This window comes from Balaenoptera acutorostrata, chromosome 19, assembly GCF_949987535.1.
Source record: "Balaenoptera acutorostrata chromosome 19, mBalAcu1.1, whole genome shotgun sequence".
NCBI lineage: Eukaryota > Metazoa > Chordata > Mammalia > Artiodactyla > Balaenopteridae > Balaenoptera > Balaenoptera acutorostrata.
In genome coordinates, this window is record NC_080082.1 from 17,134,010 (window position 1) to 17,206,098 (window position 72,089).

Sequence of the window (72,089 nt, forward strand, 5' to 3'; positions counted from 1 at the left end):
CAATCTTCATGATGCTGGATTAGGCTAAATTTTCTTAGATACAACACCAAAAGCACAAGTGACCAAAGAAACACATAAGCAAACTAGATAACAGCAAAATAAATTTAAAACTTTTGAGCTGCAAAAGATACCATCAAGAAGTTAAGACAACTTACATAATGGAAGAAAATATTTTCAAATTAATTATCTGATAAAGACTTGTATCTAGTATATATAAAGAACTCTTACAACTCAAAAATAAAAAGACAAATAACCTAATTTTAAAATGTGCAAAAGATCTGAATAGACATCTCTCTAATGAAGATATACAAATGACCAATAAGCACAGAAAATAATGTTCACTATCATTAGTTATAAGGGAAATGCAAATCAAAACCATAATTAGAGACCATTTCACATCCACTAGAACAGATATAATCAAAAAGACAGTATGTATTGGAGAACATGTGGAAAAACTGGGACCCTCATACGTTGCTAGTATAGATGTAAAATGGTACAGCCACTGTGGAAAACAGTTTTGCAGTTCCTCATAAGGTTATAACAGTTACGAAATGACTCAGCAATTCCACTCTTAGGTATATAGCCAAGAGAAATGAAAACATTTCTACGATTCCCTTAACCTTTGCCTCATGGCTTTTTCATGGTCACAAGATGACTGACTCATTCCTTGACATCACTTCCAAATTTCAGGACAAAAGAACGTAAAAATAAATGGAAAAAAGTTTCAAACTTGCTTACCAGTTAGGTCTGCCATAGGAGGTTTCTAGGAGATTAGCTCTCCTAGAAACTTTGCTTGTTCATTAGGCCAAATGTTTGTCATTTGGCCATCCCTGGCTGAAGGTGACTACAGGAAAGAGGTCTGAGGATATGGACTAGGCCAACCATCCAGCATTGTCTGCCACCATAACTTAATAATTTATTAAGTGCTTTGCTTAGCACTACCTAGCATCCATTACTTTCCCATCTAACCTTACAAATTTGCATGTAGTTAGGCTTTGGTGAAGACCATCAATGGGGTAGGGTTTCAGAGATCATCTAGTCCAACACTCCCCATATGATTATGGGCAAGAAGTCATTCAGATCCTGCTTGAACCATTTCATGAACCACTATCTCATGAAGTAATTCACTCTGGACAAAGAAAACTACTTCATCCAAGCCATATCTACCTCACTGTGGGTTCATTTGTTTAAAGTATTAGAAAGTCATATTAATTAAGAAAGCACCATCTCATTTAAATCTTAGAACAGCTATATAAGTTGATAAAACAGGCATTATAAATCCCATCTAACCAATTGGAAATCTGAAACTCAGCTAATTTAGGAGACTTGAATCCAGACTGTCTAATGAAAAATGATAATACTAGGCCAATTCCTTTTCCACAAGCAGTCCTTCACATATTTTAAGCTGGGGCCCATGAACAATTGATGGGTCAGCTTTGGGTGATCCATGGAGCTGTTAAAATTGTATTCAATATTAGATATATGATCCATTTTTTGTAGAAAGGGTCCTTAGCTGTCATCAGATTTTACTGTGACTCCCCACTTAGTGACTCCCCAAATGGTGAAAAAACACTGATTTTAAAATGATTGTGAGGGCTTCCCTGGTGGCGCAGTGGTTGAGAATCTGCCTGCTAATGCAGGGGACACGGGTTCGAGCCCTGGTCTGGGAAGATCCCACATGCCACGGAGCAGCTGGGCCCGTGAGCCACAACTACTGAGCCTGCGCGTCTGGAGCCTGTGCCCCGCAACGGGAGGGGCCGCAATAGTGAAAGGCCCGCGCACCGCGATGAAGAGCGGTCCCCACACCGCGATGAAGAGTGGCCCCCACTTGCCGCAACTAGAGAAAGCCCTCGCACGAACCGAAGACCCAACACAGCCAAAAATAAATAAATAAATAAATAAAGTAGCTATAAAATTTAAAAAAAAAAAAAAAGCTACTCTTTAAAAAAAAAAAAAAAAAAAGATTGTGAAATGCTTCTTCTTTCCCAGAGTTTTTACTTCCTCAGATGAAACATCTCCAGTTTCTCCAGTCATGCCTCTTGATTTCCCCTACTCTGCCCCTCAGACCTATTCTTCCCTGCTCTTCCCTATCTTATCAAATGGCAGTCACCTGAGAGTCATGTTTGATTCCTTACCATCCCACACTCTCACCTCCAGTCCAACACAAGAGCTGCTTATTTTCCTTTTCAATTTCCTTTTCAATACACATTTCTTCATCTCAGCTGCCATGATCATTTCCAGCTAGAGCTAATGCAGTCTCCTAATTGCCCCCTTCCTCCTTCTATCCGCACCCCTCTTTCAACCAAGAATAGTCTTTCTAAAATGTCAAGTAAATCATGTTATTCCCTTGCTTGAAACATCTGTGGTTTCCTCTGACACTCAGTAAAACTTCCAGCCGCCTACCCATGGCCCTGAAGACCATGGGTGATCTGACCCAAGCCTTCCTCTCTGATGCTACCTCACTCTTCTTGCTCCCCTCATTCACTGCATTGGATTGACAGCAGCCTGCTTTCAGTTCCTAGCACATGTCACATTTCTTCCCATCTCAGGACCATTCCTCTCTTCCAGAATGTTCTTTACCCCATTCCTCCCCATCCTTCTGTCCTCAGTTTAAATATTATTTCCTCAGAGATACTCAATCTTTCTAAATTAGGACTAATTCAACTCTCCCTATTTATCGCAGCTCCTTAATGAGTTGTTAATTAGTTAGCAAGCTATTGTGTGTGTGCGCATGTTTGTTTATTCTATTTTCCCCTTTAGACTATAAGCTTCATGAGGGTAGGTTCCATATTTGTCTTTTACCGTTGTACTTCCAGTGGCTTGTTCAGTGCTGGCTAGATGATAAGCACAAAAACGTCAATGAATGAATGAAAGAATACCCAGTTTCAAGTCCTCTCACCATCCTGGACATATTCTAATGTGTAATATACCTCTTAAAATGTGGTCCCAGGGCTTCCCTGGTGGCGCAGTGGTTGAGAGTCTGCCTGCTAATGCAGGGGACACGGGTTCGAGCCCTGGTCTGGGAAGATCCCACATGCCGCGGAGCAACTGGGCCCGTGAGCCACAACTACTGAGTCTGCGCGTCTGGAGCCTGTGCTCCGCAACAGGAGAGGCCGCGATAGTGAAAGGCCCGCGCACCGCGATGAAGAGTGGCCCCCACTTGCCGCAAATGGAGAAAGCCCTCGCACAGAAACGAAGACCCAACACAGCCAAAAATTTTTTTAAAATTAATTAATTAAAAAAAAAATGTGGTCCCAAAATTAAACTCAAATTTCCAGGTGAGGCCTAACCCTTTCAGAGAGGTCTGGGCATGCCATGTTTACCTAATTCTTCCCTCCTTTTCTATATCAAAATAGGCTACTTCACAAACCTCCACAAGGAAATGTTCTAATAAGCTCTGTGTCTCTGCCATTGGTAAATGTGACCATATATATATACTCAGTATATCACAGATTAAAGAGAGATTTTGAGTATGGACTCATAAAGCATCAGTAAAGAATGCAGCAAGTCTCTGGCTCCCAATTCAGAGCTTTTTGTATTGCCTTCCTAAAATCAGTCGACGATGCCCCAGTTTAAACTTCAGTCCCCAAGTAAAAAATATTTCAACATGTTGGCCATCAGAATATGCACAATGAAGATTTGTATTTCTAGTGCCCTGCCTCCAATATGCATGATAGCCCATCAGTTTGTTTCCCCTTCAACCTTCATGCTACAAAGCACAAAGGCACCAGGAGTCCCAAGTATCTAGGGATTTTCTGGACACAACGGATTCAGCTTGTTTTCTGAGTGCAGGGGTAAGTTCAAAAGATGTTCTACAACTCAGGTATATAAACAAGCTAGAGCTGGAAGAGGCTGCTGAGAAGTCAGTGTGTCATCTCTGCTTTGTTAGATAAGCAACACACAAAATCAAACCAACCTGTTAAAATTATTACCATCTCCCTACTTACCAACAATGATGCAGTGGATGGCAGAGAGCATTAATCACTCGAAAATATCTAATCAGAGTAGAGACCTTTTATATTACCATTTAAATTCTTAACTGCCCTCAGCCTGATTTCTTTTAAGCAAAGGCCCACAGCCCTTACACATTTCATGGTTATTTTCTCTAGTTATGTAGCCTTTATTTTCTTCCTAGTGTCTCATTTTTGTCCCCCTCCCCCATTCCATTCTTTCCCTTCAAATGGACAGAACCTGGTTCCTATCACCTAGAGATGAATTAACCTTTCCAAATATCCTGACATCGCCTTCCTAGAAAAGTTCCCCAGAGCTCTGTGACCGATGGAGAAGAGAGGCAGCTTGGCTTTGACTTTAATATACATTTTGAAATACCTTTTGCAGGAAGGCTGGAAATAAGGAACTAATAACAAAGTGCTTCTAAAATTACCGGTAAATCTGAAGCATTCTGCCTGGTGCACAGCCTTTTGAGAGTTTTTAATTCATCAATTAAGTGATCAAAGATCTTGTTCAAGATACGATTACATTTCTTTTGTTCTCTTTGCACAATCATATTAAAATTGATAGCATTCCTAAAATCAAACGGGTTCCAAAGCTAAAAATAAAAACAGACAAAACGACACCCTAACATTCATCACTTTCTACAGGCTATGATTGGTCCTTAACTAATTGGGATACAAATGCTAGGACAAACCATTCCACAGTAATGATGTCAAAGGAGAAACTTGAAGTTTCCACATTCCTAAAGCAGCTACTATGCACTTAGGCTGTAGCCAGGCCCTTCTGGGAAAGGGTGCAGACAGAGAAGTTCTGGCTACTTGCCAATGCCAAACCCAAGAGTAAATAATTTCAATAATAGAGAATGGAGGTCTTTAAGTGGCTGCTGATGACCTTTGTCACATACACAGGATTACTCTTCCTTATACCACTGAAAACCAAACAAATCCATAGCCTAAGAATCAGAAGGAAATATTTCTTAAATTACCACAATCCTTCTTAATCCTTGTTCCCCAGGAGTCAGTTATGTTTACTGTATTTTGTCTGAATATTCTTGCTTGTCTAAAAGTGGGGCTAATAAGCTATTTCTCTAAAAGGTCAGACAATAAATATTTTAGGCTTTGTGGGCCCCTCAGTCTCTTATACAACCATTCAACTCCACCACTGTACTGTGAAAGCAGCCACAGAGGACATGTCAGTGAATGGGTGTGGCTGTGATCCAATAAATCTTTATTTACAAAAACAGGCACTGGGCCAGATTTGCCTGTGGACCACAGTTCGCCCACCCCGTCTTTAAAACATGGTCATGACCATAACCCATTCTTGGGGACCTTAATCTACATCACATGAATGCTGGACAATTTGTAGGAGAGTTCTTATTATGGCCTCAGGATAGAAAAATAGAATTGGTCTGATAGTGGAAAGAAGGTTATTGAGCCACAAGCATAACTTTCATATGGTTTTCTCTTCAAAAAGTTCATTTTACTCTCCAAATTAAATTTTTTGGAAACATTCATTGTTTCTTTTAAAGAACATTAGATTTCACATTGCATCCCAGTTATTTATTACCTGAGTTTTGGTCTTAACAAATATGATTTTGTTATTCTCTGTCATCAGTGGAGCAAGCACATGTGGTTCTGATTGACAAAATTGTGATAAAATTCACTGCATCCTTTAAAGAAAAGTGATTGAAAAGTTTTCAGACTGCTGCAGAGAACACAGGGGGGAAAACGAGAGGATTGAATTTCAACAAAAGACATGCCAGATTTTTTTCCTGCTCTTATTCTTCAACATTCTCCCACTACTCAGTATCTAATTAGATACTGGAACAATCTGGGAATCATGTGTTTCTCTTTAAACTTTTGGCCAAGTCCATCTCACTATGGTTAATGTTGGGTACACTTAGGTTCCCTGCCAGGGACTAGTATTGGGTGACATCACATGCTGTGTCACAAACAATGGAACAGAAATAAGTGTGCACGCTCTGAGACAAGCAAAACACTCACAGTCATTTTGGTTTTTCCTCTTTTCTTTTACTTCAAATCCATGTTCATTTGTTTGCTTGAAAACCCTCCTTTGTCTCTCAACTTTTTCCAGAAACAGATATCCCTTGCTATTATTGCCCCCAGAAAAAATTACAATTCAATTTTTTAAAAATCTCATGGGCCCACATAATATCTGCATTGTTGAGCTCTGTTGGAACGGCTTTCTTGATTAACTTAAGAGTGAACAAAACACAGGACATTCGTTGAGAACACCACAGTAAGTCACCACATAACCTATTTGCCCTTATAAATAGGTCGCCTACTGGACAAGAAAAAAGAGAGAATGGACATAACGCAAACAACATGACCTTCAAAGCTGTCTGGCATGTGGTTGTTTCCCTCATGAACTGATATTCATATCTGAGAACGACCATCCCATCTCCATGCTACAGCCTTCTTGATACCCAACTGGATCAAAAGGAAGTTATGTAACTCATCAGCTACTAGGGGAATGTTGAGGATGCCAAAAAAGACACAGACATAGTCAGACCTTTTTAACTTGAAAAAAAAAAGTGTCGTTTGTGAGTGGAGAATAAATATCCTGAAACTCTCTTCCATATGTCTGCTTTCCTTCTACTGGGCTACATTCCAAAGAGGTCGTAGTAGTTCCATGTTTTTCTCTAAAGTATGAAAAACTATTCTGAACAGATTTTACAAATGGTTTTCTTCACAGTCACTAATGTACAAATGTTCCCCCGTAATTGCTTTCGAGTGAATTTAACAATATTCGGAATTCCTTGGCTAGGCGATTCCTGATTTAAGAAGTACTTTGAAGAGTCACTCTCATCAGATGATCCTCAACTATTGGTGATGGGAAACAAGCACTTTTAAAATATATTGCTTGACAATACAAACTATCTACTTAGTAACACTGCCCCACGGCTACCAATATTGTACTTCTGACTAAATGCTTGCCATAAGCATAATGCTTTCTAAATGTCCTTTTTAACAAACTCTTATAAAATATTCCTTTGAGGGTTGAAGATGCCAATAAATTGTAGAACCTAGGCTTTTCACTGGGTCATCATCTATATGCAAAATATCTTGGTAAATTATGGGCCTGCAATGTACATACATTCTGATATTAGACATTTTTGCTTACCCAAACCAGCAGGTCAGCCATCTTGCTTATCTAGCTTATTGAAAATTCCCAGAAAAATGACTATCACCTATAGGATTCCCACAATAAACCATGCTAAACTGACCAACTGTCTTACTGCTAGCTAATCAGTTCTCCATTTCTCTTGCTTTTTCAGTGGGTTCCTTTAAATTTTTTCCTCTCTTTTGTTCTCTGTCTTTATTTTATGTTATTCCATACCACCCCTAAGGCAGAAATGTGGGCTTTGACCAGCTAAGAAAAATATAAATAATCTCAAAACTGTATGAAGTGAATTCAGCTCAAAGAAGGGTGAAAGATTTGGTAAAGATTTCAAACATTTTGATCAATTCTAACTCAAAAGACTATCTTCAAGTTGAGTATTTAACCAGGGCCTGATTCAAAGCAAAAACATAATAAAAAAAAATCTCAACTCATCTTCATATCTTTAGTCAAAGGAATAATAATCTCCATATTTCATTTTTATAGAGGTTAAAAAGATATACATGTCCTGATTTTTTTGATAAATTAACAACATTTGGAAAAGAAATTCATTATGCTAAAAACAACTGCAAATTTACATTGAGGAAACTTCCTTTGGTTCAGAGTTCTGTCCTGTCAGTGGATCTATAAATTTATTATTTTTAAATTTGTCTTTATATGGAAGCATCTCAACTGCTTCTAATTGTCTTTATTTTTCTTCCCTGAATCTTTTCTAGCTCCACTACATTTTTATTCAATTACAGCAAACAAAGAAACCTGGGACGGCTATTCTAGGAGCAGACACATTATGGTCTTAAAAAAGATATATTCTCATACACTAAATGGTTTAACAAGTCCTATATACAAGTTAGCACAGAAACTCAAGTTGTTTCCTGCTAGTATTCTCAGCTGCAACAGTGGGTGTTGTTCTCCCCACTAGCTCCTGTAGTAATTGGCAAAAGTCAAGCTGGGGAAAGTTTCTTTTCTCCTGCACCCTAACACATTAGCAATAGCAACCAGAGAATGCTGCCAATTAGTGTTTTGTTTAAGCTATTATTTTGATCAGCTTTGAAAATTAGAAGAAAACTTATTTAGTAATAATTACTTTTGAAAGAGTATGGTTACCACTTATAGAATTAAAATCAGGATATACAACTTCCAAAACACTGACAAAAATAGAAGTAAAGAATACACAGTTTATGGTTCAAAAGAGAGGAAATAGCAAAAATACATGATTAAAAAGGAAGCTCTAAAAGCAGTAAGAGTGATATAAGTTAACATAATAATTATAGTAAATATAAATGAGTTAACTACTCCTATCAGGGACAAAAATTCTTAAATTGGATTTAAAAAATTGCCTAAGCACTTAAAAGTGACATAGAAAATTAAAAATTAAAAGGATGGACAAAGATGTAACAGACTAACATAAACCAAAATAAAGTGATAGTTCCTATATTAGTACCAGTGAAAGCAAAAATCAAGGCAAGGCATTAAATGAATAAAGAGGGTATTACTCTATTGATAAAAGGTACAATATATATAATGAAACTGTAACAATCATTAATTTTTATGCATGGAATAACATTGCCCTAAATTAGAAAAATAAAATTTTTTAAGTAAAGGAAAAGCAACAAAAATGCAAGAAACACCAGAGTATAAATTTGACAGATTAAATTAACAAAATAGAAATAATACATATGATTACCCCCACACAAAGCAAAGCAAAAGCAAAGCAAACATTTTAATATCCATAGACGATTAATATTATTTTCCCATATATTACCTAGAAAGAAATATTGACTGAACACCAAATGGTAAAAATTATACAGGCAGCTTACTCTATTATATGCCCACAGTGTAATAAAACTTTAAGCATGAACTAAAGAAAACAAAACCTTCAACAATTTGAACACTTTTTAGGGACTCTTAATTGAAAGCACTCACAGATTATTTCGGAAATAACAATGATAACACTACTATAGTAACACTTTTAAGATGTAACTAAAGCTATGCCCAGAGGCAAATTAATAACCTTAATTGTTAGCTTATTAAACAGTAAGGAATCAAAATAAATTAAAATATTTAAATACAAATATTTTTAGATATGTATGTATATGCTTTTAATGTAAATAGTATACAATTAAAGAAGCCCATCACACTCAACCTCTATATTCACAGAGGAAATGCTTGATGGTTGCCTCCTGGCTACTATTTGTGGTTGGGGAAAGGAAGACCTACCAGTAATGTATCAACTGCTATGCTCGGAGAGAACCCTAACAAGAAAAACAGAACGAAAAAAATATACAACTGCCAGAAACATGAGCTTGTACTAGCTATAAATACTGAGCAACCCAGATGAGATGTTCCCAAATGCTGAACTATACAGACCAGTAGTGTCAAAGTATTGCATACCTATTTTTAAAAGTAGGACTCCTGAGAAGTAGGATTCCTTAAACTTCCAAATCAGAATCTCCAGGGGTAGGGCATAGGGGGGGGTCTGTGTTTTTAACAAAGCCTTCTGGTGAGTTTAAGTCACTGGATATTGATCATCATTGTTAAGTATCAGGCAATAAGGAAAAGTAACTAAATACATGAAGACTATCAGCAACTGAAAGAGGGAAAACAACTGAAAAGATAGAGAAATAGACCTAATATTAAAACAGGAAACAGTAGAGAGTATTTAACTCTCAGTCTCAGTGGAATTAAAGAGGGTATTTCATCACTGAAGCAAGAATAGAATTTTTAAAAAGAAAGAAGGGGGGAGGGGGAAGGAGAAACTACTTGAGAACAAGAATGAATTCTTCAAAATTCAGGGGGGAAAAAAAAGAATGGGTGATGCCTTTAGTAAAGGCAGTGAAGAGCAGAATAGAAACTACTGAAAACTGAATGAATACATCAGAAGACCAGAAAGAATTCTCCACGTCGTAAGAGTTTTTAAAAGTGCAAGGGGATAGAGAAGATGGCGGAAGAGTAAGACGCGGAGATCACATTCCTTCCCACAGATACAGTAGAAATACATCTACACGTGGAACTGCTCCTACAGAACACCCACTGAACGCTGGCAGAAAACGTCCGACCTCCAAAAAGGCAAGAAACTCCCCCCGTACTTGGGTAGGGCAAAAGAAAAAAGAAATAACAGAGACAAAAGAATAGGGACGGCACCTGCACCAGTGGGAGGGAGCCGTGAAGGAGGAAAGGTTTCCACGCACTAGGAGCCCCTTCGCGGGCGGAGACTGCGGGGGGCGGAGGGGGGAAGCGTCAGAGCCACGGAGGAGAGCGCAGCCACAGAGGTGCAGAGGGCAAAGCGGAGAGGTTCCCGCACAGAGGCTCGGCGCCGAGCAGCACTCACCAGCCCGAGAGGCTTGTCTGCTTAGCCGCCGGGGCGGGCGGGGCTGGGAGCTGAGGCTCGGGCTTCGGTCGGATCGCAGGGAGAGGACTGGGGCTGGCAGCGTGAACACAGCCTGAAGGGGTTAGCGCACCACAGCTAGCCGGGAGGGAGTCCGGGGGAAAAAGTCTGCAGCTGCCGAAGAGGCAAGAGACTTTTTCTTGCCTCTTTGTTTCGCGGCGGGCAAGGAGAGGGGATTCAGAGCGCCGCCTAAACGAACTCCAGAGAAGGGCGCGAGCCGCGGCTATCAGCGCGGATCCCACAGCAACAGGGGCGCAGAGGGAAAATCGGAGAGACTCCCGCACAGAGGCTCGGCGCCGAGCGGCGCTCACCAGCCCGAGAGGCTTGTCTGCTCCCCCGCCGGGGCAGGCGGGGCTGGGAGCTGAGGCTCGGGCTGCGGTCGGATCGCAGGGAGAGGACTGGGGCTGGCGGCGTGAACACAGCCTGAAGGGGTTAGCGCACCACAGCTAGCCCGGAAGAAGTCCGGGAAAAAGTCTGCAGCTGCCGAAGAGGCAAGAGACTTTTTCTTGCCTCTTTGTTTCCCGGCGGGCAAGGAGAGGGGATTCAGAGCGCCGCCTAAACGAACTCCAGAGAAGGGCGCGAGCCGCGGCTATCAGCGCGGATCCCACAGCAACAGGGGCGCAGAGGGAAAATCGGAGAGACTCCCGCACAGAGGCTCGGCGCCGAGCGGCGCTCACCAGCCCGAGAGGCTTGTCTGCTCCCCCGCCGGGGCGGGCAGGGCTGGGAGCTGAGGCTCGGGCTGCAGTCGGATCGCAGGGAGAGGACTGGGGCTGGCGGCGTGAACACAGCCTGAAGGGGTTGGCGCACCACAGCTAGCCGGGAGGGAGACCGGGAAAAGGTCTGCAGCTGCCGAAGAGGCAAGAGACTTTTTCTTGCCTCTTTGTTTCGCTGCGCGCAAGGAGAGGGGATTCAGAGCGCCGCCTAAACGAACTCCAGAGAAGGGCGCAAGCCACGGCGATCAGCGCGGACCCCAGAGACGGGCGTGAGACGCTGGGGCTGCTGCTGCCGCCTCCAAAAATCCTGTGTGTGAGCACAGGTCACTCTCCACACCTCCCCTCCCGGGAGCCTGTGCAGCCCGCCACTGCCAGGGTCCCGGGATCCGGGGACAACATCCCCGGGAGAACGCACTGCGCGCCTCGAGCTGGTGCAACGTCACGCCGGCCTCGGCCGCCGCAGGCTCGCCCCGCCTCCTCCGTACCCCTCCCTCCCCGCGGCCTGGGTGAGCCAGAGCCCCCGAAGCAGCTGCTCCTTTAACCCCGTCCTGTCTGGGAGGGGAACAGACGCCCTCAGGTGACCTACACGCAGAGGCGGGTCCAAATCCAAAGCTGAACCCCAGGAGCTGTGCGAACAAACAGAAAGGGAAATCTCTCCCAGCAGCCTCAGGAGCAGCGGATTAAAGCTCCACAAACAACTTGCTGTGCCTGCATCTGCTGAATACCTGAATAGACAACGAATCAGCCCAAATTCAGGAGGTGGACTCTGGGAGCAGGAGATATTAATTTTTCCCCTTTTCCTTTTTTTTGTGAGTGTATATGTATATGCTTCTGGGTGAGATTTTGTCTGTATAGCTTTGCTTTACAATAGCTTTATTTTACTTCACTATATTATAGCCTCTTTCTTTCTTTCTTTCTATTTTTTCTCCCTTTTACCCTGAGCCGTGTGGACGAAAGGCTCTTGGTGCTCCAGCCAGGCATCAGGGCCGTGCCTCTGAGGTGGGAGAGCCAACTTCAGAACACTGGTCCACAAGAGACCTCCCAGCTCCACGTAATACCAAACGGCAAAAATCTCCCAGAGATCTCCATCTCAACATCAAGACCCAGCTTCACTCGACGACCAGCAAGCTACAGTGCTGGACATCCTATGCCAAACAACTAGCTAGACAGGAACACAACCCCATCCATTGGCAGAGAGGCTGCCTAAAATCATAATAAGGCCACAGACACCACAAAATACACCACCAGACGTGGACGTGCCCACCAGAAAGACAAGATCTAGCCTCATCCACCAGAACTCAGGCACTAGTTCCCTCCACCAGGAAGCCTACACAACCCACTGAACCAACCTTAGCCACTGGGGACAGATACCAAAAACAACGGGAACTACGAACCTGCAGCCTGTGAAAAGGAGACCCCAAACACAGTAAGATAGGCAAAATGAGACGACAGAAAAACACACAGCAGATGAAGGAGCAGGCTCAAAACACACTGGACTTAACAAATGAAGAGGAAATAGGTAGTCTACCTGAAAAAGAATTCAGAATAATGATAGTAAGGATGATCCAAAATCTTGGAAACAGAATAGACAAAATGCAAGAAACATTTAACAAGGATGTAGAAGAACTAAAGAGGAACCAAGCAATGATGAAAAACACAATAAATGAAATTAAAAATACTCTAGATGGGATCAATAGTAGAATAACTGAGGCAGAAGAAAGGATAAGTGACCTGGAAGATAAAATGGTGGAAATAACTACTACAGAGCAGGATAAAGAAAAAAGAATGAAAAGAACTGAGGACAGTCTCAGGGACCTCTGGGACAACATTAAACGTGCCAACATTCGAATTATAGGGGTACCAGAAGAAGAAGAGAAAAAGAAAGGGACTGAGAAAATTTTTGAAGAGATTATAGTTGAAAACTTCCCTAATATGGGAAAGGAAATAGTTAACCAAGTCCTGGAAGCACAGAGAGTCCCATACAGGATAAACCCAAGGAGGAACACGCCAAGACACATATTAATCAAACTGTCAAAAATTAAATATAAGGAAAACATATTAAAGGCAGCAAGGGAAAAAAAACAAATAACACACAAGGGAATCCCCATAAGGTTAACATCTGATCTCTCAGCAGAAACTCTGCAAGCCAGAAGGGAGTGGCAGGATATACTTAAAGTCATGAAGGAGAAAAACCTACAACCAAGATTACTCTACCCAGCAAGGATCTCATTCAGATTCGATGGAGAAATTAAAACCTTTACAGACAAGCAAAAGCTGAGAGAGTTCAGCACCACCAAACCAGCTTTACAACAAATGCTAAAGGAAATTCTCTAGGCAAGGAACACAAGAGAAGGAAAACACCTACAATAACAAACCCAATACATTTAAGAAAATGGGAATAGGAACATACATATCGATAATTACCTTGAATGTAAATGGATTAAATGCTCCCACCAAAAGACACAGGCTGGCTGAATGGATACAAAAACAAGACCCATACATATGCTGTCTACAAGAGACCCACTTCAGACCTAGGGACACATACAGACTGAAAGTGAGGGGATGGAAAAAGATATTCCATGCAAATGGAAATCAAAAGAAAGCTGGAGTAGCAATTCTCATATCAGACAAAATAGACTTTAAAATAAAGACTATTACAAGAGACAAAGAAGGACACTATATAATGATCAAGGGATCGATCCAAGAGGAAGGTATAACAATTGTAAATATTTATGCACCCAACATAGGAGTACCTCAATACATAAGGCAAATACTAACAGCCATGAAAGGGGAAATTGACAGCAACACAATCATAGTAGGGGACTTTAACACCCCACTTTCACCAATGGACAGATCATCCAAAATGAAAATAAATAAGGAAACACAAGCTTTAAATGATACATTAAACAATATGGACTTAATTGATATTTATAGGACATTCCACCCAAAAACAACAGAATACACATTTTTCTCAAGTGCTCATGGAACATTCTCCAGGATAGATCATATCTTGGGTCACAAATCAAGCCTTGGTAAATTTAAGAAAATTGAAATCGTATCAAGTATCTTTTCCGACCACAACGCTATGAGACTAGATATCAATTACAGGAAAAGATCTGTAAAAAATACAAACACATGGAGGCTACACAATACATTACTTAATAACGAAGTGATTACTGAAGAAATCAAAGGGGAAATCAAAAAATACCTAGAAACAAATGACAATGGAGACACGACGACCCAAAACCTATGGGACACAGCAAAAGCAGTGCTAAGAGGGAAGTTTATAGCAATACAAGCCTACCTCAAGAAACAGGCAACATCTCGAATAAACAACCTAACCTTGCACCTAAAGCAATTAGAGAAAGAAGAACAAAAAAACCCCAAAGCCAGCAGAAGGAAAGAAATTATAAAGATCAGGTCAGAAATAAATGAAAAAGAAATGAAGGAAACAATAGCAAAAATCAATGAAACTAAAAGCTGGTTCTTTGAGAAGATAAACAAAATTGATAAACCATTAGCCAGACTCATCAAGAGAAAAAGGGAGAAGACTCAGATCAATAGAATTAGAAATGAAAAAGGAGAAGTAACCACTGACACTGCAGAAATACAAAAGATCATGAGAGATTACTACAAGCAACTATATGCCAATAAAATGGACAACCTGGAAGAAATGGACAGATTCTTAGAAATGCACAAACTGCCGAGACTGAACCAGGAAGAAATAGAAAATATGAACAGACCAATCACAAGCACTGAAATTGAAACTGTGATTAAAAACCTTCCAACAAACAAAAGCCCAGGACCAGATGGCTTCACAGGCGAATTCTATCAAACATTTAGAGAAGAGCTAACACCTATCCTTCTCAAACTCTTCCAAAATATTGCAGAGGGAGGAACACTCCCAAACTCATTCTACGAGGCCACCATCACCCTGATACCAAAACCAGACAAAGATGTCACAAAGAAAGAAAACTACAGGCCAATATCACTGATGAACATAGATGCAAAAATCCTCAACAAAATACTAGCAAACAGAATCCAACAGCACATTAAAAGGATCATACACCATGATCAAGTGGGGTTTATCCCAGGAATGCAAGGATTCTTCAATATACGCAAATCAATCAATGTGATACACCATATTAACAAACTGAAGGAGAAAAACCATATGATCATCTCAATAGATGCAGAGAAAGCTTTTGACAAAATTCAACACCCATTTATGATAAAAGCCCTGCAGAAAGTAGGCATAGAGGGAACTTTCCTCAACATAATAAAGGCCATATATGACAAACCCACAGCCAACATTGTCCTCAATGGTGAAAAACTGAAACCATTTCCACTAAGATCAGGAACAAGACAAGGTTGCCCACTCTCACCACTATTATTCAACATAGTTCTGGAAGTCCTAGCCACAGCAATCAGAGAAGACAAAGAAATAAAAGGAGTCCAAATCGGAAAAGAAGAAGTAAAGCTGTCACTATTTGCAGATGACATGATACTATACATAGAGAATCCTAAAGATGCTACCAGAAAACTCCTAGAGCTAATCAATGAATTTGGTAAAGTAGCAGGATACAAAATTAATGCACAGAAATCTCTTGCATTTCTATACACTAATGACGAAAAATCTGAAAGTGAAATTAAGAAAACACTCCCATTTACCATTGCAACAAAAAGAATAAAATATCTAGGAATAAACCTACCTAAGGAGACAAAAGACCTGTATGCAGAAAATTATAAGACACTGATGAAAGAAATTAAAGATGATACAAATAGATGGAGAGATATACCATGTTCCTGGATTGGAAGAATCAACATTGTGAAAATGTCTCTACTACCCAAAGCAATCTACAGATTCAATGCAATCCCTATCAAACTACCACTGGCATTTTTCACAGAACTAGAACAAAAAATTTCACAATTTGTATGGAAACACAAAAGACCCCGAATAGCCAAAGCAATCTTGAGAACGAAAAATGGAGCTGGGGGAATCAGGCTCCCTGACTTCAGACTATATTACAAAGCTTCAGTAATCAAGACAGTTTGGTATTGGCACAAAAACAGAAATATAGATCAATGGAACAGGATAGAAAGCCCAGAGATAAACCCACACACATATGGTCAACTTATCTTTGATAAAGGAGGCAAGCATATACAGTGGAGAAAAGACAGCCTCTTCAATAAGTGGTGCTGGGAAAATTGGACAGGAACATGTAAAAGTATGAAATTAGAACACTCCCTGACACCATGCACAAAAATAAACTCAAAATGGATTAAAGACCTAAGTGTAAGGGCAGACACTATCAAACTCTTAGAGGAAAACATAGGCAGAACACTCTATGACATACATCACAGCAAGATTCTTTTTGACCCAGCTCCCAGAGAAATGGAAATAAGAACACAAATAAACAAATGGGACCTAATGAAACTGAAAAGCTTTTGCACAGCAAAGGAAACCATAAACAAGACCAAAAGACAACCCTCAGAATGGGAGAAAATATTTGCAAATGAAGCAACTGACAAAGGATTAATCTCCAAGATTTACAAGCAGCTCATGCAGCTCAATAACAAAAAAACGAACAACCCAATCCAAAAATGGGCAGAAGATCTAAATAGACATTTCTCCAAAGAAGATATACAGATGGCCTACAGACACATGAAAGAATGCTCAACATCATTAATCATTAGAGAAATGCAAATCAAAACTACAATGAGATATCATCTCACACCGGTCAGAATGGCCATCATCAAAAAATCTAGAAACAATAAATGCTGGAGAGGGTGTGGAGGAAAGGGAACACTCTTGCACTGTTGGTGGGAATGTAAATTGATACAGCCACTATGGAGAACAGTATGGAGGTTCCTTAAAAAACTACAAATAGAACTACCATACGACCCAGCAATCCCACTACTGGGCATATACCCTGAGAAAACCATAGGTCAAAAAGAGTCATGTACCAAAATGTTCATTGCAGCTCTATTTACAATAGCCAGGACATGGAAGCAACCTAAATGTCCATCGACAGATGAATGGATAAAGAAGATGTGGCACATATATACAATGGAATATTACTCAGCCATCAAAAGAAATGAAATGGAGGTATTTGTAATGAGGTGGATGGAGTTAGAGTCTGTCATACAGAGTGAAGTAAGTCAGAAAGAGAAAAACAAATACAGTATGCTAACACATATATATGGAATCTAAGGGAAAAAAAAAAAAAGGCCATGAAGAACCTAGTGGCAAGACGGGAATAAAGACACAGACCTACTAGAGAATGGACTTGAGGATATGGGGAGGGGGTGGGGTGAGATGTGACAGGGTAAGAGAGTGTCATGGACATATATACACTACCAAATGTAAAATAGATAGCTAGTGGGAAGCAGCCGCATAGCACAGGGAGATCAGCTCGGTGCTTTGTGACCACCTAGAGGGGTGGGATGGGGAGGGTGGGAGGGAGGGAGATGCAGGAGGGAAGAGAAATGGGAACATATTGTATATGTATAACAGATTCACTTTGTTATAAAGCAGATGCTAACACACTATTGTAAGGCAATTATACTTCAATAAAGATGTTTGAAAAAAAAAAAAAAGTGCAAATGGGGGCTTCCCTGGTGGCGCAGTGGTTGAGAATCTGCCTGCTAATGCAGGGGACACGGGTTCGAGCCCTGGTCTGGGAAGATCCCACATGCCACGGAGCAGCTGGGCCCGTGAGCCACAACTACTGAGCCTGTGCATCTGGAGCCTGTGCCCCGCAACGGGAGGGGCCGCGATAGTGAAAGGCCCGCGCACCGCGATGAAGAGCGGTCCCCACACCGCGATGAAGAGTGGCCCCCACTTGCCGCAACTAGAGAAAGCCCTCGCACGAACCAAAGACTCAACACAGCCAAAAATAAATAAATAAATAAATAAAGTAGCTATAAAAAATTAAAAAAAAAAAAAGTGCAAATGGAGAGAAGAGAGGAGTGTGATGGCTTTGTAGTGTGTCAGTTTGGCTAGAATGAATTACATTTCCTAGAATTTTATTTTATATGTATATATTTTTATATATACACATACTATTTATGTACCACTATCCAAAGGAATTATCCATTTAATCCTCCTTTAATCTTATGAGCATGATGCTATAACTATCCACATTGTATAGATGAGGAAACTTAGGCAAAGTGATTTACGTGGCTTGCTCAAGGCCATACAGCTAATAATTGTTGGAAATGGATTTGAAACTATACCCACTGGTTTCAGGATCCACCCTTTTAATCACTACAAATCACAGACAGCAATTAAACCAGAAAAACCAATCATTGTCTAAATAATTGTTGCTAATGTGCTTCTGAAATTTCATGTGTTTATTTACCAAGTCTACTGTACTTACATTTTCCAATTCATTCATTAATTTCCTTGCTCCAATGCATTTGAAATTGTTGCATCAGTTGTTCTTTTTCTTTTTTAATGTATTTTTTTCCTAAATGAAAAATGCATGCTCCTAAAACATTCAAACTACAAAGAACTGAAGTAAAAACACCCCATGATTTCTACTTCTGCCAACAGTTTGTTATACATAATTCCAGGCATTTTTTATGTATACTGCTAGAAAGCAGACAGAGAAAGGGGTATGGGGAGAATTACACAACAGGCTTCAGTTGAGAGATGGGTATATAAGTGTTTGTTTAATTATTATTTACACTTTCTATATATAATATTCCTTTGTAAGAATGAAATAATTTAACTGACAAATAAGCAAACTGCCTTTCACCACAAATGGTATACTTATTAGTATATTCACCAATTTTATTAAACTTTCTAGCAGCAAATCAGATATAAAGCACATCTTGCTACTCTATTTCCCAAGATAACCCTCAGAAATTTGAACTATGTGCTATGGAAGTGCTTGAATGGAAAGTAAGGAACACTCACATTCAACTAAAACTCCATTACTTCATGTACTCTCAGGAGCTAGCAAGAAAACATATTCTTTTCTAGGACATTTTAATGAAAGTAATATTAAACATAGTCAGATATTATAATAAGAACACATTTACTCTATGTTCAAACACTGCATTTTCCCACTGTACTGCTACTTTTAAAACAAAAACAGCAATAAAAATAAGATGTGATAGGCACAGGTCTAAGAACCTTTGAAAGTTTTAGCTCATGTGATCTTTGTGCCAAATGGTCAAAGTGGGAATTTTTATTCCCATTTTACAGAAAAGGAAACTGTGGCTCTGGTAAATAAAATAATATGCCCAGGTCACATGGCCACTAGGTGGCAGCCCCTGTTTCCAACCCAGTCTCTTGCCTACAAGTCCAGGGCTCCTTCTATTCTATCATCGAATAGGTTGGTTTTTCCTAGTGGCAAGCAACAGAAACCAACCATGGCTGATGAAAAAAGAAAAAAAGGGCAGTGGGTAATGCAAAGAACCCCCAGAAAGACTGGAGAGCTAGATTTGGGGCAACATAGACAAAAATACTTCCAAAAATCATACCACAGACTGAGTGGAGAGAGGACATTACTACTGTCACTGCTGAGCACTCAAGAACACAAGTAGGAACATGTGATGGTCTCAATGATGCAGCATCACTGCTGTCTCAGGACACACTCTTTCTGCAGCCATTGCCCCTAGGAGGGAATGACCTCGAGGGTGTGCTTTCCCTATCTCTCTAGAACAGTTGTCCCTAGAGTCTAGACTATGCACTTTAACTCCAGCTGCAAGAGAGCCAAAGAGGGTGTGAGGGAAGAAAAGCAAATAACTGGCATTTCAGCTTTTCCAGCAAGAGGTAGGTAGTGCCCACAACACAGCTTGTAAGATGAGAGAGAACCCAAAACATGAGAAGAAGGTTCTGATATTGTGAGCAAAATGGATGACAAATGCTCCCTGAAAGACCACCCTTTGACTGCTCCACCAGCAACATACATCTTTCTTACTCATACTTTTTCTTCTCCCACAAAGAGCTCTTACCTAACATAATACATCAACCCCTATCTAACCTAAAAGCACATCTTCTTTCCTCCAATGGTGGACAACCCAAAGACCTTTCAGTTAATGCATCCAGCTACAAGTCCAAGATCTTCTTGAGTACTGTCACTTTTCAATAGTCTGTAATCTATAGACTAAACTATAAAGTTAATAATCATTAACATAAACAATATAAGACAGACAGAAATGATAGGGTAAAAGGAGAGAAAAAAATTTCTTAAGATATGTAAACGTACATGAGACACCACAGCAGGTAAGAAAATATGGGCAGATATAACAGTCACCTGCAAATAGACATGATGTTATCGTTGGTACTTCTGACTTCCCTCCTCCACACCTCCTTCCACAGTTCAATTTCATTCTGCTCCTCAGCTGACCTGGTTTCTTTACCCAATGTGATGACCTAAACCTTCATTCCCAAGGGATTTGAGATATTTATGTAGTCCTTCATTTACTTTTATCACTGGAGCAGTACAAGAAGGTACCCCAAAGCCTGGGTTCCAAATCCCCTGGGTTCCAAACTCCTTGCTGCCATCATATAGCAGTAACTTTATTGACAGGAACAATCTACCATGCCAAACCTAAACATCCCTTTTCACCTATTTGTCAAATGGCACAAGAAGTCTGAAATGACTGGGCGTGGTGGCTCGGCCTGAATTCATTGGAATAACTGCTGTTCCCTTGATGGAAGCCATCTTTCTTTGGGTACTAAGCCTCTCAATCAGCAAATCTCAGAGATCCTGAGATGAGAAATGTTCCAGATGTGGCTGATAGGCATTCACCATTCCAACCATTTCTTCATTTCAACTACCTGATTCTAGAATTGTGGCTACAGGGGCTTTTCTTGAACTCAATTATTCCTGAAATGACTTCTGATTCTCACCCTTCCAGCCTTCCAGTGATTTCATAAGCACCTAATTACCTATATTAAAGCCCTTTCTGCCTAAAATACCTGGAGTGATCTTTGTTTTTGCACTGAATCTTGAGTGATACAGGAATTAAAACTTTGTGAGTGGGTCATTAGCTGTAGCTGTGAGAGGCATAATTCCCTTTTCCTCCTCCTTGATTCTCAAACTTATATATTCTTGTATGACAAACACAGAATCACATTTTGATCACTAGTTCAAAGCATACTTACTAGTTCCAAGTATCCCATAGGACAGCACCTCAACTTCACAAAGTAGTCTCTGATCTAAAGCTACAACAGAGTCTTCAACAGGCCTTCCACCATTCTGGGGGACTGCATAAATTGCAGAAGATGGTTGATGACAGCATCCATTCCTACCTCCTTTTATATGCTTTCCTGAACTCCAGAGGCTGGAAAGCTAAATTTCACAAACTACACTGCAGCTTCTGAGAGATTACATGAACCTCATGTGCTATACCCATTGCCTTAGCCTTCTGATGTAAATTGAGTTCATGTTCAGGAACTATGTGGTGTGTGATATCACAGTGGAAAATATAGCTTTTAGTGACTCTAAGGACGATGGGGCTGGCTAATGCATGGCAGACAACAAAAGCAAGTTCAAATTCAGAATTACTCTTGCTCTATGATGGTACAGTCTTAATATAGTTTGGTGTCTGGCTAATCTCCCTTGAATACGGTACCATACTGGAGGCCACAGCTAGCAGACTGGGCATTCAGCAATGACAGTAGTCAAGTCAACCTTGATCAGATGAAGTTCACAAGTTGAGGCCAGACTACCCAAGCATGTTTGTAAAACTGAAACAATTCTCCTCAGGTTAGTACTAACTTATCATGCAGAACCACTGGTAATTAAACCTCCATCTTTCTTTCCTACTCAATCAGTTGGTCATAGGGACCTCCCTTTGAGGCCATAAGTATGAGCTTAGAAAAACCTACTTGAGTTAGGTTCCATATATAGCACCTCCACTTGAAAATGTATTGCAGTTTAGCACACCCAAATATATGGCTAGGTGAATCATAACACACATCATGGGCAGTTCAGGGTGAATAGTTACCTGGTATGCCATAGTTAAATATTAAGTCTCTATAAGGACCTTAAAACAAGCTGAGAGCTGTTTCTCAATAGAAACAGCTAGTTACTTGACTAAGAGAGCATGGCTTTAATCTCAAACCCCAGAGGCATTTGCTATGCTTCTCCTGATGATGAGACTTAATACAGTCTTCATGCAGCATCCCAGTTTGTTAAAACATTTTGAGTAATGGGCAAGAAAGTATACTCTGGTAGACAGAGAAATCCCTCAGGAAAAAGAATGGAATGTAGGTGCTGGCAATTTTAAGTTTCCTTGAAGTGGTGAGGGGGTAAAGGTGATGAGATATGGGTGAGGACCTGACAGCATTGCTACACCTAGTAAGTGGCTTCAAGCAGCACAGCCAAATCTGTTATACATTGCCTTCAAAATGAAAAGAGATCCACTAAATTCTGCATCTCTTTTTTAATGGTAGAAGACTCAAACTTCAGCAAATATCCTGAAATTTTCCAAAGCACTGGACCCTCTACACACTTCACTGAGCAACTCAGGTCTTATATTTTCCTGGATATTGCTCCCATTTTCCAGTATACATGTATCTAGAATGTCTACAACTTCATGTCCTCCAGATTATATCAGTATAAAGTCATTAATTTCATGACCTAGCCTTATGTCCTTTGGGATGAAACATTCAAGCTCCCCAGAGATTGAATTATGGCTCAAGGTCAGAGTATACATAACTCTGAAGCAAAATGGCAAAAGTATATTGTTACCCATGCCAAGTGTAAGAAAAACACTACTGGTATCTAGATACAGTTGGTTCACAGATACCTGTGAACAACACAGGTTTCAACTGTGCAGGTCCAGGTATATATGGATTTTTTTCAAAAAAAAATGTACCACAGTACTGCATGATCTGCAGTTAGTTGAATCCACAGATGCAGAACCATGGATATGGAGGGCAACTGTAAAGTTATATGCAGATTCTTGACTGTGAGCAGGGTCACCACCCCTAACCTGTGCATTGTTCAAGAGTCAACTGTATATTGATAGGAAAAAAAAAAAAGATTTGGAAGAGCAGTAGTTAAGGCTATATTCGTTGCTTCAGTAAAGACACCACATCTGGAACACTTGATTTAACTGAAGTTACCACCTATTAAATTTATGATCATGATAATCCACCAGCATTCTCTAAGACCAATTCATACAAGAGAATTATGTTAGGAAGTGATAAGACTCAACATCCCCACCACTCTTGAGTGGTTTATGATGACACTTAAATCTGCAGTTCCCCAGGGATGTGGTACTGCTTTTCATTTTGTCTCTTGGTAGTAAGACAAATTCCAGTGGTTTCCACTTGGTCCTTTCTGATATATCAGAAGCCATTATGGAGTTTTTCTATTGCTGATGATATATATTCCAATAATAAATTCATGAATTAAAGAAATAAAAGAGGGGTGCATTTAGGGTCCCACTGGGCTTACTATAAGACAGATTTGGATCAAATCTCTATCATCTGAATTCCATAAATCCCATATTCTCACAGAAGAACCAGGTTGCGTTCTGGGTCCCCAGGCCTTAGTGTTACCTCAGAGCTAACATCTAATACTTTGTGAAAGGTCTAGGTATTTCCCTTTTCCCCAGCTGCTCAGTTTACCCTGGTGAATGGCTCAGGTCCCTTTGAAAAGGATAAAAGATTTAAATATACTAATTAAGATGTTATTGTAGATTTCTTCCTCTCAAGAGTATCTGGTCTCCCCTTCACTTAAAAAATTCTGAACCTGTAAACTTACACAGATTTGGGACTTTAAAAGAGATCATGACTATTATGAGGCCTTAGTTCATCAAGTATGCAGTTTTTCTTATTCGTATTAAGTAGAATCTAATTGGGCTACCCATCTATTTTAATCCTAGTTACTACCAAACACTATAGCTGGTCGAACTATTATCATACTAGCTCTGATGCATGCTATGATAACCGTACTCACCCTGTCTTTAACGTTTTGAGCTGGTACTTAGGCTCTGCCATCATGAGACCCATGTATCCTCACTGAATTCATGAAACCCTACTGTGTCTCCCACCAGCATCCTTGGCTTACAGAGAATGGCCACTGTAGCACTCTTCCAAGACCTGGAATACTCTCATTTACGTATTTCTAAATGCCTGAAGGAGGGAATATCTTCTGAATCTTCTTGGAGAACATGACTAGAGTTAGGCAGACATGATAAACCCACTCCAACTTTTCTAATTTCCTGAGCATCTGAATGCCTAGTGTGACATTAAGCACTCTTACTTAAGCTACTATATTGAATCCAGAATCTGTAGTAAATATATCCATATCAATTAATTCAGATGAACTTAAAATTACACTCCTTATTCCTTGTTCTTATACCTTCAGAATCCATTTACACATATATTATCCAATTTTAAAAATTAGCAAAATCTTGCAGTTCAACTCTATAATTATTATTACCAGACATGCTGGGATCTGTCTCTAGATACAGGTCTGGGGATGGTGCATGATGTTGAGAATGGGCCATAAGGAGGATTGGATTCTGTTTGCAAGGAGGTCATTCCAGGGTTTTCAAGCAAGATAGGGCAAGAAGGCTGCTTCAGCCCACAAAGGAGACTCATGGGTTTGGGAGCCCATTACAGTCTGAATCATTCAAATTCTTCCCTACATCCCCACCCCCAATTCTGTGATTTCAACCCTTTTTCATCAATACACTTTGACACCAGTCAGTGACTTCAGTTGACTTGGTAATTCAACAACCTTTACTGTGAATTTCTTCTGCTCTGTGACTAGAAAAGATATTCTTTTGGTTTGAAAAAAAAAAAGTCCCTTTTCTAGAGCCAAGAATTTAGGGATTTGAGTTTATCATTCTTTAAATTGTCTAGCAACATTAGAAACAACCAGTCCTAGCATCCATTTATTTATCAGTTAATATCCTGAGGTGCAGGTAATAAAAACCTGTGTTGGTTTATTTAAGCCAAAAAGGATGCTTATTAAAAAAAAAATTTTGGGCTTCCCTGGTGGCGCAGTGGTTGAGACTCTGCCTGCCAATACAGGGGACATGGGTTTGAACCCTGGTCCAGGAAGATCCCACATGCCACGGAGCAACTAAGCCCGCGTGCCACAACTACTGAGCCCATACGCCACAATTACTGAAGCCCGTGCTCCGCAACAAGAGAAGCCGCCGCAATGAGAAGCCCACGCACCACAACGAACAGTAGCACCCGCTCAAAGCAACTAAAGAAAGCCCGCGCGCAGCAACAAAGACCCAACGCAGCCAAAAATTAATTAATTAATTAATTGATTAATTTTAAAAAATACTATCTAGCTCACAAAATTGTTATGAAAGCTGAAGACACAGGTTCAGAGCTACAAAGCTAGGAGTGATGCCTAGAATCCCAGCAGACAGCTGGTCTAGTGAGGATGTCACTGAGGCCCTTGCTGAGCACTGGACAATGCAGCCCTACCACAGACAGTAGACACTGGATGCCAGCATGGATGCCCCTGTGCCCCAGGAACTCATTCAACAACTATCACAAAGAAGCATTCCTCATGGCTATCTCAACTCTGAATCGGAGGCATACTATGGGTAGAACCTGTTATACATGCCTGTGTTCTCATACTAAGGAAGATATGGAACTTTCAGTTTTTATAGCAGGAGGAGGCTGTCACTAAGACACAACATTGCAGACTTTTCCCATGATAGAGAAAAGATTCAGATAATATTTATCAAAACACCAACCATGGGGCTTCCCTGGTGGCGCAGTGGTTGAGAATCTGCCTGCCAATGCAGGCGACACGGGTTCGAGCCCTGGTCTGGGAAGATCCCACATGCCACGGAGCAACTAGGCCCGTGAGCCACAACTACTGAGCCTGCGCGTCTGGAGCCTGTGCTCCGCAACAAGAGAGGCCGCGACAGTGAGAGGCCCGCGCACCGCGATGAAGAGTGGCCCCCGCTCGCCGCAACTAGAGAAAGCCCTCGCACAGAAACGAAGACCCGACACAGCCATAAATAAATAAATAAATTTAAAAAAAAACAAAAACAAAAAACCAACCATATCCAATAGAAGCAAATGGAAACAGAAATAAGAAAAGTAGTTTTCTAAAATTGAAGACAATGCATACAAGTAATACTTAGTGCATACAATTAAAAGATTTTTTAAAATTAAGATAATCAATACTGGTAAATGTGGGGAAATGGCATTCTTCTACCCTATACTAGTGGGAATGGAAGCTTTCTAGAGAGCAATAAGGCAGGACACATCTCAAAGCCTTTCCATTTTTTCTTTTGAGGCTATCTATAGTTTCTAAAAAAATACTGTAGTAAATATTATTTCATAATCAGAGAAAATAAAGTATTATTTAAAATATTAAGTAACATTACCAAGCTCTCAGGGAAAATGGCTCATATTTTTCTTTTTTTTTTTGGAGAAATCTACCAAATACTCCTTTTTCATTTTCCCCTCTATCCACATATTTGTTTGGCCAGTATTTATTAAGCATCTGTGTGTCTACATCAGCAGCTGGCAGTTGTAAAAATTATATCTATATTATTTTGTTGACTGCATTTTTTAACGAATGAAGAAACCAGAATATGAGTTGACATCTTCAAGTTCTCAAGTTGAACTTGAGTTGGCATCTCAAGTCCTAAATGCTCTTAAATATACTCCAATTGTTCTGCTACAATTTAAGGTGATAATGGACACTGAAGTTTATATGACACAGATTCCCCCAAGTATTAGGAGCTGAAGACTCAAGGATCTACATATTTCTAAAGCCCCAAATTCATTGCAAATTCACAACAAATCTTACCCAAAGCATATCTAATAACAGATCTAGAGTTCCTGAACTACTGTTCACAGACAATACATAAGGTCAGTTTCAAGTAAATACTGTATAGCTCTCCAGGTATTTGGTTTACTGGTGTCCAGCACTGATAGAATGACTAAATATTGAAGAGTTATGTAAACAATGTCAAAGGGCTCCTGCTCAGTCTGGGGCTTCAACTTTTTCGGTGAAATTGTTGAGTTCTTGATATTGTTTTTGATACTTGAAATTGTTTTTGGACAATCCCAAATTTAGCAGTAATTTCAAGGAGGCTTTCCTGGCATGTGTTCTAGGTTGGTCTCCACATTAAACTGATAAATCAAGAGACTTATCTCCTCAATAGGTCAAAATGATTATTACCATCCTCTTGCCTTTTGGAGGAAAAGAACTTGGTCCTTCTATGTGATTTATTCTTTTCATGGGCATCCATTCAACACTGAGCTATTGTTTCAGAACAAGGAAAATGTATTCCTTTTACAGGTTTATTCCTTAAACTGGCATTTGTTTAAGTAGTTTCCACTGCACAAACACAAAGAGCCCTAATACATGCAGACTGGGTCGGCCTCATGCCATCAGATGTCACCGCTGACGGGTGATGGCACTTATATAGATTTACACAACAAAAACTACATTAAAAATGTTAAGGTGGTGAGACAAAGACACAAAGCCCTAGAAATTCACAGCTCAGGATTTAAACATACTATATCTAAGAGGAATGGAGTGCATTAGGGTAATGGGAAGGTGACAGCGCCCCTATTATACCTACAGTGCTAGACACTTAATCCTTAACTGAATTTCCTGGTGGTGCTTGCTTTGTCTCATTCTTGGGGGCTTATGTTTTTTAATGACATTATTGTTGTGTAAATGTTCTTGTTTTATAAAGTAATTTCAGGTTGATTATCATCTGTTTATGCAATTAGTGTAATTATACCTAATTACATAGTAGAAACAACATATATAATTCATTTATTAGAGGTATAACTGTAGTATGTAATGATTTTCAGTCCTTATGAAACTTTGTTAACAAATATTCCATGAATGTGAAAGCAAAATATTTAGATGCCAGCTCTCTTACACTATATATATATATATTTTTTCATATGCTCAGTAATAATTAGATTTACTGCCTGTCAAATTTAGTGTTAAAAATCATATTGCCATATTAGAGGGAATACAAATATAAAAACTGTGCTTAGGAAAATTAGAAACACTCCCTGGTGTTTTCTTTAGGGTTTGGTTTTGTAAATCTCTCAATTAAGATTTCTTACCTATAGAGCGTCACCCTCAGGTGAATTTTGACAGTAAAGTTATAAATCCAGTAAAGAGATTTATATATAACACTATGACATATAATACCCACATGTGTATGTGACATTCCTAACTAATAATATTGCCCTCTTTATTCTCGTGTTTTTCTTTATTTGATTCTGAACCAAAAGGGAACTTAAAAATGATGAACTAAAAATGCATTGATATAAAAAGTAGATCATAAAATAAGAAAGATGATGCATGCCTCCAAAATCAGCCAAGATTCTTATGAAGAGTTGAAAATAGTTGCTGAAAGAACATAAACTGAACTCACATACAAGAAATGCATATTAATGTAGGTTATCACCATTTATTTCTTTATCAAATTTCTATCTCTGTTATTGGTCACTTAAAGAAAATATTATTTAACTATTCCTTCCCTTCTCAAAATATGGAAACTAAAAAATGCAATATGAATAGGGCTTCCCTGGTGGCGCAGTGGTTGGGAGTCTGCCTGCTGGTGCAGGGGACGCGGGTTCGAGCCCTGGTCTGGGAGGATCCCACATGCCGCGGAGCAGCTGGGCCCGTGAGCCACGGTTGCTGAGCCTGCGCGTCTGGAGCCTGTGCCCCGCGACGGGAGGGGCCGCGATAGAGAAAGGCCCGCGCACCGCGATGAAGAGCGGCCCCCGCTTGCCGCAACTGGAGAAGGCCCTCGCACGAACCGAAGACCCAACACAGCCAAAAATAAATAAATAAATAAATAAAATCAAGTAAAACTTTAAAAAAAAAAAAAAATGCAATATGAATAAACTGAATGCAGAGATTTGCTGCTTTTGAATTATGTGGTACATTCTCCCATGTGGATAAAAACCATCAAATATCCTCAATTATCGCTTACTGCTGAGACAAGTATTAGAGGGTCTAATTTACATCATTGGAAATTTTAGGCAATAATATCAGAAAAGCAACACTTTAAACATTAGCAGCACATTACTGTAAAAATACTACTCTTCTCCTTTTGGATATATACTAACTTTATGAACTGCGAATTCCATCTTTATCAGAAGGCAATATTCTCAGCATCTGATCTACAAACAAACTTATATTCAAATGAATCCTGGATTTCAATTATTATTGAAGCAAACTATCAACTTAAGTTTTTAGTCTTTCAGCTAAGATACCTACTCTTTCAGAATCACTCTAGGCACACTCAACACATAAATTTTTTTTTAATTAATGAAACAAAACTTTTATTAAAAAGTCAAGGTAAAAAGGTTTGTTTTTTAGTTAAGATGAGCAGGAATTATTACTCTGAAAAAAGGAGGCAAACGTTTTGTTTCTTGAATCCTGGGTCAAAAAAATCTTGACTCAGAATATTCAGTTGTTGACATATGTGAAAATTACAATACACCCCCATAAATGATGCATATTAAGGTATACATTTTCTGAGGATAAGGACTATAACTTGTATTTCTTTCATTCCCTCATGGTACCATGAACAATGCCTGCATAAAGGAGTTGAAAAAAATGAATGAATGAATAGAAAAATCAAAACAGGCAACTAATTTTTACACAGAACAAATTGACAATAAGCTTTTCTCCTTTTACTTGCTCCCTACTCTTCTTTTTAGAAGGACTTAACAAGTTGGTATTTTAAAAAGTCAAATATTCAGACTTTCTTCCCCTTGAATATATTCAATTGTATAATATAGTGTCTGGCACAAAATAATCATCAGAAATGTTAGTCCATGAAGATTCAGTACGTGATATAGATTTCCTGAAAAAGTCTGAAAGCCAACAAGGAAAACCCCTTCACACAATCGCAGTAACTCAAGAAAACCTGAGTGCCATCTGGTCCTGGCAACATTTGGCAAATAACAGGCACTTCTTGTTAATTATTTGTTTCCTCCCATCCCCTTCTGGCTTCACAGCAGGAGGCAGAGCCCATGTTTTGGGAAGAGGCTACCTAGGTAAAGAAGATTAATACATTCTACAAGGGAACCCCTCTGCTGGCTCCTAGGAGCCCTCCTCCGCTCACCGCTTCCCTCGGTACTAGGGAGTGCTAAAGAAGTGGACAGGCTGGGAGACACAAAGAATCTGTGTCTGCTGTTAGAAGGAAGCAGTGATGGGAGATAAACCTGGGAAGGAAGGAAGAATGTGACTACTAGGCAGCTGGCCCCAGACATACTTGTTTTTACTTTCCTGCTACACCCATAAATGTTTTTAGAATGTATTAAACAGTCAACTTGTCATTGGTATTAATCTGTAAAAGTTGATACAGACCAAACAAAAAGAAAGCTTTCTTCCGCATCTGCACTTTAGATTCTAAGGACAAAGTGAGCACAACCAGGAATGGGTTGTTGAAGAACAACTCTCTTCTTCACCAAGGAAGTGTCTAGCCCAAAGTTGTGCCTGGGCCCGGCAAATAACGAGGTGCCCTTCCATCCCCGTGGCCTAGACATGAACCCTATTGTGCAAACAAGGGAGGCTGTGAGCACACACTTTTCAGACAAAAGTAATACAGCCATAAGTTTGCTGGCTTGTTTCAGCAGTGACCAGCTTCTGGGGATATTGAGTACCCTACCTTAAAATGTACAAAAGGCCTAAGCCAGATGGGATGGAATTCACAGACGGTACTGGCAGCCAAATGATTAAACAGAAGCATCCACAGCTTCCAACTCAAGAACTGCACCAGTGCATGTCTGACCAGTGCAGTGATAAAAAATCTTGTGTAATGTCCTGAAAGGGGATGAGCTAAAAAGGGCTAATGATCGTTGGATCTTTAACGTACATCAGATGAGGAATGTACATCTTTGAATTAGATCCCTAAGTGTGAAAACTGTGACAACTTCTGGAAAGTTTGTTAGTCTCTAACTGGCTCTGAAAGCACATTATCTTTCTGTCTCACTCTTGCTACTTTTTGAAAGAAGTCCATCACCCCAAACATGACAGCAAGACACTAAACTTTGAAAAATGCCTTTCCATATTTTTTTCCCATAAACCATTAGTTTAAAAGTTAGAGATTAAAAAATGGAAACATTTCCCTAGCTTTATACTAATGTGGCATTTACACATTCTTCCATACCATTTGAATGCACTCACCAGGCTGGCATCCATTCTAAGCACAGTGTAAAGTCTAGAAAGGCATTTTATTCTTTCCAGGTGTGCTTGACTAGCTTATTTATGGTCTGACTTCCTTTCATAGTGTGAGAAACCTTAGCCTTCTGCCAGCTGCAAAGGATTGTTAAGAAGAAGCATTTTTAAGTTAAAAAATATATAGCAACAATTTTCCTCTCCTCCCTCTCTCTCTCTGCAACACTTCATGCACCTTCTTGCATTGGTTAGTCCGTGACATGTCTAAATAGGCATTTAACTGTACTCACCATCAAAGAAGCTGCCCCATGCAGGCAACAGTATATTAACTTAATGAATACCAGAAAGGATAAGAAGGAGGGTACAGAGCTGTTAACTCGGCCCAAGTTATCCTTCCTGAGAACGCTCATCACATTCGCTGGTAACACACACATACACACAGCATCATGCACTTTTCTCCCCTTCTTTAGTTCCAGAAAAGCTGGGGGTCATTACAATGACATACAGCTGAAAAGTACACCTGATTTACAAAGAAGCCATACAGTATGCTTGTTTTATGCACACAGTCACATAAACTAAGCTTAAATGTTTTCTCATTCATGATTAACATCTGAAGGTCCCTGGCAGTATTTCCTTGTGTGACTACTTAAGTAGTCCCAATTAAAGACCACTATTTGCCTCTTCAGTGGCCATATTACAACCCAAATATGTAGATATAAAATGAAAAAATAATTTTGAAAGATAAATTTTCAACACCATAAAAGAAAATGAAATGTATTCTAATTTAAACAATTTTTCATACAGGTACAGAACTAGATAAATAATTTGGGCTTAAATAACTGGTTCTACCCACTTAAAAAATGCACTCAATTAGGACAACTTTGTAAATGTTTCTGAAATGACAGGAGTTTTAAAAAATTATTTGAGAGTGTCATTTATAACAATTATGACGTTGAGAAGAAGAAAGAGTGTGAATGGTGGCAAAGATGAGACATAACTGACCATTAGCAATAAGAAGGTTGACAGGACTTGAACATTTTTAAATAAAAAATTACTAAATCCAAACAACTTGGATCCCAGGAAAATTTGAGTGCTTAACTAGTAAGATCACAGAATACCTATGTTTCTTGGAAAAGAAAATTCATTTTTATCGAGAAGGTGTGGTTCAAAAAATTACCACATAATTTAGAGATCCACGGGAATCTTTGGCATTTCAAAACTTGAGTGGAGCCTTTGGAAAAAGCTCATCACAGCTCCTTTCAATCTCTGAGGAAGCTGGCACTCTGCGATGGAGTTGTTAAACAGCCTGGCCATGCCAAAATTCATCATAGCACTGCCCCAGGGAGGCTGCTAGCTGCCTGACCCTAGCAACTCGGAGCGGGACTGGAACAAAAGGCTAGCATCCATTTCAAAAAGAACCCCAGGAAGCATCTGCGGGAGGATGAAGAGTGTCGAGGTGGAAGCTGGAAGACAGTGGGAGTGAGGAAAGCACTCGCTAAGGAAGGCAGAGAGAGCTGGAAGGAAGGCAGGCTGAGCCAGCAGGTTTACTGGCAGAAGTCGCACACACGATTGCTAGGCAATGGTCAATTTCCAGACAATAACAGCACAATAACTGCAAAGCAGTAAAGATGAGAGATCATGAAGAATGCATCTTCACACACAGAGAAATGACAAAGAGAGGAAAAGGAAGAGGGAAGGAGGGAGGAAAGTAAGGGAAAGGACAGGAGGAAGAGAAGGATGAAAAAGAATAGGGAAGTCGGGGGGAGGGGAACCACTTTAATAAAGTAAGGTTTATCAACATGAATTACCAGGTATCTTTGTGTTTACAGACTGTGGAGTCTATCTAGGCTGGCTAATGGCATGCTATTCCTTTTCTTGTGCTGTCTAGAAATATTACTGATTGTTAATAGCATTAAAATCTTTATCACTTTATTTATTTTATTAATCTCATTCAGATTTAACATTACTAGCACACGACTGTAAAGAGCAGTAATAATGCCATCGAGGTTGGTATCAATGATGCTGAAGGGTATTATGTAAAACGCAGCCAATGAGCAACGAGATGACAGGTTCTTACAAACCTTTACATTAGATTAAGGAAAAGCCTTGCACAGATTCACCAAACTGTGATCTTAATATGATATAGCATCCTCTGTCCTTTGATGTCCCTCTAGAATTACTTGTCATCCTCCAACATTTAAAAACCAAATCTCAACATCCAAGAATTGTAAAGAGTTAATGTATATTTAAATAATGCATAAACTTTAACTCTTTCCTTCTGCTTCTGTGTTTCTGCCAAAGCCATTCTTTCAAATAAAACTTTGATATGTCAAATACTTTTTTAAAAATAATAATGCTATAGGCCAATGAAAAAATGGGGTTATAGTTTTAGATAATATTTTTAATTATTCACTCAAATAACTTATAGTTACTTAAGTTCACACAATTAAGGACTTGAACTGTCTTGCATGGGCTAGAATCCTTCCAGGGTACCTTCAATCCTTAGCAAGACAAATTGAGGTGAGCCGTTTCAGTGCAACAATTACCCAGAAAAGGTCTTCTGCTTCATCCTGTCAGACTTGTGGAATTTTATACATTTTTATTCATATATGAGATGTGTGAGTAAAAGCCATTCTGATCAACCCCATGGGCTCTATCTAATAGGATGCATCATACAACATGCACAACTGCCCCACTCCCGTCAACGTGGGGAGTCAAGGTAATTATAATATGATAAATGAATTAGATCATGGGAATTAGAAGATCCGTAAGGTTGAAAACAATTATCTTGACATTGAAAACCTCAACTGTAGTGAACTTTTGTTAAAACACAAAGTTTATAGAAATTAAATTTGGAGACAAAAGGGGATCTCACCTAATGAAGGATCTTCTGTAACAGTAATAGATAAATCTTGCAAAGACAACACTCAAGAAGGATTTAAAGGAGTCCAATTAAGTTGGACTAAATATCAGAAAAACCACTAGTGAAGAATATAGGGTTTTTTTTCTTATATGATGAATCTGTATATAAACTTACCAACTACAATACATACTCATTAATTGGATTATTTTACAGCTTGTCTCAGCACTGACTTTTGGAACTTATGTTAAATTTAGATATGACTTCTAAGGAGAAAGAGAAAAAACTCATCTGGCAATTTAAAGCTGTTTCAGGTGACTTTTTTTTTTTTTATTAAGTTGAACACTGTCATCTTCCAACATATTTCTGAAGTACCTTTATTTTTAGGGGTTTGTCCTAAACAATACAATTTTCTTGAGAAAATAGCTGCTTAGTCTAGGCTTATCTTTATGTAACTGCTGTCTCAATCAACAAATATTTATGAGTATATACTGGAGTAACTGTAACTTAACATTTCTAGGCAGCGGGTAAGTAACCAAGTGATATGATAAGCTTTTATTTTATTAAACTTCACCAGACTGATGAATTTTTGTCCCATAGGAAGTCGAGTCTCAACCTAAGTAAGAGTCATTGATCTCCGTGACATCACACCAGGCAAGAGGCAAAACTGGAATCTGAACCCCCAGGCTTCACAACTGCAAACCTTCACATCCTACGGGATAATGCAACAAAGCCTAATCCAGGGCTCCAGCTCTTATTAACTCACAACCAAGTTGTAAAAATAAATACTACATAAGATGTAAATTGTGAAAATGAAATTTTTCATTTTTAAATTTCAATATAAAAATAAATACTACGTAAGATGTAAGTTGTAGAAATGAAAACTACGTTAAGATCTAAATCACACTTTTTAAGGCATAAAAAGATGTCAAAGCACTTTGCATCCACTTTGAAACCAAACACCACCACCTCACTAGAAACATGGCATTTCCAGTAAATCTATTTTACTTAAAGGAAAAGGTTAAATAAGCTGGTGAATGCCAACAAGTGTTCTTTGGCTAATGTAGGGAGGTGCTCTTGGCAATCTCCTGGCCTCTGAGATTTTGCTAATTGTTTTTCCAAGAAGAAACTTAAGTCTCTTTCAAGCACTATCTTGAGTAAATGTTGCCATGGAAAAGCCTTGGTATTCCACTTTCTATAGTGGTTGCACAGCTACTGTAAAGAGTGCAGAGAGGAATTTTTGTAAGCAGCTGCCAACCACACCCTAACCCCAGGCAGCTGTCTTGCGTTATGAATTACTGGTCACGATAAGAAGTGTGGATGATGAGTTATAAAACATCCCCATTCCAGACAATGCAAAGTAAGTCTTCTTGATTATGGGAGGAGGTAGATAGAAGACACAAGAAATCAGATATAGAGCCATTCTTGCCATGTTGGAATATAAATGACAGGAGTTCAGACACACATTCTCACTTAAATGTCACTCTTCAATAGACTGGCTAACAAAATGCTCCTGTTCAGCATATAACGGCATACACACATTCCAACAGCAAAGGCCTCAGAGGGAGCAGTCATTTATGGCTCATCCTTCCATACATGTTCTAAGTGATTTGGCCAAGTGGCCAGGAAGCACAGGAGTGAAGAAAGGAAAGACTTTCCAGTCACTCTGAAAGAACCTGTCAAATCACCAATGCTACCAGCATCTTCCATTCACTGGTGCCTAATTGAAGGGAAAGATAGATAGGAGGCAGCCTCTTACAGGACTGCAATGATGATGTAAGAAATAAAGCAGAATTCTTCACTGGAATTCAGGAAGGTTTCTGGGTAAAACAGTTTCAGAGCCCAGAATTCCTACTCATATCTTAGGGCAGAATTTACCCAAGGCTGAAGTGCTACGTTGGCTTGGTGCATTTGGGCCAGAGGAGTTACGGTCCTGACCACTTGATTTTCAGGGAATCAGGAAAAGAGTTCAGGCTATAAAATACCTTTCTGCTCATTGTTCACTGCTGTGGCTTCAGAGATTGCCAAAGTCTGTAAGGGCACAGAATATAAAATGTTTCCCACTGCAGACCTGGAAGACTGGGCCCTTGAGTCGTGAGTGGTCCATCATCAGAAACCCTTCTCCCTTTGTTACATCTGCTGGGCCTTCCACTAAAGAAATGAATTAGATAGACTGGGGGAAGGGGAGGAGGTGAGTGGGGAGTGGGGGATGGAAGGAAGGCTGGTGCAAGAATATATTTTCTATGTCTGGATAAGGGAACAGGATTCTAGGTAATTGCCTGGTTTTCTCATTGTTCTCGGCTGCCATTCCGAGATTCATAGAGGGGCTGAAGGGATCTCTCTTTTCTCCTTTCCCTTCTAATTCTTCACTCACTACCTCCCCACCAACCCTCCAAGTCACCCCTCCCCCCTCTTAATCCTTTTCCCTCCCCTCTCATGGTGCTTATTCCATCCTAGAGGGAAAAAAAAAGTAATTTGTCTGTTTTATTTATGATGCAATGAAGGTATGCTGCACGCGTCAGGATAGCCTGACACTGGTCAAACTATCTGACAGCTGAGAAGAACTGCCTTCATACTCCAATGAGTGTATATTTTAACCATTTGTCCACCACAGCACACCACCGAGGTTCTGTCACACCACCAAGGTTTTGTCAGGATTCACAGCACTGGGTTTGTTTGTTTGTTTTTTTTGACATCTATTTTGTTACATCCCAGTTAACCTTGGAACACGAAGTGTTTTCACAGAATCTTTTGTCTTACATATATACCCTAAAATATGCGGAGATGCTGTTCGTCATATGGCAAAATTCAAAACTGTCTGAATATTCCCATGAAAGACCTCTGATGATGGTCTTAGAACTTCATTAAATTTAGTGATCTAGAACAGTTATGCCACAAGTCCCAAATCATGATACGCTATTTAGTGATCAGATACAGAAAGTGGAATTAGCACAAATGAAATCAAAATTTCAAGCTGCTTCTCCTCAGAATTAAAAATAAAAGCACAGGTCAAAAAGCTAGAGTAGTCCTGTCAAGAATAACATCTGGGTAAAAATCCCTCAAGAATATAAAGATTTTTTTTTTTTTCCCTAGAAAGAACCACAGTTAGTAGGTATTTAGTTCATCGTCCAAGTTTGAATCAGTGTTTTCTCTAATATTTGCAAATTAGGGCTTTTAAGAATTTGACAGGAGCAAACTGAATGGCCAAAGGGACCATTTTATTGCATTTACTCCTTTTCAATTTCTGCTGCATTGTACTCTCTGGGTTCCGTGATCTACCTGCCAAATGCACACTCACTTGTGTACATACTGAAGTGGACTCTCCCCTTACTTTCAACAACAAATCCCTAATTCCAGAGGGCCTGCCTCACATCCACTCTCTCTCTATCCCCTGTTGCTTTGCCACCAGCAATTTAATTCTCCTTTTCAGACATAAAAGGACACACTGGGTTTTCACAATTATACTTTTGATTTCCTCATAAAAAACAATGCTCAGAATTAGGCCCTGGACAATCTGTTCTTGTCCTGCAAAGGCCTGTGGGGCAAGATTTCCAGAAGAACCAATGAGATTTCTGCTGACTGAAAATATTTTTATTTTAATAAACTACAAAAGAAAAATGCTAAAAAACAAAACACTCACAACAGGTTCAGAAATGTAATGTAATGCACACAGCATGAAACAGAAACAAAGATCCAGCAGACAGGGAGTGTGATGAATGGTCCTAACCACATCGTATTTATTTATTTTTTTTTAAATCTGCATTTGCCTTTCATCTGCAAATGAAAGGAATGGGGAGAAAGTGACTATGCATTCCAAGGAATTTCTTTTGGTATAATAAGAGCAAACGCAAATATTATAAACAGAAGCAGAATTAAGAGTCTACAGCAACAAAGATACAGAATGGCTGAAAAATCAGGGTTCCCACTGTGGGTTTTTTTTTGCACTCGGCTGTGGAAGGTGGCAAGAAAATGCTGTACAATGCCGACTCAAGACAAGGGTAACCACAGCGCTGAATGCTTCTGTTTTTCAAATCAAATGTGAAAGTGAGTTAAATTGAGTTTTCTTGAGGTGACAGGAAAAAATATATATTTTGGTATACTTTTAAGTATACATTGAAATTATGAAAATTTCTAAGACAATACTTTAAAAAAATCAAGGCATTAAGATCACTTAATAGTAAATACATACACAAGTCGAAATATTATTTAAAATTTTCAAGCCATGTAAAAACCACCCACTCTTTTCTCTGTAAGCATTGTTCCCAAGGTTTTAGGAAGAACAAGACAAATCCAACTGTGTGGATTACGTGGTGTGCACAATGCACTTGACAGACTGTAAAAGTTAACATATTTTGGCAAGTGTACTAATTTACAAATAGCTGATTAGATGTACCTCACTAGCCATGGAAGAAAGTAGGCATATTTTTGTACATAAGACTATTATGCATTTTACATATACATCTACATATGTCTGTGTGTGTGTGTTTATGTGAGTGAAGAGAAAAAGAGAAAGCATCACTCTCTTAAGCTGTATCAATATTGGTGACACAAAATGCACACAAATTTCACAGGTTCAATGTTTTCCATTTTTTTTAGTGAAAAATAACCAATCTAACATTGTAACTCTACAAATATCTGGAAGTCTTAATAGTACTTTGTACATTTCATAATCATTTAATTTTTAATATTAAAGAGTTTTATGTAGTGTTCATTTAAAACAAATGGGCATAACATAACTTTTGAAGATGTGGTTAGAAGTTATAAGCAATGCCCAACTGTTTCTGCACTGGTTGAAATACCCCTCAAAGATGAGCTAGTTTGATGTATGCAAACGTTTTATACTTGTTGTATAGTTCTGGAAAAGAAAAATTATATGTGGTTGGCCTTGGCAACTGTGATAGGATAGAACAATGTCAATATAATAGAGAAGAAACTATTTGATCACAATAAACTTGCTAAAATAAAATTCTTTCTAAATGGTTGAAGCTAACAACCACAACTTTATGTGCAATATCAATATGATGTAGAATGGGCCACTTGATTAAAATAAACTTGCAAAAATAAAATTCATGGTGTCAAAATAAACACCCGGATGACAACCTAGGCAGTTCTGAATCTCCCTGTGTTTTAAATTTGAAAGGTTTATAATTTATATTTTCAAAATAGTTCAGAATGGGCTAACAAGAGAAATCACATCATTCTATGGAACCTGATTAAATTTCACACTGGAAACTGAGAAGACTCCTCATGACCTTCCCTTACAGTAGTTGTCCTGCCATTTTGCTGCTTTTGCTCCACCTGGCTCGACCGCAGCTGTCATAAATCGCAGACTACAAAGCTGCGTGCTTTGAGAGCCAGCTTCAAAAATTTAAGTTTCAAAAATTAAACCACTTACAGTCCATCCTCTTCATTTAGAGACAATATATTTTGTGCTGGCGTTATCTTGCTATGTAATAATTGCACATTAATAAAAACATATGTGGTGAGAAGCGAATAAATAAACTGCACTTCACAAAAGCATCTCGACACGAAATCACATTTTCAAACTGCTTTAGAAAAGGAACTGAGAAAATCCTGGCAAGTAAATAGGCAGGCAAGCAGCAAAAGAGATATTCTCAAAGGTATTTCCAAACTTGCATTCGTGATATGAAAATCGGTGTTAGCTGCAGATTCCTGTAATATTCCCAAGATATAAGTTGCTAAGCATTTTTCCTATACTAGTTATTGTGTTTTTAAGGATCCTTTTATACAATTCTTTCTTTATGATTTCAATAAACAAAAACCACATAATGTTTTTTTCAGTGTTTATGAATTTCTACACAAGGAAGGTGGCTTATTTTGCCCACTGAAGATGATCTATGGAAATGATCATGTGCAGCTTGATCATTTTTCACACACCCTTAAACTAAGGCTCCACAATATCTCTAGGCACTTTTCTCCTGGTCAGCAGAAAGTGTTCCCCTCTACCTTGAAAGTCCAGAAAATCTACAATTAAACTGTTTTGGAATTCTGTTGTCTTGTATTTATCTGTGCATCAGTTACACGCTTATCAGCGCCTCTTCTCGAAAGGTTCCAATTCTCCTCTGGAAGAGCTGCCTCTATTTAATCCATTTCCCTCTCAGACAGAGACATACATCAAACAGGAAAGAAATATTACAGAAAGAAATACCTATTTTCTCACACTTTTCAGATTAAATATCTCCAGCTGCAGATAGAAACCTCTTTAAATTGAAATTAATTTCTGTATTTAAAAAAAAATCAGGTGGTATGTTTTACTTTCTCTGCCTTTGCAATACAATTTGTAGGCCCTCGAATTCTTAACACAAATATATTTTTAATCTACAATCCAGCCTGAGGTTTCTCTTATTCTCCTGATTACTGTTTCCCCCTCCATGTGGGACCTTATTTGTTATCTCTCTTGCTCAATGCTTATTCAAAAATGCCTTCAAACTGAAAAAAGAAAAAAAAAATGGTCAGCCAAACAATACATAAAAGGGCAAGAGGAAAACACTCTCATAGAGCTATACACAATCTACACTTTCCTAATATAGAAGACTTTTTTCCCATAGTCTTATCCAAAAACAAAAAGAATTATTTACATTCACAGCTTAAGAAAATAATTTTACATACTTATTCTCTATGCTCAAATGCTGCTGGGGTTGTGTGTATTTTGTAGAGGCAGACTGCCCTCTGCAGGGGAAAGCAGCTTTTTTAACAGCCCCCTTTCAAACAATCTCAAAAAAAAAAAAAAAAGAAAAGAAAGAAAGAAAAGGAAAAAAACAGGACAGCTGTATTGCAGAAAATATAAACAAATAGTTTCTTAAATGGATTTGCTTGTATGCAATTAAACTGAATTTATTCACCCTGAAATGTACTTGTTCACACTCTACTTTTTTTTTTTTTTTTTTTTTTTTAAGTTGCCTATCCCCTATTTCCAGTCAGGAAAAATAGGAAAAGGGCAACATTTTTGTCACAAGCTGCACAGTGATATTAAACTGAACACAGAATTGTTCCAGCCTCATTTCTTCCCCAAATTAGAGTAGGCTTTAGAAAACATTTTTTTAATAGTTATTCAAATGCCATGTAACCACTGTACAGCAGGGCTCTGAATTTGTCAAGAAATCTCTCTAGATTTCTGCTCTGGGCTTGGGGCAGTGGAGTGAAAGCATTCTTTGATGCTTAGAAAATTGCATTGTGGTTCTATTATTTTCACTTTAATATTTTGGAAAATGAGATGAGGTGATATCGATTTCACCCCATTGTATGTATTTCAGAGAATAAATGAATAAAAACGCTAATCAAGAGAAATTTTGATGATTGAGTCATAATTACCTAAAACTTAAATGTTGTGGTAGAAATTAGTGACAGTTAAGAGCTAGTGAGTCCTTCATTTCATTAAGGCTTTCATTCTTTCTTGGGTCTATCTGTCTTGCACCAAATACCCTAAAACCTGTTTCAGCAATTAAAGGAGAAGGGAGGTCTGTATTTTTAAGGAATGGTCTTTTAGGGTTTTGGGTTGGTTTTTTTTTTTTTTTTAAGGTTGTCACAGAGTGGATTCTGTAAACAGAAAGTGTGTGAAAAGGTGTCACAATTTAGTGGCATTTTCCAATTAAATCTTCAGGGTTAATTCCTTACACTTAAAAAGACACTTCTGACTTCTGCTTTCATTGTTTTGCCCCCTTTACACCACAGAGCTTCTTCCAAGCCCACAAGAGCTGACTTCCTTCCTCCAGTCTCTAAACGCGACCAGCAGGGGGGCTGATGAAGTGCTCATTTTTCACATCAGTCTTATAAAATTGCTTTCCCCATTAATTGTATCCATGGAAACAATACATTTGGCTGGTAAGGGACTCCTGAATCAAATTTAATGGGATTCTCAAAAAATTTGCAGGCTACGGGGAGATGCAATGATCAGCCATTCTAGCAATCCAAGTTTTAGCCCAGTTCAGGATTAATTTCTCGTTTTCAAAAACTGAATTGAACTGAATCCAAATTAAGCTTAAGTCATAAAAATGTAATTTCACTATCTGAAAAAGAATTTTACAGGGGAGGGCAAATAGAATTTTTTTTTCAGAAGTACTGTGTAAGTTCTAATATACCTCCTAGCAAAAAACAATCATCAGTACTTGCCTGAATGGCAGTTCTTAATACCCAGGTTCTAATAATGTAAGCATGACTTGATCTGGATAACTGATCAGATCGTCTAAGCAATGCCCAGGCACTTGCATTATCCTTCAACCATCCCTACAATCTCCTCCCCTCTCTGTCCTAAGTAGGCATTCTACAAAGTCACATCATTCCCTCTCTCTGGCTTTTTTATTCTTACCTCTCCCCTCAGTGCTTATAACCCTTGGGGCAATCTTGGTTTTAATTTTTTTCCCTTAGCAGGTAAAGTGTCTGTATTATAGAATCTTAAGCCAGGCCTGTATATACCCATATTTAATTTGGAAAATGTGTGGGTATATACCGCTCATTATGGAATTAGTTAACAGCTGCAAGTCTGCCACTGTGGGAAGCCAATTGGTTGTTGTTGTTTTTTTAATGTGTCATTTCTTTACATTAAAAAAAAATTCCATTCAAACCCCTTGGATGCTTCTCTTAGAATTAGACTGATATGATCTAGATGAAGAAAGATATGACTTTAAATCGAATAACAACATATGAATTTCAAATTATCTGTGACTTTTTTCTAAGCCCCAAATCATTTCTGCTTCTGGGTAAATAGGTTAAAATTTTTAAATATGTAAGAATCCAGACTTAACATTTCCCCTTATACATATTATCCTTGCCCTGAAACAAAATGATGTTCCCACTCTATCAAGTCTTTCCACACGTGTGAGCTTTAAAAAGCTTTGTTAATGCAAAATCAAGAGGAGAAATCAGGTCTGTATTCCTCTGGCCAGAACCCAAGGTCAGCCTATGAGAAAATAAATGGGTGCTGGTTCTTAAGTGGAGTGCATTCCCGACAAGGTTCTCCATCCCTTGCTCTTTAGGGAAAGGTCAGACACAAATGAAACTCAGGAAATGTAAATCCAGCAAGAATCAGGGCTACAAAAAGCCCTGGAAGGTAGAATCCCCAAGGAAATGAGACTCAAGATATAGTGTCTGAAAGCCAATTCTCTTAAAAAGCATGATGCCCTGGTTCTGTTATCCACTTCATTTGATAAATCTAACTTAGCTTTTGCTTCTACTGTCATCTAAATTCTAAAATTCTTAATTCTTAGAATTTTCTGAGGCATCAACAATCATCCAACTGCAACCAAACAGATACAACTTCTCTAGTATAAACAGGAACAATGACAAATTTATCTAAAGCAAAAATAAAACAAGAGCCTTGAAAATGTTTGTGCCTTTGGCCCAGTACTTTCTTTTTTTCAGGAATTTATGCTAAACAAATAAATCTTTGCACAGTTGATACATTATATGAAAAATATCATAGCATTTTGTAATGCATAATTTATAAAAGCAGATTAGAAACTTTATGTCTAAGAATAGACAATGCATAAAATAAACCATGGTACTTTCATAAGATTGAATAGTTCACATAGCAATTAAAATTAGGCTTATGAAAACTTTTTAATAGAGTGAAGAAATGCCCACTTATGTTAGGGAAAATAAGCAGGACGTAGACATCATTTACATAACTAATATATACAGAGAAGAAAGACTGAAAGGAAATGCAAAAGCTTCACAGTGATTATTTTCTTCGTAATTTTCTATACTTCCTAAATTTCTACGAGTATCTTTTTATCTCATACATAAAGAAAACAACAAAAGTTACCATAAATGGATCTACATACATATACTTTAAGAGAAGCTTCAATGAAATCAACCCCTAATTTGGTCTTCTTTAAACTGAACAGATAGAATAGGCGAGAAATGTTTGCTGGGATGTAATAGAATTCATTCCACAGATGTTCCATGCAGTGGGCACTGTGCTATATGGATGAGGAATATTGCCTTGGAGAGCTCTCAGTTGGTGTAAGGAAGGGTAACCATGTAAAAATAAAACTGTGCACCTAAATTCACCATAAATGAGACACAAGCCCTGCCTTTGAGCAGCTCAAGGGAGACGAAGTTCATCAAATTATTGCTACATGGTGTGAGAAGAATTGTAAAAAATAATTTTTAAAAAGCAGTGGTTTTCAAATTCAAGCTATGCCGGGGCACTTCAAGGGTTACAAAAACTGTGCTATTTTAATTTCTTCATTTAAACAGCACTTATTTCTAAAATGGTATTTAAATACAGGCACACACAAGAATATTATATACCAATATTATAATATTCATATCTGAAATTTTCACTACATTACGTTATGCAACCAGGTTAACTTGCTCCTCTGTGAACTGTGAATAAAGTATTTCTAACCATCCTTACTCAAGAGATTACAAAAACAAGCTTCTTAAGCAAACAAACAAAATCCTAAAACTTGCAACTACTTATAGATGTGAATCAGAATTCTCTCAACATGGGAATCTAAAACAAACAAGTCACTTGCTCAAGGTGACCTCAAGCTGTAATTGTCCCCCATACTCTCCAATTATAAATTCGAATTTATAAAATCAACTTAATCTAATTTATTACAACTGCTTTTTTTCAGCAGGGGAGGTGCTGTTGATCATTTAGAAATCATTTGGAAACAAAAAGAGTTTCGATGCTTGAAAAAAGTTTCAAAGTGAGTGATAAGCTATGGTCACGGCACAGTGAAGAAACAAAGGAAGCAATAAATGCAAGCTATCTTAACACATTTGAAAAGTGGAAATTTTTACTTTTCATAATATTTAGCCAAAACTAATTTTCATTGTGTATTTTCCCCTAATTTTCATGACAAAGGAATTGAATAGGAAATACATGGATCACTACTGTGCAATATCAATAGTTCTCTTGGTTTTAGGTCATTCAAAAATCAACTGGAAGAACCTACTTTTAAGTTAGAAAAGAAAGGTTAGAAAGAGACATTGTGATATGGAAATGCAAATATCCAGTTATTCTGGTAACTGTCCAAAGGCAACAAATAGGAAAACAGCCCAAGTCACCCAGAACATCGCCTGCATCCCTGCATGAGACACTTGAGTAGATTACAGGGATTGTCCTGAGGTGACAAGAGTCCCAAGGGGCACCTTGCCTCCTGCATCAGTTAGGAAGATTTTGGCTTCAGGTAATAGAAAAACATAACTCAAACCATCTGGGCATTTATTATCACAACATTAAGTAGCAGAGCAGCCTCCAGGTTTCCTCTCTCCTTCTTAGCTTCACCTTCCTATGTACTGACTTCATCCTAAGACGGATGGCAAGATGACTGCAACAGTTCCAAGTACAATATCAAGAACCAACAATAGCCAGTGAAAGGACCATCTTTTCCTCATTATATGGGTGAATAAACCTTTTCAAGAAAGCCCCAAGCAAAATTTTCCTCCTGCCAAAATTGTATTACATGCCTATGCCTAAACCAGTCATTGGCAAGGGAACACTCTATGACTGACTTAGATTAGCTGGAACCCTATAGCAGGAGATGGGCCTAGCTTCTTCTGAAGCACATAGCCATGTATAAGAATGGTGGAAAACCAGACCAATGAAGTTTCTATCTGGAAGGAGGAAGTTGCGATGACTGTTAGGGTGTGGCTGCTGTAAAGAAGCTAAAGAACAGGCTTGACACTGTTGTTCTGGCTGGTGACATGGTAACAAACCATTTGGACTAGGAGTGAGCCATGTTGAGAGGCAACTCGCTTATTCAAGAAAATGCTTATTGAGGTAATTATACACACAAAATTATTAACTGGGTCAACTATTCCTCCTATAACCATGTGTTCATTGTTGCTTAAACCTTTTTCTTATCATTTTAAGAGTTGTAAATTATTAGGTAGATATGGCCCCTCCTCAAGCTGGATTAGGTAGATCCTTCTGAGATCTCACAGCAGCCTCCTGTTACCTGAAGTATATTACTTACTTATGGCTGCCTTTTTATTAGAGTTCCATATAGTTCTATTTATCTTCATTAAGAGTTCACCTATATTCTTCTGAAGAACAGAAACCATGTCTTATTCATTTCTTATCCTTCCCTATTAGTTACAATACTCAACATAATATCTTAAATGTCTGTTGTATGAACTCAGTGAACAGAGATTTGACATTTACAATGGTATAAAGTTCTAATCCATTGTATTTCTATCTTCCTCTCACAATTTTACCCTGTTCCTTTTTTCCTTAATGTTCAGAATTTTTGTGATACATCCGTGTACTTCCCATCACTAATATTTTATCAGTCTTTCAAATTATTAAGATTCTATCCTGTTATACAACAATTCTTTCACCTCTAAGAAGGTAGTCCTGGCAGAGATGCTCACAAAGATACATACATAAAGATATTCACAGAAAAATCAATTATAATTGCAAAAAAAATCAGAAACTTAAGATGCAACAACAGGGATTGCCTAGATAAGTAATACGTCCATTCTGTGGAAAATAACTACTAAAGAATCATGGTTTAGAAGATTAATAATGGCATAAGTTTCATGATAAACTCTTAGAGGTACAAAAGCAATTAACAAAACATATATATATATACATATGTATATGTATACATATATACACACACATATATAATATGCCCAAGTTTATTTTAAAAAATAAAAAGTAAAAATTGGAGGCCTTTCCAGCAAAGATAGCAAATGGATCTGAGGTGTGAAGTCTCTCCTCCCACTTCAAAGACATCTAGAAATTCTAAATAAAATTTGAAGAAATTTTTCAAAGTACACAGCTGGAGCTTAAGATAAGAAAAATACATTTCTAGGTCCCAGAAAAATAAGCCATGTGTCCCTCTGGAAGAAATGGATGTAGATTGTGGCAATGACACAAAAAGTCAAGATTTTGAGTCCTGAACTTCCTCCAAGAAGCAAGACCAGGGGGTGAACTAGAAGTAGAAAAAACTCCCAACAGTCTAAAGACAAGGTTTGCCTCAAGGTACAGCAGGAAGCAGAGTCAGTCATGACAATTTTGAATTCCCTGGCCTGCAAGGCATGCCAGCAGAGTGTAAAATTCTTTGAGCTATTAGCAAAGTCCAAACTAAAAAATTAGTAAAAAAGTGGTCCAAACCTGGGAAACCCATACATCCACTGTAAAGCACAAAACTGTCCCATAAGGGTGCTTCCACAATCCAGCATGTACCTATAAATATATAATTAGTACTGATGAACTCAGAAAGATTGCAAAGAATACAAAGCAATCCAATGCTATAAAAGTTTGCGAATGCAACAAAAGCTCATAATCAAATAACTTTGAATACTAAAGCAATTCAAAAAGAATTTTAAAATAAATGTTTATAGCCATTAAGCAGATGAAAAAGATAATAGATTCCACATGGCAGGATCAAGGTACAGGCATACCTGAGAGATACTGCAGGTTCAGTTCTAGATCACTACCATAAAGCAAGTATCGCAATAAAGCGAATCACATGAATTTTCTGATTTCCAAGTGCATGTAACAGTTATATTTGAACTACACTGTAGTCTATTAAGTGTGCAATAGCATTGTACCTAAAAAAATCAATGTACATACCTTAATTTTAAAATACTTTATTGCTAAAAAAATGCTAACCATCATCTGAGCCTTCAGCGAGTTGCAGTAGTAATATCAAAGATAACTGTCACAGATCACCATAACAAATATAATATTAATGAAAGAGTTTGAAATATTGTAAGAATTACCAAATGTGACAGAGACATGAAGTGAGCAAACACTGTTGGAAAAGTGGTGCCAGTACACTTGCTCAACAGAGCATTGCCACAAACTTTCAATTTGCAAAAAACAGGATCTGTGAAGTGCAAGAAAGTGAAGCACAATAAAACAAGGTATGCGTGTATTATTAAAAATGGAAAATCTGAAAAAAATTCTATCACTGGCAAACAAAACAATGCTATGTTAAAGAGCACACAACACAAAGAGGAAGAGAAATTTACTAAATTGCAAGATAGGTCTAAAGAAGTCACCTATAATGTACCACAGGAAGTTAAATAATGGAAAATATGAAAGAGAAATTTAGACAGAAAATCCAGCATATGATAGTTATCTGTGAAAAAGACACTACAGTGAACAAAGAGATAATATTTTTAAAGTTTTCAGAAGTGAAGATATAAATATTCAGATTGAAAGAGCTCCTTAACTCTCCAGACTAAACAAAGATACAACACTGTAGTGAAACTACAGAACACCAAGAAAAAAGAGAAAAAAGTGTGAAAGCTGCAAGAGAGAAAAGATAAACTACCTTCAAAGGAACAATAATCAAACCAACAGGAATCCTATCAAAGGCAACAATAGATGCACAAAGACAGCAGTAACTTCAAAATACTAAGGGAAAATAACATAACCTACAATTTCATACCTAGCTAAACAATCACGTAAGAGTTCAAATAAAAGTAGACTGTCAAAGATATAAAAACTAAGAACTTGGGTGCTCCTGGTGGAGGCAGAGGAGCTGAGCGGGAACCATGGCCAGTACAGTCCGTAGCAGTTGGACTGACCATTGCTGCTGCAGGATTTGCAGGCCATTATGCTTTGCAAGCCACGAAGCATATGGAGCCTCAAGTAAAACAAGTTTTTCAAAGTCTACCAAAATCTGCCTTCAGTGGTGGCTATTACACCTTCAGAGGTGGGTTTGAACCCAAAATGACAAAACAGGAAGCAGCATTAATACTAGGTGTAAGCCTTACTGCCAATAAGGGAAAGATAAGAGATGCTCATCGACCAATTATGCTTTTAAATCACCCAGACAAGGGAGGATCTCCTTATATAGCAGCCAAAATCAATGAAGCTAAAGATTTACTAGAAGGTCAAGCTAAAAAATGAAGTAAATGTATGATGAATTTTAAGTTCTTACTCATTTATATATATGAGTACCAGCTCTTTATAATAAAATGCCTCAAAGCTACACATTTTAAAAATTAGTATTAGCTAAATCAAAGCCTTGGTATAAATTTGAGGATTTAAAATTGGATTATAGAATATTTGTAGGTTAATACTCAATAATTATGGATAAATGCATGCCATCTGAAGTGTTGTTCATTACTCATTTGTCAAATAATTTGGTACCTATTTCAACACAAAGTGAACAAGAGTCTCTCCCTGAAGGAATCCCCAATCTGATGGGAGACTGATAAACTGATAATTAAAATACAGTGTGATAAATATGATGGAATTAGCACAGGTTGTTATAGTAGGGGCTCATCTCATTGGGACAGAAGGCTGTTCAAGGAACAGAGGACTCCCCCAGCCACTTAGAACCTTGAACTTAAAAATGAATTTAGCCACAACTTAACCTAAGAAATTGATCTAGGTATGTATTTATCATACATACATTCCTCTGCAATTTTTTGGAAGAGTTTGAGAAGGATGGGTATTAGCTCTTCTCTAAATGTTTGATAGAATTCACCTGTGAAGCCATCTGGTCCTGGACTTTTGTTTGTTGGAAGATTTTTAATCACACTTTCAATTTCATTACTTGTGATTGGTCTGTTCATATTTTCTATTTCTTCCTGGTTCAGTCTTGGAAGTTTATACCTTTCTAAGAATTTTTCCATTTCTTCCAGGTTGTCCATTTCATTGGCATAGAGTTGCTTGTAGTAGTCTTTTATGATGCTTTGTATTTCTGCAGTGTCCATTGTAACTTCTCCTTTCTCATTTCTAATTTTATTAATTTGCGTCCTCTCCCTCTTTTTCTTGATGAGTTTGGCTAAAGGTTTACCAATTTTGTTTATCTTCTCAAAGAACCAGCTTTTAATTTTATTGATCTTTGCTATTGTTTTCTTTGCTTTTATTTCATTTATTATTGATTTTTATGATTCCTTTCCTTCTACTAATTTTGGGTTTTGTTTGTTCTTCTTTCTCTAGTTCCTTTAGGTGTAAGGTTAGACTGTTTGAGATTTTTCTTGTTTCTTGAGGTAGGCTTGTATAGCTATAAACTTCCCCCTTAGAACTGCTTTTGCTGCATCCCATAGGTTTTGGATTGTCGTGTTTTCATTGTCATTTGTCTCTAGGTATTTTTTGATTTCCTCTTTGATTTCTTCAGTGATCTCTTGGTTATTTAGTAACGTATTGTTTAGCCTCCATGTGTTTGTGTTTTTTACATTGTTTTCCCTGTAATTGATTTCTAACCTCATAGCATCATGGTCAGAAAAGATGCTTGATATGATTTCGATTTTCTTAAATTTACCGAGGCTTGATTTGTGACCCAAGAGGTGATCTATCCTGGAGAATGTTCCATGTGCACTTGAGAAGAAAGTATAATCTGCTATTTTCAGATGGAATGTCCTATAAATATCAACCAAATCTATCTGGTCTATTGTGTCATTTAAAGCTTGTGTTTCCTTATTAATTTTCTGTCTGGATGATCTGTCCATTGGTGTGAGGTATTAAAGTCCCCCGGTATTACTGTGTTACTATCCATTTCTGCTTTTACAGCTGTTAGCATTTGCCTTATGTATTGAGATGCTCCTATGTTGGGTGCATATATATTTATAATTGTTATATCTTCTTCTTGGATTGATCCCTTGATCATTATGTAGTGTCCTTCCTTGTCTCTTGTAATAGTCTTTATTTTAAAGTCTATTTTATCTGATATGAGTATTGCTACTCCAGCTTTCTTTTGATTTCCATTTGCATGGAATATCTTTTTCCATCCCCTCACTTTCAGTCTGTATGTGTCCCTAGGTCTGAAGTGGGTCTCTTGTAGATAGCATATAAATGGGTCCTATTTTTGTATCCATTCAGTGAGCCTGTGTCCTTTGGTTTGAGCATTTAATCCATTCACATTTAAGGTAATTATCGATATGTATGTTCCTATTACCATTTTCTTAATTGTCTTTTGTTTGTTTTTGTAGGCCCTTTTCTTCTCTTGTGTTTCCCACTTAGAGAAGTTCCCTGAGCATTTGTTGTAGAGCTGGTTTGGTGGTAGTGAATTCTCTTGGCTTCTGTTTGTCTGTAAAGCTATTGATTTCTCTGTCAAATCTGAATGAGATCCTTGCCAGGTAGAGTAATCTTGGTTGTAGGTTCTTCCCTTGCATCACTTTAAATATATTGTGCCACTCCCTTCTGGTTTGTAGAGTTTCTGCTGAGAAATCAGCTGTTAACCTTATGGGAGTTCCCTTGTATGCTATTTATCATTTTTCCCTTGCTGCTTTTAATAATTTTTCTTTGTCTTTAATTTTTGTCAGTTTGATTACTATGTGTCTCAGCGTGTTTCTCCTTGGGTTTATCCTGTCTAGGACTCTCTGCGCTTCCTGGACTTGGATGGCTATTTCCTTTCCCATGTTAGGGAAGTTTTTGACTATAATCTCTTCAAATATTTTCTCACATCCTTTCTCTCTCTCTTCTCCTTCTGGGACCCCTATAATGTGAATGTTGGTCCCAGAGGTCTCTTAGGCTGTCTTCATTTGTTTTCATTCTTTTTTCTTTATTCTGTTCCACAGCAGTGAATTCCACCATTCTGTCTTCTAGGTCAGTTACCCGTTCTTCTGCCTCAGTTATTCTGCTACTGATTCCTTCTAGTGTATTTTTCATTCCGCTTATTGTATTGTTCATCTCTGTTTGTTTGTTCTTTAATTCTTCTAGGTGTTTGTTCTTTAATTCTTCTAGGTCTTTGTTAAACATTTCTTGCATCTTCTCGATCTTTGCCTCCATTGTTTTTCTGAGATCCTGGATCATCTTCACTATCATTATTCTGAATTCTTTTTCTGGAAGGTTGCCTATCTCCACTTCATTTAATTGTTTTTCTGGGGTTTTATCTTGTTCCTTCATCTGGCACATAGCCCTCTGCCTTTTCATTTTGTCTATCTTTCTGTGAATGTGGTTTTCGTTCCACAGACTGCAGGATTGTAGTTCTTGCTTCTGCTGTCTGCCCTCTGGTGGATGAGGCTATCTAAGAGGCTTGTGCAAGCTTCCTGATGGGAGGGACTGGTGGTGGGTAGAGCTGGGTGTTGCTCTGGTGGGCAGAGCTCAGTAAAATTTTAATCTGCTTGTCTGCTGATGGGTGGGGCTGAGTTCCCTCCCTGTTGGTTGTTTGGCCTGAGGCGACCCAGCACTGGAGGCTACAGGCTCCTTGGTGCGGCTAATGGCAGACTCCGGGAGGGCTCCTACCAAGGAGTACTTCGCAGAACTTCTGCTACCAGTGTCTTTGTCCTCATGGTGAGGCACAGCCACCCCCCGCCTCTTCAGGAGGCCCTCCAACACTAGCAGGTAGGTCTGGTTCAGTCTCCTGTGGGGTCACTGCTCCTTCCCCCTGGGTCCTGATGTGCACACTACTTTGTGTGTGCCCTCCAAGAGTGGAGTCTCTGTTTCCCCCAGTCCTGTCAAAGTCCTACAATCAAATCCCACTAGCCTTCAAAGTCTGATTCTCTGGGAATTCCTCCTCCTTTTGCTGGACCCCCAGGTTGGGAAGCCTGATGTGGAACTCAGAACCTTCACTCCAGTGGGTAGACTTCTGTGGTATAATGGTTCTCCAGTTTGTGAGTCACCCACCCAGCAGTTATGGGATTTAATTTTATTGTGATTGCACCCCTCCTACCGTCTCATTGCACTTCTCCTTTGTCTTTGGATGTGGGGTATCTTTTTTGGTGAGTTCCAGTGTCTTCCTGTCGATGATTGTTCAGCAGTTATTGTGATCCCGGTGCTCTCGCAACAGGGAGTGAGTGCACATCTTTCTACTCCGCCATCTTCCCTTTCTATTGACTACACAGTTTTTTGTTTTAAAAAATTGGAATTTGTTTTCCCTTCTTGGAAGGGAACATTGATATTTAAATGCTTTTAGAGACTGTCATCTCATATATATAAAATGGACACATGGCTATAAGACACCATATAGGAAATGAGTAGTTATGTATTTTATTTTATATACCAATCTACTTTACTGTGAAAAGATAGAGGTTTGAATCAGGACTTGTGAAAATCTGTAGTAAAATACCTTAAGCTGTTAACTGTAAGGCATGGAATAGGAGTTGCTCAGTGGATTGGTTCTATGTTGTGGACTACTTAAGTCTCCATTTGTTACTGTGCTAATAAACAACATTAAAACAAAACAAAACAAAAACCAAAAAAAGGCATAGTAGGCAAATACTAACCAAAAGAAAGTGAAATTGCAAAGAATGGAATGATTTATAACTAAATGATTATAACAGTGATTATCTCTGTGGGGAGTGATAAGTGATTTTTATTATGTTCTTTATATCTTTCTGCATTTTCTAAATTTTTTAAATGAAAATATACAATATTTATAAATTGAAAAAACATTTTTAATTAGTAAGGACTTTATTAATAGAGCATAACTAAGAATAACCAACACTGCATGTTATGCCAATCCCTATCAAGATGCATGTATTAAATCATTTAATCTTTATAACAACTTAAAGAAGGAAATACTATTATAATATTTTTGCTTCATTTTGCAGATGAAGAAACTGAGGCACAAAGGGATTTAAATAACTTGCCTAAGGTCAAACAGCTAGTAGAGACAGGACTAGGTTAGGAACTAAGTATATGTGGGTACTAGAGATAGACATCTATGTCCAGGTCTAACATGGAAGATACAACTCAGAATTTTCAAAGATTGCTTTTTCATTTTTCAATTTTATTTTTTCCAGTAAAAAATATTCCAATGAGAAGATATATTTAACATTTACAGTACTACTAACAGTAGAATTCACAGACAAAATAAGAGAAAATCCCTTCCTATAGTTTTGTTCATGTGTTTATACTCTAGAATTATAAAACAGAAGTACCACTGTATCTACCAATGTTTATTTCATGGCTTTTTCCAGTTAAAATGTATCATTCCTGTAACAGATACAATTCTATTTTTGCACTTTAATTGCTTCTGGTTGGTGTCAGCAAAGTGACATTTGTAAAAGTTTAACCAGGTTTTAATAATAAAAACTTGGACAATATTTCCATCCATGTTTTGAAATTCTGGATGTAAAACGCATGGCTAAAACTATCCTCTATTTGGATATGACTGTCTTTCTCACATTTTATTTCCCTTTTCTTTTTAAACAAATATATAGTTTAGAATGAAATTTAAGATAACATATAGTATATTTAAAAATAATTTATATTGTACAACCACAAAAATGGAAAAAAGCCACAGTAGAAACTACTTTCACCTGTATTTACAGTAGGCCCCCCCCAAAAAAAGAAAGAAAAGCAAAAGAGGGTCATCATTTATAAGTAATGGATGCATTCCTAACCAAATGGATACCTAAAGAAAAAGGAGCATTTTTCTAGCTCTATCAGAAAGGGCCTTGCAAACAGCACGTAGACAATTACAATTCTGCGAACATTCAATTGGCCACCTATCTTGGCTAAATTACAATAATGTGCATTTGGCAAATCATATCATTTCACAAAGTCATTTTAAATGTACAATGTGCATTTCTTCTCTTACCTCTCAAAATAATTCTCTAGAATGTGTCAAACTTAAAGAAATGTGCAGATATACCGTTGGATATCCTGTCATAACCAGGCTTCACAGGAAGCCAGAGCACCTTTCTCTAACTAGACTTCATATTCCTAGAAGGAACCACCACCAAGATGCACTTCTACCTACACTGACACTGCCATGGTAGCATGTTAAGCATGTTGGAGTCGATGACATATTTGTCAGAGGCCCTATTTACTGAAACAAAGACAATGGCAAATGGTTGATCAACACTTCTTCTATTGTCATAAACTCTCAGCAGATTATCCTTTCCAAATAATGAGTTAGGTTTATAATTTTCAAAAGCTAAGATCTTTTTGATACAATTTCACACTATATAATATTCTTCATATTCATTTATGATATCACATTATAAGGTATCAAAAAGTGATTTTGAGAAATGTGGGTGGAGGCATCCAAATGCATAGTTATAATAGATGTACATGGGGCTCTGGAATATAAAACTAATGATTTCATTTGTCTACTCCTGATGTTATTGAAGAGTATTATCTTATGCATAATTAACAGGGTTTTGAAAGGCTGAATATAAAACATTATAGCATTTCTTGTCAGCTTACATTGGGAACTCTACTGTAACTGACACAAATAACCTATAAAGGTGCTTTCTACCTAATCTGGAAAAATTGTAAATATTATACTGTGTTGGTACATCTTTGTTTTCACAGATATTCATGGAGGGAAAGAGTAACTATAAAGAGCAAAATAAAATCCATCTGAAGGCTATTATAAATACTGGCTCACTTACATTTCACAAGTGACAATGTCTATTGACCTTAAAATTGTAGAAATTAAACTACTGGCTTGACCATATAAATCTCATGTGTAACTACAGAAAACCATAAGTGTCTAATTCATTGGCAAGTTTCTCACCATAACTTATGCCTGTGGATCAGTGGAACAGGAACTGGTAGAAACACCATAAGCCACACAAATACGATTAACAATAAACACGGTGGCTTATGAAACCTGGTCGGTAGCTTCTCTTTCATCCACACAAGGGCTCACCCAAATAATACTACCTTCCATTCCTGACTTTTTAAATTCAAAATCATCAATGCTTACAAGTCTTATGTATAATATTGCAATTAATAGTCTGAAAACTGCTCATTATGGGCTGGGTAGTTAACAAGCAGATTGCATGGTCTGGGTCAAGTTGGAGCTGAGGCACTGAGACTGAAATAAAGGCAAGAAAGCACTGCTGAGAAGACAGGTGACTACACAGAGCAGGAACTGAATTACTGGATTCTTGAGACTGGAATTACACCACACTCAGCATCAACAAATATGTGTGCCAGGCACTGTGCTAGGTGTTGTTTTCAAACATTTGAACAGGGTCACTTAGGAAAATTACACATTCCCTGCAGTTGCACATAAGAAAATATTTTCAAACAAAACATTTCCTGGAGGGAGGGATAACTTAAAAACTAAATATGCGATACCGTAGGATCTTGTTGTCCATCCAATCTATATGTAATAGTTTGCATCCTGTATAGAAATGCAAGATTTCTGTGTATTGATTTTGTATCCTGCAACCTTACTGAATTTGTTTATTAGGTCTAAGTTTTTTATATACATTCTTTTTCATATTTTTTAATATACATTCTTTTTTATTTATATACATTTATATATTCTCTTTCTTAATATACATTCTTTTTTATATTCTTTTCCATTATGGTTTATCCCAGGACATTGAATATAGTTCCCTGTGCTATACAGTAGGACCTTGTCCATCCATTCTATATGTAATAGTTTGCATCTACTAACCACAAACTCCCAGTGCATCCCTCCCCAACCCCACCCCACTTGGCAACCACAAGTCTGTTCTCTATGTCTGTGAGTCTGTTTCTGCTTCATAGGTAGGTTCATTTGTGTCATATTTTAGATTCCACATATAAGTGATATCATATGGTATTTGTTTTTCTCTTTCTGACTTACTTCACTTAGTATGATAATCTCTAGTTGCATCCATGTTGCTATAAATGGCATTATTTCATTCTTTTCTATGGCTGAGTAGTATTCTTTATCCATTCATCTGTCAATGTACATTTAGGTTGTTTCCATGTCTTGGCTATTGTGAACAGTGCTGCTATGAACATAGGGGTGCATGTATCTTTTTGAATTATCGTTTTGTCTGGATATGTGCCCATGAGTGGGATTGCTGGATCATATGGTAATTCTATTTTTAGTTTTCTGAGGAACCTCCATACTGTTTTCCATAGTGGCTTACATTCCCACCAACAGGGAACTGTGTTCAATGTCCTGGGATAAGCCATAATGGAAAAGAATATAAAAAAAGAATGCATATATATTTATAACTGAGTCACTTTGCTGTACAATAGAAATTAACACAACATTGTAAATCAACTATACTTCAATAAAGTAAATAAATAAAAACAAGAAACTCAGTGTACATACTCAAAATAATTAAGCCTATTCTTTTAATTGGAAGGGACAGATATTTTTAAAGGGGAAACATTTTGGTATAAGGTCCAAAGACTTTAAGTATCTTGTCCCATTTTAGAAAATAAGAAATAGAGTACTTTTCTTTAATAACCATTTTAGTATGACACAAACTGGCTTTAAATCCACTTTTTTCTAGAACAGCACATACCAGGCAGTCAGCAAAGAGTTGAGAGAATGAGTGAATATTTTAGCCACTTTTTATTTATCAAAATAAAAAATATAACCTAAAATTCATTCCAAGGGACTTCTGAATAGATAACTATCAGATATATAAAATAAATTAGGACATAGTTTTGCTACCAACCATTAGAGCAAGATCAAGACTGAGATAGCATAACCTCTTCTGACTACAAAATAGCACCATTGCAACAAGATTGTTCACTCACTCATGATAATATAAGGAGCTCAGGACAAACTTATCTTGTCCAAATAAAAAGCCATAAAAACTGAAGGATGCTTCCTTTTTTGGTGAGAAAACATCCATTTTGTAACAATCTATAACCCTTTTGTAATCATCAGTGTGCAGAGGATAAAGATCATTCCCTCTCCTTGTGGGTATGGCCCTTGAAAAAAATTTTTTAAAACAACAGGTACACTATGAGAAGTACATAACAGGAAATGACACGGAAAGAATCCATTGATGCCACATATAAATCAGAGAGACGACTAACTCACGCTTTCTCTAAACCATTCACAACAAACTTTTTTTTCTCATTTCATCAATATGAAACCACGCAAAAGAAATTCCAGCTACTAACCTCATTAAAATGTGAGTTATTTGCTGGAGACTTGATAACACTGAGGGGGAAAAAAGTCAACATTCTTGCCAAGTGAAAGCATAAAAAAAAAAAGTCTGACTCTTAGTTAGCTTCAAGGTAAAATTAATTATTAATTGGCAAAGCCTGGACATGGAATGATTGCTATCAATATTTTAATACTTTCAGTGCTAATTTCATTCTCACCATCGTAGTTTGTCTATGAAGAAGCAAGAGAGGTCTATTTACTTTCAGTGAGGCTTGCTATAATGATCACCTTAAGAGGGCCACCAATATTTTGAAATGCTTTGAATCTTCCTCTTCTTGAATTTCTAATATTAAACAAACTGAAAAAATATTCGCATTTCATTCACACAAATGAACAATTCTACCATTCTTAGGTGGCTCACGAAAGATGAGATGCTAATTTCTGAACAAGATTAATTTTTTAATTCCCACCCACCAGTACTGCAATTCACATTGTGTTAAGACTTGTATTTTATCATAAAAGTTTTGTGATCATTTGTAAAACTTGAACTTTGAAGTTAGAAAGTTAATTTACCAGTTACCTGAATTCAACCTAACTCATCTCTAGAGCCAAGGCTGCAGAAATGCCTAGATAAAATTCAGCATGTTTCAGGTTTCAGCAGAACGGTGTAAAAGAAACCTTAAGGATCGAGGAATGAATATGTCACAAACAGGACATGGATGAAGAAGAATTAGGAGCACTCTGCTTTATCTCCTCAGGGTCCATTGTCCCAGAGGGAAAAGAGCATCTTCTGAACCTGGAAATATGAGCCCAAGAAAATCTCAGGTTTAAGGTGACCTCCAATTTGCCTCAGGGATAGAGACACAACCCTTAACTGCTAGTACCAAGGCTCCAGGGCAGATAAGGGGAGAGTCAACAGAGGTTTGGAATTGCCCATGACATTTAAAGCCTAGAGGGGCTGTTCTGGGGGGGACAGTGTTCACTAGAAAAGAGTCACATTAGACTATATATGTAAAGGCTGCCTACTGCCATGTGGAACCCTGACAGTGTAGGGGTGATGTCTCAGGCTAACCTGGACATTGGCCCCAGACTTGCCCTCATTTTCCATTTCTAACATCATACACCTCTATGCTTCTACACATTTTCCTGACCTCCAGCCTGTGACTAAATACTTCAGTTTTACCTGTGATGCTGTCTCACCTCAGACAGCAGCTGCATCTGACCACATTACTCCTGTAAGCCCCATGGCCCACTACAAACCCGGGCATCTGGCCAGGTAGGTGGGCAATGTCTTGGTCAGCCACTGCCTGAAAACTGGCCATCCTTCTCAGCTCTTACCTCTTTTTCACTCACCACATTGAAACAATCACTAGATGCTACTGATTCTATCTTTCCAATAGATTTCAAATCTGTCCACTTCTCTATCCCCATTGGCACACCTGCCTGGTTCATCTAGGCCACCACTGCTCTTGCCTCTTAACAGCCTCTTAACTCGCTTCCTGCGCCAGTCGAACCCCTCCAATCCTCCAGTCCATTCTCTGTACTGCAGGCACAGTGGTGTTACTCACAACTCATCCCAGCATGTCACTCTACAACTTAAAATATTTCAGGGCTCCCCACTGCCCTCAAGATAACTGCCAAGTTCTGTATCATCCATTCAGGATTCAGTCCTCACTTATCCAACCTCATCTCTCACAAGCTCAACAACTTCTGCAGCACTTCCAAATGCAGAGACCCATGTTCTTTCTCACCTATAAGTCTTCTGTACTTAGTCTAACCTCCCCTTGTGTGACTAAACTAAATCTCCTCCAAGACATGACATGCCAAACAGATACAGCTCATTATATTTTGTTCATGAACTAACCTTGTTTGTAATACTCTTTTATTACTATTTCCCTTGAGCTAATATTTCTAAAGACAAGAATACTCATAATCTATTCATAGGAATCCTAATAGTTATCAAGCACCTACTATATTCTTGTCACTGTTATACATTTATTTTTATTAACTTATGTAATCTCCAGAGCAACCCTATCCCCATTTTATAGATGAGGAAACTGAGACACAGAATGATTAAGAAAAGATGATACGCCTAATAAGTGGAGGATCAAGATTAAAACCATGGTCATAACATTCCAGAGTTAGCCACTAAACTTGACTGTTACTCCAGAGACAGTCAAGAAGAGCAAACTACGTTTGAATTCTAATAAATGATGGCAAATGTATGTCATCTGACATTAATAAATCTTTCAACTTCAGGGTTGAGGGTAGTTATGATGACTAGTCTGCAAATTTCTGTAAGACTTACCTTTGTAATGCAAACATCACATCCCACTAGCTCAGTGCACACTTTACCAGGGGAAATTTTCCCATATTATGTTAACATTTTTAGGCCTACTTTTTTTTTTTGGCTGCACTGCATGGCATGCAGGATCTTAGTTGCCCAACCAGGGATCGAACCCGTGCACCCTGCAGTGGAAGCGTGGAGTCTTAACCACTGGACAGTCAGGGAAGTCCACAGGCCTACTCTGAGAAACAATAAAGTAGAAATATCACACTATAGAATTATGCTGCTGCCAAAACTAAAACTACATTATTAATGGTACAGAAAAATGTGGGTTCCCAATGCTTTGATATCTAAACTGTATGTCATTTTACCATTTACAGTTTATTAACAAAATTAGATGCAGCCTTTTTTATATTAACTACTGTACATTTTTCTGATGTTAAATCAATACAGTTTCCATTTTTCATGCAACAGAAATTTAGAAAATTAAATACATCAGACAAATGGTCATCATAAAGCAACCATAAAGTGAAATCTGAAAGATTAAAATTATGGCTATTATTTATCATGCATATTTGTATCCTCAGATAGTAAAAGTCCTAATTGTTTGCTTTGGGTTCTTTTAAGTATAAAAGTAAAATATGGATTAACAAATCTGTCTTTTCCCTCTTCCAGAAGAAAAATAGTAATTCCTGGGTACAGAATATGTGGTCAAATACTTGACTGATTGACTCCTGTAATAAGCTTGTTTAGTTGCTAAAATATCTAATACTTAGTATTGTAAGATGAATCTTATGTAAGAAACTACTTATATCTGATATAGTTAACCTTACTAAAAGTCATTTGAGGGTTGGGCTTAAAAATACAAGCATTTTAGAAATTAACTGAAAAAATAGTTTTAGTAGTGTAAAGCAAAACATTTTAAAAGTAGCCTTTGGGGCTTCCCTGGTGGCGCAGTGGTTGAGAATCTGCCTGCCAATGCAGGGGACACGGGTTCGAGCCCTGGTCTGGGAAGATCCCACATGCCACGGAGCAGCTGGGCCCGTGAGCCACGGCTGCTGAGCCTGCGCATCTGGAGCCTGTGCCCCGCGACGGGAGGGGCCGCGATAGAGAAAGGCCCGCGCACCGTGATGAAGAGCGGTCCCCGCACCGCGATGAAGAGTGGCCCCCGCTTGCCGCAACTGGAGAAAGCCCTCGCAGGAACCGAAGACCCAACACAGCCAAAAATAAAATAAATAAATAAATAAATAAGAAAATCCTTTAAAAAAAAAAAAAAAAGTAGCCTTTGTGTACCAGACTATTCATTGATTCACATATATTTATGGAGCACATACTATGTGTTGGCTTGGCAGTAGTTGTTTGACAAACACCACGGAATGAATAGGCCTTGTCTCTGCAGAGCTATGCTCCAGTGAGAGGTTATACTATCACACAATGAGAATCTCAACATGGTGGCATGGTGGGTCACCAACATGAAGTTAACTAGGAAACTATAAATTCACTAAAATGTGTCTTCCTACCTTCCCTTGCCACCCTCCCAGATGCTGCCCTAAGTACAGCCTCCTATCATTCTCACTTAGGCCTGATCTCTAAAGGAGCTTCTACTCTAAATTATCCTTCTCCTTTATCCCAGATTTAAATTCCATTCCCTCCAAGCTCAGTTATTGGCTGGGAAGAGCCAAAGAGATGATTTGCATTAGGGCGTGTTTGACTGATAGCTGCTTGCATTTTTTTCTAATGGTATTTGCTAACCCAGAGGAATGACTCACCGATCGAAAACTTTAGGCAATAACAGATGCTAAGGGAAAGTAGGGTTATTCGGGGAAGAGGAGTTTTCTGAGTCCTGCAAAGAGTCTGCTTAGGAATTTTTGCCTCTGGCTATGCATAAATTAGCCTTGGATGGCATCACCTTTGCGAAGAAGCTGTAGCCCACAATGTTCAGCAAAACAAATGTTCCAAAGGGTGGGGATAAAGAGTGAAATCCCTAATGAGTAACAGGATAGAAAATCCAGACCATAATAACCAGAAACAAAACAAGCCCTGAATGATATTTCCATTTCCACTTATTTGAAAATTATCCAAATATGCATCTGATACTTCTTAGTCCTAACATCCTGTCTTTAGAACGTCCCATAAATCCATTTCAATGTAACATCAGGGTCTTTTAATCCCAAGATTTTAAAGCCAGTAAGAGAATTTATTTAATGCCATAAACTGAAAGCTTGCTCTATTCAGAGCATGGGCCCTCTTCCTTCTGGTGAAAAATGAACAAGTGACTCTTTGAAATCTTGCCGTGTTGACAATGGTATTAAATCTTCAGGTTGCTTAGGCTTCATGAAATCATAGGATAGGTAATAAGTGTTAGCCATATAACAAGTGTGAGATGTGTCAGCTCCAAAAAAGAAAGGTTCTTAGACCGTCTTCACTGATTTCCATGTCTGTTCACCACCTTGCCAACTAATGTAACAGCATCACTAATATGTCCAGAATTTTATTTTTCCTGCAATTAAACCAAGTTAGGGCAAAGTTGTACACTGAGCAAGGGATAACCACTGGATGAGCTAATGACACTAGCTTTTTTGAGATTCAGCCCTTTTCTCTTAAAAATAAGTTCCAGAAAAATGCTCTGTTTCACGAAGACAGTTTGCCTCCTACTTACAAATGTATGCTGATCTGAACAAACTCATGCTTTGTTAATAAATTAAATAAAAGTGCTTTTAAAATTCAACCACAATGAAACATATCATCCAGACCTCATTATTTGCCATTTCCATGCCTCTTCAGAATTTCTGAGTACTCCCTCATGTGTGTCAAAGTGACAGGAGAAAAATCTGTTCCCAAGCTACTTTTAGCCAAGTAAATACTTGGAAATTCACTGTGTAGCTAAGAAAGCATATCATTATGGCCTTTTCAAAGACATCCTGTAAACATCCAGCATTGAACGAAGTAGACAAGCTATTTTCGAAAAGAGCAGAGGCCTACTTTCTGTTGTTGTTTTTTTTTTAATTTTTATTGGAGTATAGTTTATTTACAATGTGGTTAGTTTCTGCTGTACAGTAAAATGTATCAGTTATACATATACATATATCCACTCTTTTCTAGATTCTTTTCCCATATAGGTCATTACAGAGCATTGGGTAGAATTCCCTGTGCTACACAGTAGGTCCTTGTTAGTTATCTATTTTATATATAGTAGTAGTGTGTATATGTCAATCCCAATCTCCAAATTTATCCCTCCCCCCCTTTCCCCCCTGGTAACCATAAATTTGTTTTCTACATCTGTGACTCTATTTCAATCCCAATCCTGGGCATGTATCTGGAAAAAAACATAATCCAAAAGGATACATGACCCCCAATGTTCACTGCAGCACTGCTTACAATAGCCAAGACATGGAAGCAACCTAAATGTCCATCAACAGAGGAATGGATAAGAAGATGTGGTACATATATACAATGGAATATTACTCATCCATAAAGAATGAAATAATGCCATTTGCAGCAACATGTATGGACACAGGGATTATCATACTAAGTGAAGTAAGTCAGACAGAGAAAGACAAATATCATGATATCACTTAGATGTGGAACCTAAAAAAAGGTACAAATGAACTTATTTACAAGGCCTACTTTCAATTTCAGTGAATGCACGGCCATTAAAAAGAGACTCCTATATGTTCACTATGAACTATCCCAGTGGTAATAACCAACAGTCTGTATTTTAATTGTCCCCTCAATTGCCTGTATCCCCTTCTAGAGTGGAAGACATAGACTTGAGGGCATGGATTGTGTCTTGGTCACTTCTGGGAACAATGTACCAGCATATAGTAGGCACACAACATTAACATTTGTTCTATGGATGAACACCACCCAGAGGGGTGATGGAGTAAATTAAAACCAGCTACATTATAAAGGAATTACAGAACCCAAGCTCTCTGGACCTTGGGGTTCTTTTCTTTTCTTTTCTCAAGAGGCCAAATCCTTTTCATGCATCTGTGAGCAGGTGCAATGGACATTTGGGGTGAGGGAGTGGGAATCTGGTGGTAAGTCTTGGCAAGCTTACCCCTATTGGCAGTCATGGTCCTCTTAACAGGTCAAAGAAGTTAGTCTATAGCTAAAACAAGGCCTAGATACAGAGATAAGTAAGCAAGGAAGAGATCAATTACTCAAAATCTGAATTCTTAAATAATTTAGAAACCAAATGTGTTGTCTGATTAAATTTTATATTTCTATAAACCCACATAGCCTGTTGAGCTGCCACTGAATGAGGCATGCTTTCATCTAACATTTGGGTTTAACATCACAGTGTCTTCTTCCTTAAGAATTCGTAATCAAGAAATGACCCTAGGGCTTCCCTGGTAGCGCAGTGGTTGAGAATCTGCCTGCCAATGCAGGGGACACAGGTTCGAGCCCTGGTCTGGGAAGATCCCACATGCCGCTGAGCAGCTGCGCCCGTGAGCCACAATTACTGAGCCTGCGCGCCTGGAGCCTGTGCTCCGCAACAAGAGAGGCCGCGATAGTGAGAGGCCCGTGCACCGCGATGAAGAGTGGCCCCCGCTTGCCACAACTAGAGAGAGCCCTCGCACAGAAACGAAGACCCAACACAGCCATAAATAAATAAATAAATAAATAAAAGAAATGACTCTATACCTTATGCTTAGCTAGGGAAAGACTTAGGACCATTTTAGATAGGAGGAGGAGAAGGAAGAAAGAGAAAGGGTAAGAAGAAATAGTAGAAGGGAGGCAGGAAGAGAGAGAGGTGGAAGAGGAAGGGAGAACAGGAAGGATAAGAAAGAGGAGGGGGTAAAGATCCACAGCTGGTCTGGGTAACCTTGGCCATAGTTAGGTTTTTGCAGTGTTCTCTAATCTATTGCTGAAGGTGAAGTTGGCCTTACTTTGCTGAAATGGTAAAATTTCAATGAGAGGCCAAACCATGAGCTCTGATACAGAGTTACAAAAGGGTAGAAGGCTTCAAAGTAAAAAATATGAACTGTGGTGATTAGAAGATCAACAAATATCCAATCCTGAAGAATAGAGGATTGACTGGGAAAAAGGAGATGATGACAATGATGGAGATGTCTATAGTGGTGATTATGATAGTGATGACAGAGCTTACCATGGCCAGGTAAGCTCATTTGGTCCTCGCAACTACGCTATCAAGTAGATCCCATTTTTGTTATTCCCATTTTACAGATGAGGAACAGAGAAGTAAATTATATACACACGTTCACATAGACAGCAAGTGGCATTGCCAACCTATTCATCCAGGAAGTCTGGTTGCAAAGTTCTCATCCACTATATTAGTTTCCTGTAGTCACTGCAACAGATTACTAGAAACTTCATGAAATAAAGCGACAGAAATTTATCTCTCAGAGTTCTAGAAGCCAGAAGTCTGAAATCAGTATCACTGGGCTAAAATCAAGGTGTCAGCAGTGCTCTCTTCGGAGTCTCTAGGGGAGAATCCATTCCTTGCCTCTTCCAGCTGCTGTTGGCTGCCAGCACTCCTTGGCTTGTAGCCACATCACTCCAATCTTCAAGGCCAACATCTTCAAATTTCTCTCCACTCCATCTTCACATGCCTTCTCGTGTGTGTGTGTGTGTGTGTGTGTGTGTGTGTGTGTGTGTGTGTGAGAGAGAGAGAGAGAGAGAGAGAGAGAGAGAGAAATCTCCCTGTCTCCCTCTTTTATAAGGATACTTATGGTTGCACTTAGGGTCCACCCAGGTAATCCAGGATAATCTCCTCATCTCAAAATCTTTACCATAATCATACTGCAAAAACTCTCCAAATCAGGTAACATTTACAAATCAGATAATATTTACAAGTTTCAGGTGTTAGGACCTCATAAATTTGGGGTGGGGGCAGAGGATTTTTCAGTCTACCACACCCACTCTACTCTGCTGTAGTCGTTTTCAATGGTTTGGATGAGCTTTTTAAAACACTTGCATATGGTTATTGCACATATATTAATTGAAAGTTTCCAATGTAGCAGATTGGAAGATCTGCTATATTGGAGATCATTTAGTTTTTAAAATTACACAAACATGCTAAAGACTACTTACTATAATTTAACACTCTTCTTTAGGTCACTGATTTGTCATTCAAAACCTCAAACTTGTATGAGGGTGACGGTTGTAAAGAACAGTCTCTTGGGTCTATCCCTGGCCACTGAGATTCAATCAACAACTGCTGGAATAACACACCTCCATAGTTTCTACTATTATCATGTAATCTCAGGGCTCAAAACTCTTCAAGAGCTTCCCATAGTGCAGCACACGTGATCAGCAGTGTCCTCCATCACCCAGCACCACTGACTCCCCACCCTTCCTATCTCATTATCACCTGTCCTTAAAAACAGTCTCATGTTTTTCCCAACTAATATAAACTTAATCTTCTGTTTTTCTCATGGCTCTCTGTTCACTTGGAAAACTTACTCCCCCTTTCAACAACCCAAGTCCATGATTTTCTATGAGCTTAGATTAAAAATTATTTCATGCAACAAGCATATGAAAAGATGGTCAACATCACTCATTAGGGAAATGCAAATCAAAAGTACAATGAGGTATCACTTCACCCCCATCAGGATGACTACTACCAAGACAAAAAACAAACAACAGAAAATAACAAGTGTTGGTGAGGCTGTAAAGAAATTAGAACACTTGTACACTGTTGGTGAGAAAGTAAACTGGTGCAGCTGCTGTGGAAAACAGTGTGGAGGTTCCTCAAAAAATTAAAAATAAAACTACCATATGATTCAGCAATTCCACTTCTAGGTATATATCCAAAAGAATCGAAGCAGGGCTTTGAAGATGTATTTGCACACCCATGTTCACAGCAGCATCATTCACGTTAGCCAAAAGGTGGAAGCAACCAAAGAGTCCATCAACAGATGAATGGATAAGCAAAATGTAGTATATACATAAAAGGGAATATTTTCAGCTTTAAAAAGGAAGAAAATTCAGACACATGGTATAACACGGAGGAATCTTGAGGACATTATGCTAAGTGAAATAAGACAGTCACAGAAAGACAAATACTGTATGATTCTACTTGTATGAGGTACCCAGACAAGTAAAATTCATATAGACAGAAAGTAGAACAGTGGTTGCCAGGGGCTGGGGGAAGAGGAGGATGGAGAGTTGTTACTTATTGGGTACATAGTTTGTTTTACAAGATGAAAAAGTTCTGGAAACTGTACAACAATGTGAATGTACATAACCCTACTGAACTATACACGTAAAAATGGTTAAGATGGTATATTTTATGTTTATTTTACCACCATTTAAAAAAATTTTAATGCAAAAAACTAACTTATTTCATGTAAAAAGCTTGTCTACCCCAATTCAGATAGCTCTTCCCTGTCTATGCTGTTCTATTATAATTGTAGAGAAGTTTCAAGTCAGGAATTAGTGCTCCTTGACTTGAAACTAACAAGCTTTCCATCTTCTTCCCTAAGGAAAAAGATTGTGTTTTCTCCTTTGTTATTTCCAAAGTACTCAATAGGGCACTCTTCAGATAGAAAATTGAATTGATCAAGTGACCAAACTGATATAAAATTTTATAATACCTAAAAGAAATAGGAGACTGAACAACAACAAAATTAGTCAAAAAAGAAAGAGTACTGCAAGAATAATGTAAAAAAAAAAAAGATATTAAAATGAGGACCATTTTTTTCTTCCATTATTTACCAATAATAAAATAACAAGAAGTACTTGATAAACTTTCATGTATATGGAGGTGCTTAATTTGTGTTTCCAAGGGAAAATTTGGTTAAATACTTAATGATATAGTTTAGATCAGTGGGTCTCAAATTTGGTGTGCATCAGAATCACCAAGAAGGTTGTTAAAGCAGTTTGTTAAGCCTAGCACTCAAGAGATTTTGATTCAGCAGGTCTGAGGTGAGTCCTGAGAATGTGAATTTCTATTAAGTTCCCAAGGGATACTAGTACTGCTGGTTCAGGGACCACACCTTGAGAACATTGCTTTGGATTTGCATTTTCTTGATTACACTAAGGACGTCAGAACATGAAACAGGAAATGTTGGTCCCAGACTAGACTCCCACTCCTTGACCTTTATTCAAAGCCAAAGGAAGACCCTTTGCCTACCAGTAGGGTCTTCACTTCACCTACATTCTTTCTTTCAGAAAAGTTGGGAATTGAGAAAGAAACATAATATGTTTGACAGTTTATGGTCTTAGTAGAGTCTGGCACTGCCATTCACTTTTTTTTTTTTTTTTTTTTTTTGGCCACGCCACACAGCTTGTGGGATCTTAGTTCTCTGACCAGGGATTGAACCCAGGCCCTTGGCAGTGAAAGTGCAGAGTCCTAACCACTGGATCGCCAGGGAATTCCCTGTCCTTCACTTTTAAAAGGAACTCAAGAGTGTTTCAGCTATATTTCCTTATTGCAATGGATGAATTTAAGAGAGAAAGGATTTTAGATCAGAACAGCAGTGCCTCTAGCAAGGATATAAATCCAGATTCCTTGATTCCCAGCGATTGGTTATTTTTCTACTTTTACGGCTTCTAAGTCAGACATCATACATTTAATAATGCCTTTCTTAAAATGACCATCATACCTAAAATCAGAATGGTGATGATATCAATTCAACGGAAAAACAAATGCTATATTTAAAAATCAGGAACAAAACTATCCTTGAAAGAAAAACTACTCTCTTGAGCAAGCAAAAATAATTAAATTCAATTCATAAGGTCGAGTGGTACATGAAGTCACAAAACTTGGTACATAAATTATTATTGAATATATAGAGTGCATGGAGACCATAATCTGTTGAAATCTGTATGGTTGCATCTTGCACCCACAGCTACGATTTAAGGCAAAAGTGCTATTATACATCAATGAATTTTCAGTTCATATTATCATAGGGAGTCAAGATTGAGTAGTTTATGATTACATTAGACCTTTGAGATGTGTGGATCCCTTAGTCACCATTTTCCTATGATTTATTAAAATGAAAACAAGTACATACATACAAGTTACTGGAGAACTGAAATAAAAATGCATGCCTTTCATTAAAATTCAAGTGAGAAACACTTCTCAAAGAAGCCACATGAATCTTTTAATGGAAGATTCCCTTTTTAGGAAATCCTTTCCCCCCAAAATTAAATCTGGTTTATTTCCTAAAATGTTACATATATGGTAAAAACAAAAACAATCATAGTGCACCTTGCTGTTGCAAGGATTCAAATGAATCAAATCAAGTGCCACCAAGTTTCCCATATACACAGAGCTTCTCACACTATGACCCAGTAAGTCTACAACGGAACAGGTGTTACACTCATTTTCCAATATCTGTATCATAATAAGATTCTACTGAATTTTAATTAGTGGAAGCAACATTATTTCTATGTGTTTTTCTGCATAGGGATATAAAAGAGCAAAATCCAACAGTTCCATAAGTCTCACTTAGGAAACTCAATCACAATGACAAAAACTCAAGACTGAGTCTGAAATATTAAGAGACTGGATAGTTGATATAAGGATTTGGTAAACAAAAAAACTTATATTGGCACTAGACACACAAAAATATGCATAAAAATAGTTGCCACAAAAATACAGTAATACAAAGTTTTCAACTGCTTCTTTCCATATTAAGCATTAAGGCAGTTTTACAAAAGGTGATGCAAACAATGGCTTTATTTATTTATTTTTTTTTTTTAAAGGATTTTCTTATTTATTTATTTATTTATTTATTTTTGGCTGTGTTGGGTCTTCGGTTCGTGCGAGGGCTTTCTCCAGTTGCGGCAAGCGGGGGCCACTCTTCATCGCGGTGCGGGGACCGCCCTTCATCGCGGTGCGCGGGCCTCTCTCTATCGCGGCCCCTCCCGTCGCGGGGCACAGGCTCCAGACGCGCAGGCTCAGCAATTGTGGCTCACGGGCCCAGCTGCTCCGTGGCATGTGGGATCTTCCCAGACCAGGGCTCGAACCCGTGTCCCCTGCATTAGCAGGCAGATTCTCAACCACTGCGCCACCAGGGAAGCCCCTGGCTTTATTTTTTAAGGCCAATTATTTTTTAGTCTTAGAAAACAGAAGAGAAAGGGAATCCATAAAGGCAGAGGATGGATGAATAGACCAGTGGAACAAAATAGAGTGCCTAGAACAGACCCCATATTTATGAAAACTTGATGGGTAACAGAGCTGGCTCTGCAGATCAGTGGAGAGAGAATGGAGCATTTAATAAATGGTGATGAAGTAACTGATTGTCCATATAGGGAAAAAAATGAATTCGGATCCCTACTTTACATCACACACAAAAACCAATCTCAGGTTGATTAAGGATTTTAGCGTGAAAAGCACAACTCTAAAACTTTCAGAATTCTTAAAATCCCATAAATATAGGAGAATATTTTTATGGCTTCGGTACAGGGAAGGATATTTTTAACAAGACACTAAAAACCCAAACCAGAAAACAAAAGATTGATACATAGGAATATATTAAAATAAAGAACTACTCTTCATTAAGAGATACCATAAAGGAAAAAAATAAAAATAAAAATAAAACCATAAAGGGAATAAAAAGACAAGCCACAGAACAGAAAAAGACATTTATTTGCACATTCGTAACTAACAAAGGGTTAGCATTCAGAATATCTAAGAAAATTCTATAAATTTGTGAGAAAAAGACAAAGAACTTATTAGGAAAAAAGTGGGCAAATGACATGAACAGGCATTTTTCAAAAGAGGAAACACAAATGGCCGCTATTCATAGAAGATTCTCAACCTCACTAATAATCAAGGAAACACAAATAAAACCACAGGGAGATAACAATTTTAGATCACTAGATGGGCAAAAATTGGGGACTCTGATGGTGCCAGGAGCTGGCAAGAATATGGAAGAATAAGAACTATTATATCCTACTAATGGTGATATAAATTAGTGCTACCATCTAGGTACATAATATGGCATTATCAAGTTGAAAACATGCATACCCTACAATCCAGAAATTCTCATGTTAGGTACTTACCTTAAAGAAACGCTTGCACGTGTGCAAAAATGTTCCTTGCAGCAATGTTAGAAATAGCAAAAAGTGGAAGGAACCCAACTGTCCATCAGTGGAGGTTTCGATAAATAAACTGCACTATAGTCATTCAATGAGATATTTTGTAAGAGTGAAAAAGAATGAATTATAGCTCTGTGCAATCACATGGATGAACCTTAGAAATATAAATTTTACTGAAAAAAGCAAGTTGCAGGAAAGTACCTTAAAAATGACACCATTCTTATAAAGTTTCAAAATAAACAAAATTAAAGAATATTTTCAGGTGCACATACATAAGATCCCTCCATATCACATAGTGGTAAACTTATTTTTTTTAAGGGGCAACATAATGAGAAAAAAATTTTTCAGCATGCTAGTTACTTCTAGCTGGGGAGAAAGGAGAATGAGTCCTGAAGGAATTTTCTTAAATAAGCTCTTCTTTATTTAGATAGCAAAAGGTTAAAAATCGAATTTTTTATAAACTTAATTTGCACATACTTGAAACCAAAGGTAATAGAGAACACCCCAGGTGTCTTATAGGGTGAACCTTTCTTGGCTGAGCATACACCAGCACGAGGGGTCTGGCCTCTCTTCACACTACCTCAATAAATACTTATACCCCAGGAACTCACCCTTTCCAGGCCAGGGATCAATGAGAAGCAAAAGGTCTAGAGTATGGTTACAATTTCTAATGGTATCTAGGTAAGTGAGAGAGCCAAGATCCCTCAGTCCTACCCTAGAGTCTCATAATTCTTATGGCTATTAAAATCAAGCCATCAGTCATAGTGCTGGTCAATCAAAATGCCAGACCCAGTGGGCTCAATTGTTGAGAGGAAGGGAAGAAGAAATATCAGAACATGTACATAGAGATGCTGTAATGATTACATGTGGGGAAGGAGGACAGAGATTAGGGCAACCAATCACAATTAATTTCATGTTTTCATTCC

At 38.2% G+C, this 72,089-nt stretch overlaps 1 protein-coding gene across 1 annotated transcript; it reads left to right on the forward strand.

Moving 5' to 3' along the window:
* Positions 1-30,810: 30,810 nt before the first annotated feature.
* LOC103020046 (mitochondrial import inner membrane translocase subunit TIM14-like) lies at positions 30,811-49,204 on the forward strand. Its single transcript, XM_057534490.1, has 2 exons — positions 30,811-30,951; positions 48,590-49,204. Exons 1-2 carry the CDS (start codon positions 30,811-30,813, stop codon positions 49,013-49,015), a joined length of 567 nt encoding a protein of 188 aa, XP_057390473.1. The 3' UTR covers positions 49,016-49,204.
* The last annotated feature ends 22,885 nt before the right edge of the window (positions 49,205-72,089 follow it).

Bases quoted from the DNA above. Each gene is read 5' to 3' on its own strand.
- LOC103020046 (XM_057534490.1), top strand. From the start codon at position 30,811: ATGTACAAAAGGCCTAAGCCAGATGGGATGGAATTCACAGACGGTACT. The intron at 30,952-48,589 runs GTAATGTCCTGA...AAATAAAAGTAG, and splicing joins GCAGTGATAAAAAATCTTGT to ACTGTCAAAGATATAAAAAC.